This window comes from Callospermophilus lateralis, chromosome 7, assembly GCF_048772815.1.
Source record: "Callospermophilus lateralis isolate mCalLat2 chromosome 7, mCalLat2.hap1, whole genome shotgun sequence".
NCBI classification, from domain to species: domain Eukaryota; kingdom Metazoa; phylum Chordata; class Mammalia; order Rodentia; family Sciuridae; genus Callospermophilus; species Callospermophilus lateralis.
Genome location: NC_135311.1, coordinates 27,585,814 through 27,650,970, shown reverse-complemented (window position 1 = coordinate 27,650,970; position 65,157 = coordinate 27,585,814). Strand labels below are relative to the sequence as shown.

Below are 65,157 nucleotides of genomic sequence, written 5' to 3'. Positions count from 1 at the left end.
GTTTCTTTTTATTTATTTATTTTTATGTGGTGCTGAGGATCCAACCCAGGGTCTCACACGTGTGAGGAAAGCACTCTACAGCTGAGCCACAACCCCAGCCCCAAGGCCTGGGTTTCTTGACTCCCAGTCCAGTGTACCCTACTCTGCAAGGTACTGACAGGAAGAGTGCCAGTCCTCTCCCACCCTATCCTCCCTCTGTTAATTCCATGTAGCAGGTATGAACCAAGTAGTCTGAGTGCCTAGGATTGTGTTAAACACATGAGAAATACACAAAGAAGGATCGGGCCAGGCAGGGGTCTCAGTCTCACGGAGGCAGTCACATCTGACTTGAAGTACCCCTCCCGTGGCATAGCTACCAGTGCCAGTCACACTGGCTTAGTTGGGGGAAAACCTGGGAGAAGGGGAGAATGTCTGTCATTCAACAAACCAGCAAACCATCATGAGGATTCTTCTGTGCCAGGCAGACTGTCAGCTGTGCAGCAGAAAGACACAGTGAGGGTCTTTTCCTAGGCTTCCAGGGTCAGAGCTGGCTGGATTCCAGGTCTCTCCCTTCCTGCCCAGGGCTGACCCACAAAGGAAGGATTCCTGGGTTTCATGAGCAGCCAAGAGGATCCTGGGTTTGGTCTGCATCTCCAGGCAGCTGCTTCCCATTTCCCCAGGACACTGCTGGAGGGGACCGGGCCCATTAGGACTAATTAACTACTCTAATGGAATGAACCAGTTTTACTGGAATTTAGTCTGGGTGGGAGGACTCTGTACTTTTCTAGATGGAGAAATGCTGAGTGCCAAGAAGTCTTGCCAGCTGGGACCTAAGTTAGTGTGAGTGAGTGAGTGTGTGTGTGTGTGTGTGTGTGTGTGTGTGTATGTGTGTGTATGTGTCTATGTGTGTCTGTGTGTGTGTGTGTGTGTGTGTGTGTTGGGTGGTGGAGGTGATTTCTGGGCCTAGGCTGAGCAAAGAGGCCTCTTGGCACCGGGGTCCACTCTGCTGGCCCTGGTCCTGTGACTTCCACAAACACTGTTCTACATGCAGAGGCCACATGGGTCCCCACATTTTTCTCTGGCCTTGGCCCAACTGCAGTCATGGCTCTGCCTTTCAGGTTCACTGCGGCTGTTTAGGCATAAAATTCCTTAGTGGGCATGTGCCTGTGAGCTGGCTCCCAGGTTCTTTCTAACCCTATGACTCTAAGGCCATGGTTTATGAGGCCTTAAGTCCTGGTCCAGCCTGAACCTGTGGTCTGTATCCTTCTGGTCTTTTCCCTTTACGAGCTGGGCCATCAGAGGATGTGTTTGGAGTTACCCAGAGCCCCAAATACAACTTCAATCAGATTTTCACAATAACCCATCTGTACCTTCAGTCCTTGGTCACAGCCATCTTAGCTGACCTTCACAAGGCCTGGACGACTCTGAGCAGCCCTTTAAGGTTAGGTTCTCCTGGGAGCCCTTATGGGAAAGCTTTCATTTGATTTGGAACCTGGGGATCTCTGCAGGATGCCTGGAGGTGGGGTGGGAGGACAACAGGCTCCTAGCTTTCTCCTGCCTACCTTTCCTTTTCCCAACGTCATTGCCTGGTGATAATGTTTGATAAAGAAATCCAATTAACCAGAATAAGAGGGAGCAGGGTATGCTGGGAAAGGGTGCTGGCTCCTTGGCCTGGACCTGAAGGAGGAGGGGTTGGTCCCAGCAGTAGCTGGAATGCCAAAAGGGGGAGGTGTGAGTGCCAATGGCTATTAGCTTACTCAGGAGGACTTGGGGGCTGCTCCTTGGCCTGGAATCTCTCAAAACAAATGCGGCCAAAGAAGGAGGATAGAGAGGAGCTTAGATGGCTCCTGTCACCCCCCAAAGAGGCTGAGCCCACATACATCCCCCCCCACCCCGTAGAGAAAGAGGAAGTGTAAATGGCTTTGATTTCAGTCTCAATTTCCTTCAAGGAGGGTCCAGCTTTAGTGTTCAGAGAGCAAGGACCTTCTCTGCAGGGCTCTGGAAAGGTTTGACATCCTCCATCAGTGTCATTCTAGAATCAAACATTATCCTCTCTCCTTCTCTTTGGCAGTACTCCTAATCCTGGGGAGGGAAACCCACTGCAGCTGATACATTAGTGTGAACTGACTTCCAGGCAGATGCTGTTCCCTATAGCCAGGAGAAACAGGGTGCCCAGGATAGGAAAGCGGTGAAAGGTGAGCAATTCAATTTTCCAACTGTGACTGCTTATGTCTTGCCTAAGCCTCTCAGTTATCAAGGTCTTGGGAGGAATGGACAGAACAGACAGAGTCCTGGATGGTTGCCTTGTGTTGGGTTCTAGGATCAACAGGACGCCCAGGATTAGCTGCACTCCATACCACAATAGTTCCCTTTTCTACTCAACCATCACAGTCCCAGCAGAGGGTAAGGTCTAGGACCAGGCCACCAGAGCACCACCAGGGGGCAGCACCCTCCCACCCACATTAGGCTGGCATCCAGCTGGCAGGCAGGGGGCTCTTTCCATCCCTGGGGTTTGTGTTTTCAAAGAATAGTATGACCTCACACACACACAGAGTGGATGGGGATAAGCCCCATGATGCCAACTGTAACATACGACTCCCCTAGAAAAGCCCACAAGGGCCCAGAGAACAGATTAGTCCAAAACTCTAGAATAAAACCTTCAGCAAGTGGTAAGGCCTTCTCTGGAAGCCTCTTGCCTGAGCTACCTTCTCCAGGAGCTGACCAGGAGTCTTCCTCTTAGTGCACCTGTACCTGACTGCCTATTTTCCTTGGCTGCCTCTGGTTATCCTACCCCCATACCAGCTTTCCCGTCTCCTTCCCTTCCCTCCTGGCCTCCTTTCTCCCTGGCAGTGTTCTCCTTCCACCCTCTCCCCAGGTGCTCATCACCAGCCAACAGCACTGCGGAATGGAAGCTGACTGGGCAGAGGTTTCCTGGGGAGGCTGTTTAATTCACAGATATATGTCCAGTGCCTGGAACAGCTTTTGGCAGGCAGTAGATGTCCAATAAATATTTGTTGGAGAATAAGTAAATCAGGTGTGGGGTGCTGAGATGGACTTTCTTCCCCATTCCCCACTCTACCCCCATCATCTTGTCCCTTTTCTCAGAATGACCATCAGCCAAACAGAAGAATGGAAAGCAATGAAGAGACTACAAGGGGCTTGCCAGGACACAATCCAGAGGGGACTTTACAGTCATCATTGCAGTTAACTCTTTGATATCCGCCCAGCAGTTTTTCCTTTTGCACTCTAGCTCCAGCTAGTCCAGGGTCTTCTCTTCCCAGTCAGGTTTGGAATAGTTCTTTTCACTGCAGCAAACTCAAGTTCACCTGAACTCTGAAATGCAGACATTAGGTCTGAGGAGAGGAAGGACTAGATACCAAAGAATGTCAGCAAATGTATTTTTCTGACTACAGAAGGATTGTACCCACCTCCCCTGCGTATTAGTACACATCATCAAAATCCCCATCCTTTTGGTTTTTAATCTCATTAATGATGAGACTTTTGCTTATGAAAATCCCATACATTTCTTCTGGGCTTCTAACCTTTCCTGAGAACACACACAAGCCCTTGTCTTGTTCTTCCTGGTATTCTAGGTCCTGCCTCATCTGGAAATTGGATGATGCACAGTTGTTCAGGGCAGGTGGATCCATCCGTTTCCATTTCCGCTCTAAAATCCTCTGCATATCACCCAGATAGACATGGAGGCTGACTGAAGCTGTGAAGGAGAGCTTAAAGATGTAGAAGAGATTCTGGGCTTAAAAACAAATAAAAACAAATGAATCTGGAAATTGCTTTTGGGACAGGGCCAGCAAAGTCCAGTTGGTGCCTAATGTTTGGGGTATGACAGCTTCTCAATCACTTAACAAACAGGTTCTGAAAGGCAGGCACTGTTGGTGCTATCAAGATAAAAAGCACAGTGTGGCCTGTAGGAGCTCAGGTCAGGGAGGGGCAAGGAGACAGAACCACAGGACAAGCCAAACTACCTACAAGAAGTGAAACAATCATAGGACCAGGACACAGTCACAAGCCACTTTCCATGTGCTCTCCAGGGAACTGTTAACCATTTAACCTAAAGATGGGTCAGGGCCACCACCTCACACTCATACAACGTATTTTCATGGGAAATACCAGGGTTACAATTTCCCTCCGCTCAGACCAGACGCTGCTTCTTTGCCCAAGCCGCTCTGTCCCCCATTCCATGGCAGAGGCTGTGGTGACTGGGACAGTGGCCACAAGCATCAAGACTACAGGCCTCCAAAGCACAGGATGGGGGCACGGTGGTCAGGAGGCCCCAAATTCGGTGTTTGGAGCAGTCTCCTCCTCAAGACACCGTATCTTCACTCTCATCCCAGTCTTCAGTTAGCCGCAGTGAAACGGCAACATTGCAACCAGCGATGCTTGGAGGGGGGGGCGACAGGCTCAGCAATAAGAGGTGGGCAGAGGTTAGAGGTTAGGAAGTGGAGGGCGCTTGGGTGTCACCCGGGCTGCAGTGGGAGGAGCTGCTAGCTCGGGGGAGGCCGGGAGCCGGGCCCGGGCGGCGGAGGGAGGGGATGGTGGCGGAGGCGCGCAGGGGCGGCGCGCAAGGCTGGGCACTGGCGGCGAGGGGGTTACGCGCCTCGGCTGGGCTCAGCTGCGCGGAGGAAGGCTGAGCTCGGCCGCCGGGGCCCTGCAGCTAGCCGGGTCGACCCTGCGCTCCGCCCCGCCCACCCCTCCCGGCGGAGGGCGCGCCCAGGCCAGGCGGGACCCGGAGGAAAAGGCGCCACTGGAGCGCGGAGTCCGCTGTCATCGCCGGAGGGAGACGCACAGCCCCCTGAGTCCTGGTCTACCGGTGTCCAGGCGCTCCCTTCCCGAGGCCACCTAGCGCCCGCCCCCTGCCGCGAGCCAAGGCCAGCGCCCCGCCCGGAGATGGGCAGACGTGTAGATGGCGCGGCTCCCGGCGCCGCCAGATCGCAGGAGCCCGGCGCCGGGGCGCTGCGCTGAGGCTCCCGCTCGGCGCGGCCCCAGAAGCCTGCAGGTGTCCTTGGCCTCTCGGCGGCCGCCGCCGGGGAGACTCCTTCGCCAGCACCTAGAGCCCCGCTACCCGGAGCGGCCCCGCCCCCCAGGCTTGGCGCCGCGCAGGACGCCCCGTCTGAGGCCCCCCCGCCGCGGCGCGGCCCCCGCAGCGCGGCGCCCAGCCCAGCGCAGCTCCCAGCCGTGGATGCAGGACCCGAGGCTCGCTCCTGCGGGCGCGCTTGTTTTCTTACAGTCGCCTCGCCCTGCGCAGCCCCCACCCGCTGGTCCGCTCCGCTGCGCTCAGCCCCTCCCGCCATCCTTGCCCAGCGCTGGATTTATGAATGGGGGGAAGAGGCCACATGCCGCCGCCGCCGCCTCGTGTTGACCTCGCGCAGCCCGGGCCCGCCGAGCTCCGGCTGCCCTGAAATCGTCGGCCCGGCCCCGGCAGCCGCTCGGAGGACTTGTTGCTGCTGCGCTGCCGCCGCCGCCGCAGAGAAATCGGCCGCTCCCGGGCTCCGCGCGGGCTGGGAGCCGGAGGGTGGCCCTTGTGAGTGTGAGCGCGCGCGTGCCCCGGACCCTCGCAGTGTGCCGGGACTGAGCACTTCTTGGTCTTTTGTCGGGTGAGGGGGGGCGTGTCCCCGGCCCGGAGCGGGAGTCTGTGTGTCCCGTCCTAGCCTGCTTGCCGCTACCTCCCCGGGCCCCTGGCTGAGTCCTCTCTGCACCTCCTGCCTCCCGCCCCAGCGTTGCCTACCCAAACCCCAACCACCTGTGCGCCCGAGAAACCCAACTCCTCCCGCTACGCGCCCCGGGGGGAAGACAGGGGCAGGGCCAAGCCGCAGAGGGGGCCGCCGCCGCCTCCTGCCTCCTCCTCGTCTCCTCCCCCTCCCCCGTCTGACGCTGCCTCCTCTGGAAGGGTGTTTGGAGGGCAGCGGCCGCCCCAAGCCGGAGCCCCGCAGCGCTTCTTATGATCAGCTCGGTGTGTGTCTCCTCCTACCGCGGGCGCAAGTCGGGGAACAAGCCTCCGTCCAAAACATGTCTGAAGGAGGAGATGGCCAAGGGCGAGGCGTCGGAGAAGATCATCATCAACGTGGGCGGCACGCGACATGAGACCTACCGCAGCACCCTGCGCACTCTGCCGGGCACCCGCCTCGCCTGGCTGGCTGATCCCGACGGCGGGGGCCGGCCGGAGTCCGATGGCGGCGGTGCGGGCAGCAGCGGCAGCAGCGGCGGCGGAGGATGTGAATTCTTCTTCGATCGGCACCCGGGCGTTTTCGCCTACGTGCTCAACTACTACCGCACTGGCAAGCTGCACTGCCCCGCCGACGTGTGCGGGCCGCTCTTTGAGGAGGAGCTCACCTTTTGGGGCATCGACGAGACCGACGTGGAGCCCTGCTGCTGGATGACCTACCGCCAGCATCGCGACGCTGAGGAGGCGCTCGACATCTTCGAAAGCCCAGACGGGGGTGGCGGTGGAGCGGGGCCCAGCGACGAGGTCGGCGATGATGAGCGGGAGCTAGCCCTTCAGCGCCTGGGGCCGCACGAGGGAGGCGGAGGTCCTGGCGCCGGTTCCGGGGGCTGCCGCGGCTGGCAACCACGCATGTGGGCACTCTTTGAGGATCCCTACTCCTCCCGGGCGGCCAGGGTAAGTGTCAGGAGTCCCGGTCTTCCCTTCTCGAGTCTGCAAGGGGCGCGTGGTGGTGGTGGGTAGGGGCAGAGCAGAGCCCAACAGGACTAGCTTACCACCGCAGTCTGTTCTCACCTCCCTCCCAACTCCCTCCAGGGCCCTCTGGGGAATTACACACTCCCACCCTCTCTCCTGCACGCTCCATCAGGAGATTGCACACACTTGACTTACTACTTGGACCCAATCCCAGCTGCCTTGCTTTGCTGCATCCCCCCAGGGAGTGGGGTGCCCACAGCTCTTCATCCCTTCTTTGGTTTGCACAGGCCACCCCATCTTCAGCTGCCCTCCACTCCTCCACAGGGCCACAGCCCTGGAGAACTAGAATTGCCTTCTGCTGGGGTGAGGCAGGACTAAGAGAAGAAAACTGGGAATTTTTTTTCTTTTTTGTTAGATGCTTCCTTTCCATGTCACCCCACTTAAATCCTGCCAACATCTCTGTGAGTTGGCAGCTATGCATTTTAGAGAGAGGGACAGAGCCTCCGGCGTGCTGAGCTTAGGAGAGGCAGAGCTGAGACCAGAACCCAGGCCTCCAGTTCAGGTGAGGAGGGGCCTTGGTTCTTTGGGAACAGGCTGTGCCCCAAGGCTTTCTATATACCTGAGCTGGCCTGGCCTCAGCTGGGATAAGCCGGGAGTTAGACAGGAAGGGCTTGCTATTCTAGGCTCCTCAGGCTCCCACTGCCAAAGGCCAGCCACAGGCTTCCTGTGATGATGCCAGATTTGTTGCCACTACTTTTCTTACTGCTGCTGCATAAAGTGGCTTCCCAGAAAGCCCTGGTTCAGGTTACTGTTCCAAATGGGAGTGTGAGGGGGAGGGGGAGTACAGGTTTATTTAGGCAAGGTCTAGTCCCTCTTCACCACTTTCCCTAAATTAATCTGGTCTTCCTTAACCCTTATAGGTGGGAGAGGATGATCAGGGAGACACTCACCCTGTTATGCTTGGGCAGCTAAAACCCCAAAGGATGGCTTTAGAATCATTAAAAAAGAAAATTGTCCAGCCAATATCTTATCTCAAGGCCACAGCCTAAAGCCTGGCTGGGGTCTGTTTGGGAGACAGGAAAGAATGGAAGTGATCTGATGGGTCTGGGGACTGCTTGCTGTGAAAGCTGGTTGGTATCTCTGGCATACCAAGTTGTTATGCTAATGAGTCTCAGGGCCCTGCCCCCCCCCCCCCCCCAAAGCATTGCCTGGACTGCATCTCATCCTAATCATGGAAGGAAGAGTTCCACTTCCCCACCCAGGGGAGGACAGAGGGTTGGGGAATGGGGCTGCAGGGAGGGGCTAAATTGGCATAAATGCCAGACCAAGGCAGATGCGTCCCCTGTCTGGAATAGAAGGGAGGAGCAGAGGTCTCAGGGGCTATGGCATGCTGGACTGGGGCTGCAGACAGCCACTAGAAGTCAGGAATCTTTTTCAGCTCTCTTCCCACCACAGCTGCCTTGGTGTCTTGTCCTGAAGTCCTGAAGCCAGCTCAGAAGATGTGGGCACAGTAATGCCCCTGGCTTGGGTCTGCTGTTCACTGACCCTGCTAGTGTTGGCTCTTGGCTGTCTGCACCAGGGGAGAGTGACAAGCCCAGATCATTCAGACTCTTTCAAAGTTGTTGGACAGGAATGAGGAGATTTAGCCTGATAGAGGAGGGGAAAAGGGACAAACAATTGAGGAGGAATGACAAGAGGTAGTTAAGAGAAACAGGGAGGTAGGCCCTATTTCTGAGCGTTCTGGTGTCTCTGGGGACTTTTCACCGGGTTCTTCTTGCCAGGATTGCAAGGGGATGCACCATCAACAAGCTTATTTTCTCCTCAACCCACTACAGAATGGCCCAGCCAGAAGCCACTATAATTAAGCTTAGAGTCTAGTGTGATCCTTGGGGGTCTTCCAGGGACCCAAGATGCTTTGCCCTTTGGGCATGAATCATTTCAGCTTGGGCATTCCCGCTGAGGTCTGAAGTTTGGGGTAGGGCAGGATTAATTCTCCCAATTCATCAGTAAAGAAACCAGGATTCAGAAACGTGTCTTGCCAAAGACACTTAAGTAATAGAACCAGCAAACCACCCTTAGTTTCCAGCCTTCGGGTTGTTAGTACTGATGTGAGGAGCTGTATGAGCTCTGACTGTCGCGTGTGCCAAAAGAAGACTTGCCTGTTGCCAAGGAATGCAGGCAAAGGCAAGCCTCAAGCTGCTCCTGGACACACAGGTGGAAATACCGAATTTTAACAACTAATAACTGCTACTCACTGGGTACCCTGTGCAGACATTTTGCTATACATACTTTACATTTACATTAATTAATTTTAATTAAATTACATTAATTTACATTTACATTAATCTCTAATCCTTCCAATGAATTTACAACAAGGCTATTATTCCCATTTAACAGTGTGAGGCTGTGAGCAGGTATTCAACTGGCCTGAGACCACGCAGCTACATAGTGGCCAAGCTTTGAATAACAGCCAGAGCGCCCTGACTTCCAAGCCCTTGCTCCCATGGTCATGACGGTCTCTTCCCACTGCTCCAGGCTATTTGCAGCATGGAGAGGTGCCTAGTTTTTTGCTCTGACCTGCAGGGTGTTTTGAGGTTCTGTACCTCTTGTGGATGGCATCAGATATTCCAAGAGCAGATGGGGACATCAGAAGGGACACTCTCTCTGTCACTCCTCTAGGCCTGAGGGTACAGTGTCATGCAGGGGAGATTCTGGGGCTACACTGTCCCCCTCCGTTGACCCTAAACCAGTCACACTCCCCATCCTAGCCCTGTGCTCCTGGGTATGTGTGCATGTCTTGCCTCCCTGAGAGGGACCTGCAGCTCCTTGGGTGGTGGGCTTGGGATGTTACCTAAAAGGACACATGAGGGTAGAGGACTGGTGCTCTACCCAGGGTGTTCCCTCACACAAGACATTCCGGTCATTTGAGTAGTGTGTTATGACAAAAGCAAAACAGACACAAATGGAAAGTGAACTGAGCTGATTAGGAGAGCCTGTTGCCTAGCTACCGGCCTGGCCCGCAGAGCTGCTCCCTTACAGGCAGGCTCCTGGCCGGGGATGCTCACCCCTGATGGAGCTGGACTGTGGGCAGCTGCCTCTGTGGTTCTGTTTCTGTGTCCTGCATTAGGGGCAGGCTGTTCTTGTTCTCACCTGTCCCACCACCTGCTGCCCTGGTCAGAGTCAGGGCTTCCCAAGGTGGCTTCGCAGAGCTACAGAATCACTCCTTTCTCTTTTTCTGAAAAGAGAAGTCCAGACGCCCAAAGAATGGAAGCTTGGGACACCTTCCTCTTTCCTGAAGTCTCAGGAACTGGGCTGGTTTTAGCTCAGCTGTCAGCCCTATTGAGGAGCATCGTCCTTCTCCTTTGACTAAATCAGTTTCTGGATAGATTTTTTTTCCCCCCTAAATGGAGAAGGTGGTCCACAGGATCCTGGTGCTCTGGGAGGGCAGCCAGAGCTGATTCTTCTTTTTCAGGCTCCAGTGAGTGGCAGGTGCATGGCCTATGTGTTCTTCTCCTAGTTCCTCTGGCTCAGGGGAGGCAGGGATTGTTAAACTCAATGTACAGATAAGGAAACTGAGGCACAGAGCGGCTTGCCCAAGGTGGCACAGCTGATGGTAGAATTAGGATCCAAATTCTGGTCTCATGAATCCAATTCTATGCTCCTACCACTGTCTCCCGTGGCTCTTGCCCAGAGAACATCTCTGGCTTCTGGAAGATTCAGGAGTAGTCCACATGGAAGAGCTTCATCCCCCAATTTCTCCTGTCCTTAATTTCTATGCCTAGAATTGCTTGAGTTTTACCCTGTCTCTTGTTTCTTACTGGGGGACTTCCTTAAGAAAAAAGAAGTGAGTCTTGGATAGGAGTAAACATTGAGTTTCTCCTGGTCCAGGCAATGCAGTGAAACCCAGGTCTTCCAGCGAAGAGATGCAGGGACCTTCTGCAGGTCCCTGGCTTCTCTGGTCTAGCATTGCCTGGGGACTTGCAGTGGTCACAGTAGGCTTGGAGTGAGGGCCAGCACTCACTGATCCTGTGCCCTCTGGGCTAGGACCTGGCTCAGGAAGATGGTGCCAGCCCCTCTGCCTCCTGAGTAGCTGCAGAGCTTGGGCCAGGCCAAAAAGTTGCCGCCTCTTCACAGACCCTGCCTCCGGGAGCCTCTGTTTCCTCCTGGTCTGGGTTTTGTTTTGTGTTTTTCTTTCTCATTCTGAACAGACCAACATTTGTCTCTGAACATCTTGCCTGGGATGATGAGGTGTTTCTGTTTGTCACCATTTGGGCTGGGGTGTGGAGGGGAGGAGGGGGATAAAATAAACTTGGGCTATTTTGGAGAGCAGGGTGAGGGGAAGAGCTCCCAGGAGCAGAGTAAGACAGCTGGGCCTTGGGCGCAGGGTGACCCCTGGATCCTTCCCTTCAGGGATGGTGTCAGTGGAGTGCTGGGCACCCGAACACGCAAGTCAGCTTTGCTTCCTGGACACAGTCCATGTGCCATGACCCTGCTGGGGTTTTCTTCAGGCTGTGGGGTGGTCAACTAGAGCCCCATGCCTGGAGGTTATTCCTGGTCACACCTTTGTCACCTCTAGCCACAATGAAAAGGGCTGGTGATCCCTTCTTCTAACAGAACTGGGAGAGGGAGTGGCAGTCACCTTGGTCCCAGTCATCAGGGGACACTTACTGAGCACTTATTACATGGTGGACACCGTTGGGTTTTTAGAAGCATGCGGATAAGTCGGAGGTGGTCTGCACTCCTGAGGAAAGCCAGGTCAGGGGGCAATCAAGGGGAAAACAGCTGGTGAGAAATGACAACAGGAACACTAGATGGATCCTGAGAGGTGGCACAGGGTCATAAAAAATAAAGTCCAATAGGAGGCTAGAGGAGGGAGCTGGCAATCCCCCTCTACATGGCGAGGAAGGAGATGTGGAGCTGGGTCGACTGAGCTCCCTTAAGTAATTTTTAGAAGGCAGGTTATAAATAAATATATAAATAAATAAAATTTCCATGTGGGTAGTGCTAAACCCTGCAGAGTTAGGGAAAGGGGCATTTCTTGGCCAGGAGACCAGCCCAAGCAGAGGGGGCACTGCATGGGACACGGGTGAGCAGTGACCAGGAATGCCGCTGACTCAAGTGGAGGTTCTCAGACAGCGGTGCTGCTTTGGAATGGGACTCATGGGCTCTGGGGGGCCCTGGGAGGCTGTCAGTGCCTGCAGCAGAGGGCAGGCAGAAGTAGAGGTGGACTCCTGACCACTGGAACCAGAGTGTGATGGCTCAGGCTGAGAGGGGCTATGGCCAGAGGCAGGTTTATCCCTAGGGGAACCCCCAGGGGAGCACCCCTTAGCTGGGAACTGGGCCTCAGTGTAGGCACTCATCCAGGATCCCAGAACAGCTCAGATACCATCTATGTCAGACCACCCTCCTTTCCTGCTTCGTAGCCCCAGGGTACCCCAGTCCTAGCCTGGATACTAGGATCTGACTTCCCCAGGAGGCTCAGCCCCACCCCACCCCCATCTTCCTCTGCAAGTGTCTTTGGCTGTGTTCTCAATTTTCCCTTCTCCTACACTTCATCCTTAATATAGGATTTTGGGCATGAGTCTTCTTCTGTTTATCTGTCCATCTGTCTCCCTGGCCCTCCTTCCTTGGGCTCCCCTTCTTGGCCCCCAGTGATTGTATTCAGTTCCCAGTGATTGGTGTCTGTCACCTCTCCCCTCAGCTAACCTGTGCCAGATTCCTGAGACACTACCGTCTCTGAGCTGATTGTACAAGCATGGTTTCTTTTAATCCTCAAACAACTGTATAAGGTGGGTCTCACTCCCTGAAACACACCAGGCACATTGTGGCCTCAGTACCTTTGCACTGCCCCTGTTTTGGCTCCTCCTGTGACTCCTTTCCTCACCCCTTTTGGTCTCTCTTCAGATATCCCCTGGTCATTTGATCTCCTCTGACCATCCTATTTGAAATAGCTCCCTTGCCACCATACACCTTCTCTTTTTCTCTGTAACATTTAAACTGTCTGATGTGCTCTGTATTTTACTTATTTGTAAATAGTTCCCTTAGTTCCCTTCATTCTAATGAGGCAGCGGTGTTTGGGTTTTCTCCTGCTGTACCCACTGTATCTGGTACATAGTCTGTGCTCAGTTTTCCATTTTATAAATGAAGACCCTAAGGCTAGGAGAGGCTAAGAAATCCACACAAATTATCATCTCAGGATGGTAGCAGAGCCCAAGTTGAACCCAGAGTGTGACCTTACATTTCCTCCCAGGCCAGCCTTAGGGTGGGTTGGTGGAGGAGGCTGGTAATAGGGCTGACCATCTAGCTGGAATACCTGAGCTTTGGAGATGGGAGGGTGCCCTATAGGACACAGTGGCCAGAATGTGTCTGAGGGAGCTCAGGGGAACGGAGGTCTTCCTGTGTCCTCCCAGCTGGCAGGAGAGAAGCTGCCACCAGGAGAGCCAGGTCACACCAGCAGTTTTGTGCGGGGGCAGTTTTGATTTCCAGCAGAATCCATAGCCTGTGGAGAGGGTTGATGGCATCAGCCCCTACCCCCACACCCCCCCTGGTAGAAACTTGGACAAATCCCTTCGTCTGGGCCTGAGTCCTTTTTTTCTTTACCTTTTTTGTGATTCTGGGGGTTGAACCCAGGGGTGCTGTACTACAGAGATACATCTCAGCTCCTTTCATTTTTTTAATTTGAGACAGGGTCTCACTAAATTACTAGAATCTGACCCTGAACTTACAATCCTCCTGCCTCAGCCTCCCGAATCTCTGGGATTACAGGTGTACTCCACCACACCCAGCTCTGTTTCTTCATCTGTAAAAGCAAAAAGGGAGTTTTACTGGATGACTTTTGGATGACCTTTCACTTCTAAAAAGCCAGGATTCTGCGATATCAGAAGCTGCATGCAGGGGTCTCCTGCGGGGGACCCTCAGACCTCATCTCTGTCACCATTTTATTGAGCACTTACTCAATATAAAGCTCATTTATTCCTACAGTGGCACAGGAGCTGGGTACTAGTTCTGTCCCTGTCTTACATGAAGCATCCTAGAGAGCATGATTTACTTGGTTGAGGGGCAAAGCCAGGATGAGGAACCAGGTAACCAGACCCTCAGATGCAGCATCATCTCAGGGCTCCCTAGCTCTCTTTTTCTCTCAGTCTGACAGCACAGGGGCTGGCTGAAGGCAGGCTCAGATACAACTGCCAGCTCTGCAGGATGGCCCTGTGGCATGAGGCCCTGACCCTTAGCAGGCTGGTAGTGCAGCAGCCACCTCTTATATGACGCCATTTGTCCTGGGCAGCCCCCATGCAAGCGAATTTGGGGAAAGAAAGCAGTATCCCTGCCCCCTGGGGGGAGGCCTGGCCCAAAGCACCAGTTACAAGCAAGTCCACTGCTTAGGAAATAATTGAGTATGGGGAGTAGCTTAGGGGAGAAAAGAATAACACGGGTCCTGAAGGGGAACTGTAAACTTAGAGTAATGTGGGGGAGAGTCCTTCCTGTAAAAACAAGAGCAAGCTGGGTGCAATGGTGCACGCCCGTAATCCCAGCGGCTCAGAAGGCTGAGGCAGGAAGATCACAAGTTCAGAGCCAGCCTTAGCAATTTAGCAAGGTGCTAAGCAACTCCACGAGACCCTGTCTCTAAATAAAATATAAAAAAGGCTGGGGATGAGGCTCAGTGGGTAAATGCCCCTGGGTTCAATCCCCGGTTCAAAAAAAAAAAAAGGGCAAAAGTGAGTAAAGATAGCTAGAGCAGGGGGTTGTTCCCTGACTGGGAGGGTGGGCTGTGCCTGCTGGGCTTGAAAGGTTCCTGACCTGCTGCAGGGGTTCCAAGCAGCAGTAGGGAGTGGGAAGGCTCCTTGGCCCTGTGGGCGAGGGAGTGGTCTTACCATCCTTCCTCCATCTCTGCTCCCTGTGCTCTGCCTCTTGGCAGCTCTTCCTGAGCTTGTTTTTCCAAATCACTAATTAACCTACGATGGACTCCCAGGTGGGACGACTCTCCTGGCTAACTTTCCCTCAGAGAGCGCGCCTGTTTCCCATGCTTCAGAACTGGGACGTGCTGTCCCCACTCATTCTGCTTCTTGGGGCCAGGGATGAAGCCGTGACCCTGGATGCCCAACACTGCCAGGACCCCCGGCAGGGCTTCCACCAGCTCATCTCATCTCTGGCAGGCAGAGGCCACAGGCTGGAGCCGTTTTCCTGGGCCCATGTCAGCCTGCACTGCTTTAGGGGCCCATTCCTCAGAGGAGAAAAAATGAGCCCAGCAAAGACACTTGAAATGGACCTTCCCAGGGAGAAGCAGACAGAAGACACTCCAGGCAAAGCTAAAAAGTAGAGGTGTGTCTGGCTCACTCCCTCTCCAGACTTCTCCTTTTGTGCTGTTTCTGATCCAAGCTCAAGTGTAAATGAGGTACATCATGGCATGTGATAGGGGATCTGTCCCAAGTCCAAGGTATGCATCCCCAAGGATATGAAATAGCAAGCATGAGAGAACTGACCCTGCCCAGTGAAGACAGTGAGAAGGGAAGGGAAGGTAGACTCTAAACTGTTTACAGTTCAAGTCTGGTTTGTACCTCTTCTGGGCTATGTGACCTGAGACAAGTATGTAACCTCTCTGATCCTCAGTTCCTCCTGCCTAAAATAGGTTGAGGCCTGCCTCCCGCATCACTGGAAGGATTGAAGGTGGTGACACATACAGAACTCCTAATGGTACCCCAGACATAGAATAGACAGCTGATGGATATCTATGTCCAAAGTTCCCTCAGACTTGCTGCTGCTCCGGAGGCCCTCAGAGTGTGGCTTCTTATTTTCATGGATCCCCCTATGTTCTGCATTGCTGTTTTGAAATGTTAAGGGTGTTCCCCTTCCACTTCCAATGCAGATTCCCCAAGATGAAAACCCCTCTGAGAGTCAGGTCTGAATCCTCCTTCAGCAGTGAAGGCCACCGCAGGTGGAGTTTGGGAGGGGCGGGCATGGGCTTGCCAAATAGTCCTGGGGACACAGACCTCCCTCATCCCCTGTTTAGGCTCAGCCCTCTGCTCAGAGAGGAAGCTCAACTCACACACACCAACCAGGACAGGAGGCAGCAAGGGCTGGAGAACAGTCCCCAACAACGGGCTCCCGACAGTGTTGAATGGCATGGCATGAATAACAGATGAATGCTCCGTAATTGGTGTTATTACACATGCATTTCATCTCCATTCATAATGACCAGACACTTAAGCCCAGCCATTCCTCTGCCAAGTGCCACTGTCGCCATTCTAGCTGATATCCCAGCAGTTGTTGGGATCAGCCACTGCCACTCTGATCCTGGTGGGTACAGTTCATTTTTCTCTGGATCTGAATGTCCCAGAAAATGTCAGTTGGTGGGAAGAGGCAAAACTGGTTATTCTGGGTGGACCATTGTGTCTCCTGCCACAGTGCATGTTGTCTTCCTTCTGGGGCTTCCTTGGTATCTGTGAAGTCACCTAGGCATCCTTGAGGCTGGGAAGAGGAGCTAAGACTGGCTTACAGTGCCTCATAGCTGGAGCTGTTGGCTTGGCTGGCAGAAGAAGTTCTTGGGTCATTCTTTGGGGCCTCCCTTAAAGCAGTGGGCCTCAAACCTATGTGTGCATCAGGATTCCCTGGGAACTTTTACTGAAACAGATTGCTGGGCCCTGGACCCCTGGCACTTCTCTCTCAGTAGGTTTGGGTGGGGCCTGCAATTTGCATTTCTAACCAGTTCCCAGGGACCTCTTGCTTCTGGTCCAGGAGCTGTCTTCTAGGACCACTGCTCTGGTTACTCCCGCTGCGGCCTCTCCTGAGTGCTTTTGGGAAAGGCAGAACTGCAGGTCCTTCTCCAATCTCGGGGAGACAGAGTCATATTGAGACAGGATTTGAAGCTGGTCTGGACACCCATTACAGTTCTATAAGCCTTAAAGGGATGGGCAGAGCTGTCCTAGGCAGGGCCAGGCAGCTGCAGTTCCATGACTTGCTGCTTCCTCTGTCTGCTGGGTACAATGACAGATTAGGAGGCTGAGACCCTCTGAGGAGAGAATTCCAGCCTCTGACTCTGCCTGAATGGCCCCCTCTTGTTTAACACACTGCCTGGTGCCCTGTGTGCGAACCTTCCACGAGCAGAGGTCCCTGTCCCCAGTGGGGCTGTCCATCCTTGTCTTGACTGCTGCTCCTGGCTCTCATCCCCTGTCCACAGGTGGTAGCATTCGCCTCCCTCTTCTTCATCCTGGTCTCCATCACCACCTTCTGCCTGGAGACGCACGAGGCCTTCAACATCGACCGCAACGTGACGGAGATCCACCGGGTGGGGAATATCACCAGTGTGCGCTTCCGGCGGGAGGTGGAGACGGAGCCCATCCTCACCTACATCGAGGGCGTGTGCGTCCTGTGGTTCACACTGGAGTTCCTGGTGCGCATCGTGTGCTGCCCCGACACGCTGGACTTTGTCAAGAACCTGCTCAACATCATTGACTTTGTGGCCATCCTGCCCTTCTACCTGGAGGTGGGACTGAGCGGTCTGTCGTCCAAGGCAGCCCGCGACGTGTTGGGTTTCCTGCGCGTTGTGCGCTTCGTGCGCATCCTGCGGATCTTCAAGCTCACGCGCCACTTCGTGGGGCTGCGCGTGCTGGGCCACACGCTACGCGCCAGCACCAACGAGTTCTTGCTGCTCATCATCTTCCTGGCCCTGGGCGTGCTCATCTTTGCCACCATGATCTACTATGCCGAGCGCATCGGTGCCAGGCCCTCTGACCCACGGGGCAATGACCACACCGACTTCAAGAATATCCCCATTGGCTTCTGGTGGGCTGTGGTCACCATGACAACACTGGGCTACGGGGACATGTATCCCAAGACGTGGTCGGGCATGCTGGTGGGGGCGCTGTGTGCACTGGCCGGAGTGCTCACCATCGCCATGCCTGTGCCGGTCATCGTCAACAACTTCGGCATGTACTACTCTCTGGCTATGGCCAAGCAGAAGCTGCCCAAGAAACGGAAGAAGCATGTGCCACGGCCACCCCAGCTCGAGTCACCCATTTACTGCAAGTCCGAGGAGACCTCGCCCCGGGACAGCACCTACAGCGATACCAGCCCCCCTGCCCGGGAAGAGGGTGTGGTGGAGAGGAAACGGGCAGGTGAGTAGGGACTGGGATGGAGGGTCTCTCTTCTCCCCATGGTTGAGGCAGTCCCCAGGTCCCCTTGGAATTAGAGGCTTTGCTTTAATATGAGTATAAGATGTCCTTTATGAAGACAAAGTATCAAAGCCAACTTTATCCTCTTGCTTTCTGAATTTCCTGAACAATGGGGATCTGTGGGATTAGTATTCCACCAGTGTACACTGGGCTTGGTAGTGTGCTTGGGTGTGTATATTGAAAGCCCTGGTTTCTGATCCCCTCCTGGCTGCTGTGCTGTGTGCCAGTGTCATACCCTCTCTGGGCATAGATTTCTCTGTAAAATAGGAGTGATATATCAATATTCTACCCCCAAGACCCTGATGAGATCCAAATGATAGGTATAAGAGCACTTTGAGAAGTTAAAACCACTTTACTAATGTCAGGAGCTATCATTATTAGCCAAAGAGCAGACAGCTGTTCTTCCAAGGTGCATCAACACATGAATCACTTCTTTCCAAACATTCAAGTCTGGTGCGTCTTGGCCTAATAAATGCGATAACGTAACAGCAGTGGGAGGCTGCCTTCTGTTCAGCACAAGCTAGATTGAGTCTCGGGCTCAGGGTTGAACATGGGATAGAAGAGGACTGAGGAAGGAGAAGCCCAGACAGTCTTGGGAAGCAGACGAAGGTGGAACAAACTGGTATCTGCATTCGGAAGGATCTCTGTGTTCTGTCCTTCAAGGATTGAGAAGGCCAGAGAGCTCACTTCCATCTGGGTCAGACCAGGATGGGACAGCATCTCAATCTCCAGCAACCTGGAGTTAGGCTGCAGAGCATTGGCACGTGATGGTCAGGATGCCTGGACTCCTGGGGGAGATGTGGGATGCCTAGTGTGGGGGGGCTATTGGATGCTGGGGCCCCAGGGACTGATTTGGGCCAGAGATTGAGGCAGCAGCTCCTGGCTAACCTCTGGGACAAAGCAAGATTCATCCTCCATGGAGGTACCTGAGTGGGAACAATCACCTGTGACCTTTGGGCATGTGCCCATCATGGGCTTGGGTTTTCCTTTATAGAAGACCCTGATAGAACAGCACCCACCAGGTTCTCCTCCCCGCCCACCAGCATGGTACCTGCTTCTTGACCCTTGAATATAAGTCTCTCGGGGGTATCAGCTGTACTCCAAGGCCCCTGCTGGGCTCAGAGCCAATCCTCACATCCAAACATGGAGAGGTTCTTAGGGGGGCTCCTCAGTTGCACTTCACTGAAGCCCTATCAGCCACACCTTTAGCTGCCCATGTTGACTAGTCACATCAATGGCTTGCTTGGCCGGTGGCCAGGCCACTGTCTTCAGACCTCACTTCTCTGTATCCTAAGGGCCCAGCTCACCTATACTAGTTACTCCCTTACCAAGGCAAGGAGTTGGGGCTAAAAACCACAGAGCTGAATTGAAGCCTTTTCTGCATGGTGTCTTTGCAAACATGGGAACCCTAGAAGCAGAGAGTTCCGGGTCCTTTAGGTACTTTCAGTCTAAGTGCATGGTAGGCAAGAATAACTGTCTTAGGTGATGCAGAGAGAGAGCCATGAACAGCACTAGGAGTGGTGGACATCATTTGGGGGTCCTGCCGTAGGACATCTGCTCTGCTTCACCCTCAGGGAAGTCTTCGGGTTGAGGCTGGGAGGGAAGCTGTGCAGATCAAGCACAGCATCCAACTCTTAGCCTATTTCCTGGCTCCAGGAATATTTCCTCTCAGTGATTCTAGGCCCCTTCCTCTGGTTGAGCAAGTGACATCCTGGGTCCAGGTCTGAGACACAGGTGGCCCTGTGAAGAAGGCTCTGGCAGCCAGGCACGGTGGCACATGCCTGTAATCCCAGCAGGTTGGGAGGCTGAGATAGGAGGATTGTGAGTCCAAAGCCAGCCTCAGCAACTTAGCAAGGCCCTAAGCAACTCAGTGAGACTGTTTTAGTTAGCATTTTTTTGTTTGTTTGTTTTGTTTTGTTTTGTTTTGTTTTGCTGCTATGACTAAAAGACCTGAGCAAGAACAATTGAAGAAGAAGAACCATTTATTTGGGGGCTTCTGGCTTTAGTGATCTCTGTCCATACATAGACAGTTGGCTTTATTCCTCAGGGTTCCAGGTGAGGCAGGGCATCCTGGTGGAAGAGTGTAGCAGAGGGAAGCAGCTCACTTGATGATCAGGAAGCAGAGAGAGAAGTCTCCACTTGCAGATACAAATGTATACCTCAAAGCCACACCTCCAGTTTTCACCTCCTCTAGCCACACCCTGCCCACCTTCAGTTACCACTCAGTTAATCCCCATCAGTGTATTAATTCACTATCTCACAACCCAATCATTTCTCCTCTGAACCTTCTTCCATTCTCTCATGTGTGAGCTATGGGGGGACATCTCACATCCAAACCATAACAGAGACCCTGTCTCTAAATAAAAAAATAAAAAGGGGCTGGGGATGTGGCTCAGTGGTCAAGCGCCCCTGGGTTCAATCCCCAATACCAAAGAGAGAGAGAGAGAGAGAGAGAGAGAGAGAGAGAGAGAGAGAGAGAAGGCCCAGGCAGCCCCTATAGCCCTACCCTCCCCCTTTTTTTCCTGTCTGCTCCCTTCAGACTCTAAGCAGAATGGTGACGCCAATGCAGTGCTGTCGGACGAGGAGGGAGCTGGCCTCACCCAGCCCCTGGCCTCCGCCCCTACCCCTGAGGAGCGCCGGGCCCTGCGTCGCTCTGGCACACGGGACAGAAACAAGAAGGCAGCTGCCTGCTTCCTGCTCAGTGCTGGGGACTATGCCTGTGCCGATGGCAGTGTCCGGAAAGGTATGGTTCCCCGGGCCGGGCAGGTGGGGAGCCCCTGCAGAGCTGAGTCTCCCCACCCCTCCCCACAGAGCTTGAGGTCTCCCACTCCCCTGAGCCCATGGCCACCATCTCCTCTGCCTTGGGTGCGTCCCCGCTTTTAGAACGGGGTATGCTCTCTCTGGACTGGAAAGGCCCCCAGCATCCCAAAAGGGTCCACAGAGTGCCTCTGCTGCCAGAGTACCCATGGGACAAGCAGTGCTAGAGGGTTGAGGGAACTCAGGCTCAGGGGCCAGCCCCTTCATTTGTATCACCTTTTCTGCCTTGGAGTCCTGCTGCTGCCTTCAGGCCTGGCCAGGGTCACTGCCAGCCTCTCCTTAGGCCTCCCTTGAACACAGCTAAGGCTTCTTCACTCAAGCAGTCCCCAGAGATGCCCTCCACCTTCGAGAGTCAGATTCCAGGTCTTTGGAGAGCCCTGTATAGGCCCCATTCCTCCCATCTTAACTGGGGCCCTGGAGCCCAGGCAGGCTGACCAACATCTGCAAGCCCCCGGGGCTGATGGTCCTCTCAAGGCAGAGCCAGAGGTGACCAGAGTGAGGTGGGCAGGGAGAGTGGTCCTGAGTGTTCTGAAAGATTTGGAGAGTTCAGGGGAGTAGCCCCTTCCTTATATGTGAAGGAAAGCTAGAATTCCATCACCAGGCCCCAGCGGCAGGACAGAAGTTGGGCTGTGGAACTAGGGCTTCTGGTCCTCAAAACGGGGCTAGAGATGATTAGGGATGGGCGAGGGCCAGAGGTGGCTGAGAACCAGGGGTCCTGAGATACTGCTCCTGCCCAGTTGCTGATCACTTTTTGTATTTCCTATCCCTGACCTGAACTCCCTGAAATCCTGCCTGGTTCTAGGACAGGCCCTGACTCTTCCCGCCCCCAAACAAATCTCTTCCCAAATTACCTGGTCATTTCTTCAGCAGTCAGATTTCCAACCTGCTACTTCTCACTATCCCCAAACTTCAGACCCAGACTGGGTTGTGTGAGGGGGCGGGGCAGGGGCTGATGCAAAGATGAGCTGCAATGCCTCTGATCCCTGGGGATGTCCCCTGGCTGCCCTGACCAGGCAGGCTCCCAGAGCACCTTCCCTGGCCCTGAGAGGTCTGTCCAGCTTTGCTGCACATGTGTCTTGGTTTGTAGAAGCAGGAGTAGCAATCTAACCTGGAAGGAGAGGGCCCAGAGGTCCCAACGAAATGACAGCAGATGGAGTGTGCTCAGACCTTGTACACCCCTGGCTATTCCCCCAGGACCCCAGTCCTCAGGCCCCGGACATGCCCCCTACCATATAGTGGTTCCACCACACCCTGGTACAAACCCAGAGTCTTGCTCTAACTAACTGGAGCCTGCTGACCTAGAAAGTGGGGCAGAGGGGACCCTATCCCCATGGAGGACTTGAGCACACAGAGCTAAGTGCCAAGCACCCCTGCTTCCTTCCCTGTGCTCAGTGCAAGTAATGGTGTGGAAGAATCTGTGAGGGCTCAAGTCAGGAAGGACCCCGTGGTCCTGGGAGCAGCTGAATCTATGAAAGGGGGTCGCGTGCACCTGCCCGCAGCCGGGGAGCCTGTGTCCCACCACCCTATCTCTCTGAGGTGCCTGTGGGGCCTTGCTGCTCTATTTTCAAGATGCCTCCACACTGCTTCTTGGCAACAAGCATGTAACTCAGCCAATTAGAGTGACCTTCGAGAGGGAACAGGTGGGTTGCTGGGAAACAGGCCCTGCTAAGTGAGCGTGAGTTAACATTGCCAGACTCTCAGTGTGCACTCAACAGCTTCCCCACACTCCCATGCCGTACCTCTCTGCACTCAGCTACATGTAGGACCAGGAGAGGATGCTTCCCCGCCTTCTCCAGCCACCGGCACAGACCTCATCATTAACCTGAAGCTGCCACTGTGTCGAGTGTCAGCTCCACCAGGAGCCGTGGCGCACGCCTGTAATCCCAGCAGCTTGGAAGGCTGAGGCAGGAGGATCGCAAGTTCAAGGGCAGCCTCAGCAATTTAGCAAGGTCCTAAGCAACTTAATGAGACCCTGTCTCAAAATAAAATATAAAAAAGGGGCTGGGGCTGGGGCTTAGTGGATAAGTGCCCCTGGGTAGAGAGAGTCAGCTTCTTGGGAGGAAGGTGGCAGGTGCTAACTGGGGCTTCTTAGGTTGGGTGCTGGAAGTGGTAGGGTCATTGTGCAGCTGGGCTATCAAGAAGCTCTTGAGGAACTTACCTTGATGATAGGATAAAGGTCAGCTGGGTGTGGGGTTCTGGAGTCTGTCTTCAGGAACCTAGGAGACCAAAAGGTCAGAGAGTCAAGAAATCCCTCCCAGGAGGGACAAATTTCTCGACCCCAGCCTAGGGCCAGCACTGGCCCTGCAGGGTCCCTTGGAGCATGGATTCCACAGACCTGCCCTGGTGAGGAGCTGCGTCCCCCTGACCCATATGCCTTTTCTTCACCAAGGCTGCGAAAAGTCCCGGAGTCTAAACAACATAGCCGGAGCGGCTGGAACCAGTCTGGGGCTGTCTCCACTGGCGTCGCGGTACAGCTCGCCCTACCCTCCGAGAAAGCTCCTGCTCTCCCACCCCTTTCACCCCCTCACCAGCCCCCCACCTGGCCACTCGGCCCCTTAGCTACACCCTTGTCCTTCCTTGCTTCGGGCAGGGGAACACATACCCGAGCAGGCACACTCATGTCCCCATTCCTCCTGGGGCCTTAGGGAGCAATGGGAGGGAACCGCCATCGGGATGGAGATTCAGGTCCCTGAGTGTCCCTGCATAGCACTAAGCTCCCCAAAACGTTCAGCTCTGGAGCCTGACAGCAGGGGGGAGGTTATTCCCAGAGCTCCTACCCTACCCCCCAAGTGTGGTCTCCTCTGAGCCATTGAAGTGGCATACACAGGACCTGCGTCTCTGGGCCTTGCCTCTGTCTCAGCGTCCCATGGTTCAGGAGGTGGTGCACCGTGCACCTGCGACTAGCCAGCCTTGCCAGAGAGCCAGGCCTACCTTAATATTTTTAATCACCACAAATGCATTTCCCATTTCTCGTGGCCTTTAACCAGTAACCAAACAGCCTGTCTTGTCTGTCTGCCTGTCCATCCCACACCAAGACCAGCAAAGAGCCAGGCTGTCATGTGGGGCATCTCTGCTGCCCTCAAGGGGGGGTCTGACTCCTTGGAAGAGCAGTGCCTGCAGGCAGTGCTGCCCCTGGGAGAAGAGACCTAGCGTTTCCCCTGTGGCCTGGGATGCAGGTGGGGCTTCCTAGAATCAAAGCCCCAAACTGAGCACGAGCCATGGGCCGGGTGCCTAGGCGCGGGGAGGCCTGTGCCCCGATTCAGTGGGTGACACCCAGCGGCAGCACCCGGCATCCCATCTGCATCCCGTACTGCAGCCTCTCTCTCCACACTGCTTCCTCTGCTTCCGCGACAGTTTTTCCTCCCTCTCCTGCTCTCTCAGATTCCCAGCCCTGCCTGTGAGTCACCTGCCGCTCCCACCCAGCCTCTGTGCTCTGTATTCCTGCCAGAACCAGAGACTCATCTAATTTCTATAATTAAGTGTGTTCATTTACCTAACGAGCCTGGGAGCACAACAGGTTTGTGAGTCATTGGGTGAGCAGGGGTACACCTTGCGCAGGGACAGCTGAGGGGAAGCAAGGAGACAGAAGCCATCCCACCCGCACCTGCTCGTGCCACTCCCAGGGAGGCCCACACCTGCCAACCCAGCCCCCTTCAGCCCAGGACCCAGGAGCAAAGGCCTCGGCCCAGACATTTCCTGTTTCACCTGACGGGAATTAGACCTGACAGCAGAGCCGTGCGCCTGGCAATTTTTAGAGTCAGATTATGCAACTTTGTGGAAGGAGTGACTAAGGAAGGTCCATATCTGTTCCCCCAGGGTGGCAAAGATAGGCTTGGCAAGACAGTTTTTGGGGACCTGGCAGGAGGCTGGAAAATCTGGGGCCACCCCAAAAGGTGGCCTGGACAGAAAGATCTGATTATTTCCTGGGGTTCAGGGTACAGTCAAAACCTGTGCCAGGAGCACCCCCTTCTAAGTGCTTCCATCACCCCTGAGCAGATGTGGGATGTCCCTTTCATAAAGGTCCATTCAAGATAGAGTGGGACACTCTAGCTTTGCTATGATCTGTGGGGCCTGCCTGCCATTTGCTGTCAGAATAAAGTGACCCAAACGATTTGAAAAGAGATCCTATAGGGGCATCATATATGTGACCACTCTTCAGAAGGGGAAAGGCCCCTATAAGTGATGCAGGCTTTAAGTGATGGGAAGCCTGTGGAGCAGGATGGAGATGCTGGCACCGTTCCCCCTCCCGGCCAAGTGTAAAAGCCCAGCTTCCTCATGACAGGTCCCGCCCTGCCCAGCAGAGCTCCTGGCAGAGGGCTCTGGGGTGTGGTCTGAAGGGACATGATGAGCAAGGTGTCCGGTTTAGCATGGGCACCACAGCTATTTTCTCCTCTGACTTGCCGTTCTGGTTCAGGGAACTGAGGCGGCTATTTCTGTGGCAGCCCTCAAGTTGTCAGGAGCCCAAGTTTCCACGGCACCCACCGCCTCCTCCCCTCTTTCCTCCTACGGGGATGGGCATGCTCACGGCACCCCTGTGGGGGGCACAGATGTCCCTGGGCAACATGATGCAGCAGTGCCAGGCTGGAGCCCCTAGTGTCTTGGGGGATGGGCTCCCACACTTCCCGCCTGGCTCTCTGGCTCGTTAGGGTAGAGACAGGACCCAGCTGGCAGGAGAGCTGTGTAGGTGTCTGCCCCCAGCTACCTCTCTCGACCTCTGGGCCTTCCCGGGTCCCTGGGAAATCGAGAAGAGCAGTGTTCATAGAGCTCCCAAGTACACTGGGCTTTCTCCCAGGAGGCCGCCACCTGCACTGGCCTTAGGCCCTCCTAAGGCCTTGGGCTTCGCTCCTCAGGAGAAGACTCTCTCTCACCCAGAACCTGACGGTGTAGTTTGATTTTCCTTGGACTTGCACCCATTTCTTTGACTTCTAGAAACATTTCCCCACAGCTGGGACTTGGCCCTTTCTATAGGGCAGGGAGCAGCCCAGGCAGGAGCTTTTAGCCTCACCTTCCAGGCAGTAGTAGGATTACTGAGAACCCTAGAGGCAGCTTCTCAGCTCCAGGCTTCCGAGAGGAGTGGCTGTGAGGAGCCACCAATGGGCAAGTGACGGTTCGGCCTAAGACCAGGATTGACAGAGGCTGGAGGGGAGGAGGAAGGCCTGGGCTCCAGGGTGCACCCCTTGGCCAGGGCTGTCCTTCACAGAGCATCTGAGAGAGAAGGGCCTCCTCTGCCCTGGCCCGAGTATATGCCATCCTCGGAAACCCCTGACCCGTCCTTGGTGGCTTATGCAGATAGATTTCACAAAAAGATTCCTGGGAAGAGGCCCTTGATGATGGAGAGCCCATGGAAGTCACTGAAAATGCCACCTAAGGCCATTCTTTCTCCAGAGCACCCAGGGACACCTCACAGCCTTGCCAGGACTCCCACCTCCCACCACGCCCATCCTAGACCTCATGGTACTAGGTATTCCCACCAGTGCATCTTAGCATCTAGAAGTCTGTGGAATCCAGAGACACTCCCCTTCCCTTAGTGAGCAGGGACCTTCCCAGCAGCAACCTGGAGGGGCTGAAATTCCCACCACGCTGTTGGGACAACCCCCTAGCTGCTCTGCCGGTGCCATCACTAGGAGGTAGGGGAAGAGAAGGCCCAGGCCCCAGAAATCCCAGGTTGAGGGTGGGATGCCTTTAAGGGTTCTCAGAGGGGTGGGCTCTCAGATGCCATGTACTGGCTGGTCTTCCCTCTTGAGACAGGCATATGCACCCTCCCTGACCACCAACTGAGGCTGCAAGCCTTCCTTTCTGCAAAGATTTGTCCTCCCATGTTGAGGACAGGAGCTGGGCATGATGTGGCTCCATATTCTAGTGCCTTACCAGCTCCTTGGGACAGTGGAATAGTCCAGGGTGGTGAGGGCAGTGCAGCTATTTGGGGGAAAGCTTAAGGGCTGGCAGTAATTGGGTCCCATGAGCCACAGGCTACATTAAGAAGCTTCGCCACTGCCTCCCTGCTAGGGTGTAGAGTTATGGTCCTTTTACCGCATTGCAGCTCTGAAGACCTGAGAGCTAGTAGTTTCTGGAGCTTGGTTACCGGAGCAGATGTGGATATGCACTGCAACCCCTGAGCCCAGAGGAGTGATGAAGGGCTCACCTCATTCCTTAACCCATCCCTATGCTTTCTGGCCTCTTGGCCCGGGGTTCCCTATGCCTTCCAGCTCTGCTCCTGGCCTGCTCCTTAGCCCACAGCCTGTGGGTTAGCTGCTGGCTTTCTTCTAACATGTCACTCTTTGTTTCTCCCTTTCTTTTGCTGAACTCCTTGCCCCCAGAAGGCAATGTTGAGCCGAAAGCGTGCGTCCCAGTGTCTCACACCTGTGCTCTTTAAACACAGAGACCTGCCAAGACGCCCTCTCGTCCAACTATGCCCAGGCTGAAGTCCTCACCCTCTCTTAAAGCGGCACCAACGTGAGAGAGACAGGCAGACAGACAGAAAGCCAGAGGCTTAGGGAAACTCTGGAACCCAGGCACGAATCTTTCACTGGGAAAGACTCAGATATCCTTGTTTGCACAAGACTGGTGGAAAACCTCCCATGCGACCCTCGGGGCCCAGAGCCATCTGGGTCTGATGTTCTGTTCTACTGTACATTGAAGAGATATATATGCACATATAGTATCTATATTCATACATACTATACTCTTGTGTGTAGTGCACGTGCTATTGGTGGTCTGTCTTCTTTGTAGGCTATGTCTCCCTGAACCCTCTCCCCACCCCTAGTTTCCTATCCTCTTTCCCACAAAGATTCCTTGTTTCTTCTGACTGTGTGTGGGGAATGTCCCAGGAAAAGTGCACCTGAGAACCACCCATCTACCTGGGTGGTCCCAGGATACTCTCTGGGGGTGTTTACCCTGTCAACAGGTGGTCTGTTGAAGTCTGTAGGCGGCCAGACTGCCCCCCAGGGTCACTGCTCCACTAGCCCACCCCCACCCCAGGTTGGGGTTCTACCTCTCACCCCACACCCCAGTTGTGGGGGGACTTCCAGGGGCTCCTCTGCAGCCTCTTCCACTCCTTCCAACACCCCATCTGTGTCTTTGATAGAGGGGGGCATTTTGTCACTTTCATTTTTTGATTTATTTGTTCTGTCTCCTTCATCCATTTGTTTTCAAAGATGCTGCTGGGCAGACGGGCAGGAAAGGGGTCTGTCTGCCCATCTGGCTCAGGGGTCTGAGAAGGGGACACCTCGGGCAAGAGGAGACCAGTTGCAATACTGTACTTCCTGGCCGGTGGCCAGAGGATGCGTGCAATAGCAGAGGCCAGGTGACCCCTTCAGCCTTGGCCTCGGCCCTCCCCCCTGCCCCTCCCTGGTGTTGGTTAAGTCCTTCTCTCAAGCTGTCTCCTCATGTGCGTCTGAGGCACGCCTAGGCCGGGCCCTGCTGCCCTGTCTGCATGCCTTCAACTGTCATGCTGTGCTCGAACCTCAATAAAGACATCGGAGTGTCCTGTTGCTCCTCTATGTGAGTGTCTGCCTCTCCTTTCTGACTCTGGGTCTGTGGGGACCCCACCTGAAGTATGCTACACATCTGAGCATAATCCTGCCCCACCAGGGGTTCTCCATGCAGCGCAGCCCGGCTGTCTTATAGCCAGAGGTAAAGTCTCAGAGGAAAGAAATCTGCTCAAGGCCACACTAAAGGGTCCAACCCTGGACCTCTGACTTCCAGGCAGTGGTCTGATCTCCACTGCTGCCACCTGAGTCCCCCTGACAAGGAAGAAGTCTTTGTTTAGGCAGGTCCCCTCTGCTCCTGCTTGTTTGTGCCTGGGCTGTCCCTCCCTGTCATTGCACGAGTTCTAAGTGGGCCAAGGCCCTGGGGATGCTACTCATTGAGATGACTGGATGGTTGATGGACTTAAGCCAACAAGGGACTGGTAGCACTACCAGGGGCAGCTTCTGGGTAGGCAAAGAGCATACCTAGACCTGGGTAGGATGGGGGGGGGGTGGTAAGCAATGTTTACACATGGGCCATGACTCTCACTGCTGTCCTGCACATTCACATAGGGGCACAGGCAGAGTAGCTTCATGGGCTGTAACCCGTGGAGTCACTGAGAGGGATCCCACACTGGGTTTAATGCTCAGCTCTCACCATTGTAGAATTAATCATTGTTGAACAAGGGGTCTTATGGTTTTATTTTGCACTGGGCTCTGCAAATTATGTACTGGGTCTGGATGCTTGTGTTTTTTGTTGTTGTTGTTGATTCTATGTCCTACTCCTTACTCTCACTAGAGGCAAGAGTTGAGTCATGGGGACCTCCGTTCAGTCTTGGTCTGCCCCTTACTAGCTGGATAACTTGGGGACAATTCCCCAAGCTTCAGTTTCCCTGTCTGTAGAATGGGGACAAGAACAGCAGCTGTCTCGGCGGCAGTGTGAGAGCCTGCCGGCCGGGTGGCATGTGTCTATGCACAGCAGACGGTAGACATACACTAAGTGTCAGCTCTCTTCTCGCCCTTAGCCTGCAGCTCTCAAGTGTTTCTCTGCAGATTTCTGAAATTTCCATGTCCATCACACTAAGGAAGGACAAGAGCACACCCAGAGCTGGCCTCTGGGACAGCACGGAACATCAGGGTGAGGACCCCAGGGCTGAAGGGAGGGAAGAAGCAAGGAGAAGCCGGTTCCTGAAGTGTCAGAGAAAATCAGCTGGGAGCCTGGGCTGGCAGAAGAGGTAGGGTGGTGGCAGGCAGCCAGTTGTCAATTAAAGATAAAATCTCTCCTCCAACAGTGGAGGGCAGATAGGGGCTGTGCCCCCCTCCCCTCAAAGAAAGCCATTTGCAGCCAGGCTTGCTCAGAGGAGCTTGGCCAGGCGATAATGGGATGGGATGCACTGCTGGCTCCATAATGATATTACGCATCAGGGCCCACGTCCAGAATGGCTGTTTTTTTGTTTTTGTAGATCAATGTGGAACCATTTCATGGTCAGAGGCTGAGAACCCAGCAAGCAGCCCAGGGATATCATATGGCAGGGAGATCCTGAGGGGACCCAAGGGGATGCAGCACCCAGAGCCATGGTGTCACCATGCACCCAGAGCCCTGGAGGAAGAGAGGGGCAGAGTGTTCAGGAGGGCAGAGCTGGGTGAGAGAAGCAGGAGGCCCCACCTTGCAGAGACAGCGAGCCTTGCTGTCAAGGAAGCCACTCTGAGGCAGCCGGGAGCTGGAGGGGAGCCCAAACTGGGGAACTACTGAAGATAACAGGACACTGTGGTGATTGAGAGGGGTTTTTGAAGTCAAAAGGATTTGGGTTTGAGCCCCGGCTCCATCACTTTCTAGTTGTGATGGCACTTAACCTGTCTGAACCTCCCCTTCTCATCTTTGTGATGGGAGCAACAATGGGCTCTACCTCACTGAGCTGTCAGGAGGATGAAACAAGTTGGTGCCTGCAGAGGCTTCGGCACAGCGCCTGGCGCATAACCGTCACTTACAAATGTCGGGGTTGGGGGTGCTGTGGAGCAACTCAGTCGAATAACATGACCATTTTGTTTTGATGCCCTCAATTTTCAAAATAGGTGCTAGGAATTAGCCTTGTTCCAGTGAAGCCCTTATCTCCATGCAAAAGAGTAAGAGTAGGGATAATTCCAAACAGCTGCCATTTATCAAGTGCATGGCAATACATTTAATGCTCATAAAAATGCATTCCAAGATTGGTGTTATCATTATCTTTGTTGCACAGAGGAGAAAACTGCAAGTCAAAAACCCCGGGCTGGGGTTGTGGCTCAGTGGTGGAGCGCTTGCCTGGTATGTGTGGGGTCCTGGGTTTGATTCTCAGCACCACATAAAAATAAATAAAATAAAGGTCCATCAACAATTACAAAAAAAGATTAAAAAACAAAACAAAACGAAAACACCACACAGCCTGCAAGTGGCAAAGCTTGGATTCCGAGCCAAGAAGCCTGGCTCTGTGGGCCCAATGTCTAGCCCCTGTCTAAACCAAACATGGCTTAGGAGGCATTAGCCCCTAGTGTGGGAATTTGTGCTATTAAATTGTTCATTTCCTTAATCTCAGTTGATTCTTACAGTGAAAGCATTGTTTCCCCTTTATAGATAAGAAAACTAGAACTCAGGGAAAGGAGTGATTTAACTCACTCTTCCTTTTATGTGTGTGTACCCCATAACACACACACACACACACACACACACGTGCCCATAAGGGATATCTTCTCAGACTTCGCTAACTAGCCAGTGGTAACCTCCAGCTCAGGAAGTGACTGGTCCATTCCCTGTGCAATGCTCCGGAGTTTTATTCTCTGGCACACGGAAGAGGTGCCTGGGAGGGACTGGTCTGGGGACCAAGTTACATGAGGAAGATCTAACCTGGAGAAGATTCAGTGGAAACCTGATCTCCACTTTCAGGTATTTGAAAGATCCTGAGAGGAAGGGGTTTCCAATGATACCTGGAAGTGTTAGGAAACACTTGCATTTGGATAAAGAAGAAACTTGTTGTTTTGTTTGCTAGTAGAAATTTAATGCACGGTATTGCAGAACATCTCATAATCAAGAGGGAAACCCCCATCCCTCTCCTCCCTCTGAAGGTAACACCATGAACATCTGGTGTAGGTCCTCCAGGTCTTTCTGAAAAGAGACTCTTTCTAGAAAAATCAACACTCCATTCCCTGGACATGTTAAGAGACACTGGACGGTAATGTGTTGTGCCAGGGGTTCATGGGAAGAACTTCTGCTCAGCATGGAAGTTGGTTAGAAGACCTCCTCCAGTTGGAAGACTGACTCACCTGGGGCTGTGCAACCAGTTCTGTCCAGAACCCAGGGCTTGTGAGCAGGGGTCAGATCAGCTCCTTTCTCAGTGTGATTTCCTCCCAATTCCCTAACTCCAGAGCAGAATTCCCAGCAAGACTCGCTCTGCTTCTTCCCCACCCATCATGGGTATAAGGAAAGCAAAGGAACATCTAGCACATCTTGTCTGCAGTGGGTAGGTGGACGCCTGGGCTTGGGTTGTGATGTGACCCAAACTCTCCACCCCTGACCCCACCCCTCTGCTCCAGGAGGCATCATTGCAGTGAATGCTTTCCTTCACTTAGGGGCTCCCAGCCTTTGTGTGCAAACCCTGGTACCCACAATAGGTGTCACACAAGCTGGCCTCAGTCTCCTGGGTCTGGAGTCACCATACCTAGGCCCAGAACAGCACACATCACTACAGAGGGCTGCCAGAGGACTCCAACGTCCTGGCTCTCCCCTGGTTGATCTCAGTTGCACCCCCACCCCAGGGGGCCTTGGAAGGATGGTGGTTAATGCACAGATGCCAGGGCTGCCCCGTACTGGTCTCTGGAAAATATGGGGTTCTTCTTTTAGCTGAGTTAGGGTCCCTGCTTCCTAAATCAGCAATCCCTGGTTGTCGGTCAGGGGTGGGGCTACCCCCTTTCTCTCTCCACATGCTTTCCTAGTTGACCTCACCTTCTCCTGTGGCCTTCAACACTTCCAACACTTCTGGTTTCAGTCCAGAAAGCAGAAATCCCCTCTCAAGGCTGTTTGTTTGTTCCTTCATTTGGTTGACACAGACGGAGCCTCTCCTCCATTCCTGGTGTTGCTGTATTTGCTGGGTGTACAGCACTGGCCCAAACAGCCAGGTCCTTACCTCTCATGCTACCCATGCTCACTAACTGCCTGCTTGACCCAGACACAGTACTGTCACTGCTTCCCTGACACCGACTTTGATTTCACGCCTCTGCCTCCCTATTTCACTCCCTCAGTTATCATGCATGAAATCTTTATGGAAAGCCTGTATTGGGGCTGGAGTGTGGCTCAGTGGTACAGCTCTTACCTGGTATGCACAAGGCCCTGGGTTCGATCCCCAGCACTGCAATGAATAAATAAATAAGCCTATCCTGGGGAAACAACAGTAGTAAGACTGACAGGATCCCTACCCTCATGGAGTTTACATTCTAGTGGGGGAGAAGGGCCAGAAGACAGTTGGCAAAAATATATATTTTTTCTACCCCACACTTCATCCCATTAGCAAGTTCTATCTTTCTGGTTCTGAAATGTATTTTAAATATTCTCTTCACTCCCTCAGCACTGTGGCTCATGGCCCCCTGCCAGGACTGCCTGGAGTTCTGCAGGAGGCCCCTCCCACTCTCCCTGGGTCCCCTCTGCCCTTCCACCACCCCATCTCCACCCAAGAGCCAGAGAGTTTCTCAAAATGAAACCAGGATCATATTACCCCTGCTTAAAACCTTCAGTGGCTAAATTCCCACTGCGTTTCGAATAAAATCCCAACTCCTCAGGGGCCCCTCAAGGCCCTGATGCTGCTCAGGCTACTTCCTGCCTCTGTAGACTCTGTTTGTCCCTTTTTGCTCTCAGCCCTCAGCCCTTGGGAACCAGCAGCTCCTTTACCCTCGGCTTCTCACACCTGCCAGTCTCTTCTTCATGAGTGTTTTCACAGTGCTGCCCCCCCCACACACACACACTCCCAGCCCCTTGTCTCAGTAGCTGGGTTCTGTCCCTTATGCCCTGGGTTCCCCTCACCACCTCCAGGCCCTCCACCCGAGTTGTTTAGCACCTCAGCCAGCTGGTTTTCTCCAGGTGCTTGTCACTCTGTAACTCTGTTTACTGCCTGCCTTCCAGTGGGTTGCTAGGGCCTAGCACAGTGCTGGGGACTCGGTTCGTATTTTATGAATGAGCGCAGGTTCAGGAGGTGGACCTGCCCAGAGGTGCTAAACTCCATCCTTCCTTACCCACCGAGCTGCCTCCAGCTGACTTGTGTGCCTCACTTCTAGGGCATTCCTGGGAGTCCTTGGGGAACCATGTGAAAGCTCTTCTCTACATTATGCATTTCCTGCCGGAGAAACTGTCGGAATAATGAGGAGGGTTGGGAGAGGAAAAACAGGGGAAGGGAGGGAAGGGGAAGGGGAGAGTCCCCTACCCATAGCTCCTCCTCTCTTCTCTTCAGAACTTCCCACTTCCCACTTGGTCCTTTTTGGTTCTTATCAAATCCTGGCCCCCTGCACTGCGAGCTGGGCAAGGGTGCTGATCCACCCTGGCTCCATGCATAGTAGATGCTCAGCAAAATGTTAACGGTGAACGAAGAGATGATGAGAAAGGAAGAAATGAGTGAGAAGGAAGAGAGGAAGAGGAGGGTGGGATGAAGGAGGGGATGCAGGGAGGAGAAGGAGGAGGGGAGTGAGGCTGAGGAGTGTGGAAGAGGCAGAACCTTGAGCCAAGTTGCCTGGCCTGTCGTTCCCTTCTAGCCAGCAGCCCCAACATTCTTTCCTGACCTGGGAGACTCCAGGGTCTGCTCAGGCCTTAGGGTGGGACAGTGGGGTTCCTCCAGATCCCACTGACACCCGGGCTTCCTGAACTCTGGCTCATAGACCCAGGGGTAGAACCCAGCCCTCAGGAGGCCTGTGGGGGACTAGAAACCAGGATTCCTTAGCCCAAGCCTCAGCTCCAGTCCTGACATCCGAGAGACTCTCCTTAGCACCTCTCCCTCAACCCCTCAGCCCAGCCAACTTCAAATCCCTTATCAGTCTGATCTGATCAGAGCAAACAGACTTCTCTCCATGCCCAGAAGCCAGGCTCACCGAGAAGGCATCTCACCTCCTTTTGGCGGCCCAGGCCCAGCCAGCTACCCCTGGGGAGGACCAGGGCAAACCCAGGAGGCCAGGAGGCCCCGAGGAGCTGTTCCGGAGCAGTTGTTGCCGCGGTGGCCCTCCCTGATGTGGCGGCTCTCCAGTTACCATGGAGAAGGGAGCCGTGCCACCAGTGCCACCATCTCTGAAGCTACCTCCACAGGGACACAGCTCCTGGGATCCTTCATCCTTCCCAGCACACTGGCTGCTCAGCCTGGCGGGGGGATGTGGGGTCTGTGCCATCCTCAGTGCACACAGTGGCCACAGCCCAGCCCCTTCCACCCCACCCCACCCCAGCTACATCCAGCCATGGAAGCAGGGTCCCCGTGTTCCTCCCCTGAGGGGACAATACTGTTTGTACTCCTGGCAAATCGATTAGGGACCTCATTTCTCTTAGGACCCTGTTAGAGGTGGCAACCAGGTCCCAGGGAACCTGGGGAAAGATGGGGAGGGAGTGGGGAGATACGAAAGCACCAGTGTTACCCTTCCCCCTCTGGGCCTCGGTGCTGGATTGCGACAAACTGGATTTCCCTGGGCAGGACTGCAACGTGGATCTCTAATACTCTTCATCTCGGTTCTTGATTTCTTTCCCACCCCATACAGGGACTCCCACAATTACCATGCTCCTGCTGCCCCACCTCCAGCATGAAACACATTTCCAGAAATCATCACTCTCTCTTCATCTAAGATATGCACAAGAAAGTATCTGACGCCAGTCATTAACATGCTAGTATAAATGAAGGTCCAAGTATGTTGTATTTTGAAGGATGTGGGCTTGCAAGACGGCAAGAACTTATGGAGTTAAAGCCTTGTTCTCTCTTTTTTTTTTAATTTTAATATTTATTTTTTAGTATTTGGCGGACCCAACATCTTTGTCTGTATGGGGTGCTGAGGATCGAACCCGGGCCGCACGCATGCCAGGCAAGCGCGCTACTGCTTGAGCCACATCCCCAGCCCAAGCCTTGTTCTCTGTTATAGGAAATCCTAGCACCAGAGAGGTCTCTTTGTTTTTATTTCTTTGTATTTTTTTTCTTTTTCTTTGTGTATGTGTGTGTGTGGTGCGGGGTGGGGGGGGCGGAGGGGGAATACCAGAGATTGAACCAAGGGGTACTCTACCACTGAGCTACATTCACAGCCCTTTTTTATTATTTTATTTTATTTTTATTATTTTGATACCAGAGACTGAATCTGGGGTGTGCTTAATCACTGAACCACATCCCCAACCTTTTAAAAATATTTTATCTAGAGACAGGGCTCACTGAGTTGCTTAGGGCCTTGCTAAGTTGCTAAGGCTGGCTTTGAACTCACAATCCTCCTGGCTTAGTCTCCCAAGCCATTGGGATTACAGGCGTGCTCCAACATACCTGGCTATTATTTTATTTTGAGACAGGGTCTCACCAAGTTGCCCAGGCTGGCCTGGAACCTGAGGTCCTCCCGCTCAGCCTCCCAAGTCGTTAAGATTACAGGCATGTACCACTGCGTCCTTTATTTATTTATTTATTTTTTTGTTTCTTAATTCAGGAAAGAAGAAAGCAGGAGTTCCCTTGTGTAGATCAATCTAGAGGCTAGGACATTACAAGGAATTCTGATCTGGCTCTGATTAACCAAAACAAAAACACAGCACAGAGGGGGAAATCAGACTGATATGCAACTGGAGTTGCCTGTGTCTAAATTACCCCTCTCCTGTTGCACCACCCGCCCATTCCATTATTGCATCATCTGCCTATCAAACTCTTACTCATCCCTCAAGGCCCACTCAGCTGTCATCTTCTCTGAGAACTTCCCTGCACCATCCCAGGCAGAATATCTCTACCTTAGGTGCTCCTCACAGCGATACCCTGTTGCTTGTTTGCTCACCTGCAGATGCTTCCATTATCAGTGCCAGAGCCAGCTCAGTGCTCAGGAGCTCAATGGTGAACAAATGAAGGAAGGACCGAATGAAGAGTTAGTGAATGACTTAACTGCTCACTAGTGACGTCTGTCAATCTCTGTCCATCACATCTGTCATTCAAGTGCCATGTCTGGGTGTCAGAATTTTGTCCAGAGCAATTCCCTGGGGATGCTGTCCTCCTACCACCCCACCCTCGATGCTCCCATTCACACCGCTCCTCCATGGCCCCAGCTCCCCAGGCTCCATGGAGCTGGGTCTCTTCTTCCTGGTGTTACTGGCTGCAGACTTCCATGCAGTCCACTGAAACAGCCAGGGGCTCACATCCTGTGCCCTTTCCCTCTCCATGATCTTCTTTCTCAGTCTCGGTTACAAGTGTTCTTCTGGAACCTCATGCTCTCCCCGACTCCTGGAGGGCTGGTCAGTTGCTCTCATTTGTGCTTTGGACAAAATTCCTGCTGCAGAAATGGGGCATAGAAAGAGGCTGAGGAAGGAAGGAAGGGAGGGAGGAAGAGACAGAGAAAGAAAGAAAGGCTGGCTGAAATGTGGCGTTTCCACAGGGGTCTAAGCCAGTCCCGTCATATTGCCAGGCTTCAGGCTCCACATCTGAGATGGGAACAGAAGCCCATCACCCTCACCCAAGGTGGTCCTCCAGCCTGCTCCCAGCCACGTGGGCATTTCTGCAGACTTGGGGAACGGGAGCCTCTGGAAGTCCTAGTAGCTAATTTCGAGTGCCTAGACAGGCAAAGATGGTTCTGATTGTTCTAAGTCCTCTATGTAGATTAATCCTCTGAACAAGCCCAGGAGGTGAAGGTTCTTTTCATCACTCACAATTTCTAGATGAAGAAAAGCAAGGCACAGACAGTAACTTGACAGAGGACTCACAGGTAGATTTCACAGGCCAATTTGGGCTGGCTCTGGCCCTGAGTGTCTGTCTCCACTGGGTCTCTAGCCAGACATAGCTGCAGGTAGAAGATGCTGGACCCCTCAGCACCAGAACTCTGTGACCTTGGGCCAGTGACTTAACCTGTCTGAGCTGGGATGCTGTCCTCCTACCACCCCACCCTCAATGCTCCCATTCACACCGCCCCTCCATGGCCCCAGCTCCTCTGGGGAATGAGGATAATCATTCATTTCCTACAGATCCTGTTGAGGGGAGCAAGTGGAAGTGGAATATGTGAAACAGCTAGCCAGGCCCATGCAGCTGAACAGTCCCAACGTGTGTCCTTCCTAGTGGATACCTAGAGAAACAGCCAGGGGTCTGGGGTTGGCAGACCTGATTTTCACAACAAAAATTCTTTTCCAGAAATCCCTTGTTAGAGCCACACATTTAGGATAACAGGATGAGGCATGTCAACCTTGAGTCAGGACCTTGAGACATTAATTCTCGGGAGACAATTCACCGGCAGGGCCGATTCCCTCTTATTGAGCCAGAAGCAGTGAGAACTGTGTGCATGCTTTCTAAAGCAGTGAGAAGACAGAGGGTCACCCATGAAGCTGCTTCTTATGCTTGGGAGTACCTTGACCTCAACTGCCAGCCTCCTTCTTCTAGCAAAGTCCTGGGGTTGGGACTGCCCCCAGGTCCTTTCTACACATACCTGTGAGCCGCTGGAAGTGACAGCTAAGGCGGCAATGAAGTCAGAGGAAGCACAGGACACGTGGAAGGTAGGAGTTTGGATCTTCACAGTTGCCCCAAAGCCCGGGTGCTGAAGGCATGGTCTATAGTCCATTGTGCTATTGGGAGGCAGGGGAACTTCTTCCTTCTAGGAGGTCGGCCTAGTGGAAGGAAGTTAGTTTCTGGGAGCGTGACCTTGAAGGGGATATTGGGATCCTGACCCCTTTCTGTTTCTTTGCTTCTTGGCTACCATGAAATGAATGGGTTTGCCTCCTCTGCCATGCACTCCCACCAGGATGCACCGAGCCTCCCACAGGCCCAAAATGACAGGGTCAAGTGGCCATAGACTGAAATCTCTGAAACCCTGAACCAAAATAAATCTTTCTTCTCTATAAGTTGATCATCTCAGAAGTGTCAGAGATTCCTTACAGTGATGGAAAACTAACACCACCGGAATCTTAGGAGAGGAGAAAGAGGAAGGAGAAAGAAAGGGAGAGTGGAAAACTGGAGCAGAGGCAGAAGAGAGAAAAAGTAGGAAGGGCAGGGGAGGAGGAGGTCCTGCCTTTGCTGGGGCTGAGGTTACGGGGTCCTAAAGTGGACTGAAGAGGCTGGAAGTGGAACAGCCGAGAAACCCACACTGTCTGGGTGCCTGCTGAGCAAGCACATGAATGAATGGAACAGAGACAACAATTCAAGGAAGACTGGGCCCGTCTCACCTCAGAGGTGGGTCAGGACGGGAGACCTTTACTCCAGTCCAGCTGAGATTAGTCGGGATTCTTTTTCTGGGGATGTTTTCTTTACATAATCATTATTTTTAACAGGCCGGCTGGGGCTGGGTTAGCCTGACGCCACCCTGTTCTTGGCAGGTGGGCGGTACCTTGAGACCAAAACCACTCTGGGTTTTTATTCTAACTGTGGCTACTGCTGGCTTCGGAGAAAGAGATCTGATTTCCAAAAGGAGACTTGGGAAGCTAAGTTGGGGAATGGACACCACTTCCTTTATTAGAGCAAAACCCAGTTCCAAGATGGGTCAAGGCAGCCTGAGGCCCTGCCTCTCTCAGGCCCCCAGAGCTGTGGCATGCTTTGGGTGACCTCATGGGACACCAGCAAGCCACGCCCTGGAAGGTCCTGGGCCACCGAGCTCCGAAATGCCAGTGGAGAGGCATCTGTTCCTCCTTCCCTCCCCTGCCAGAGCGCGCTGTTCCTTCCTTCATTCTCCCAAACACTTTCTCTTTCTTTATCTAAGTCCACATGGGAGATTCCTGGGCTTCAAAGAGAATTTGTTTGATGCTTAGGGCCCCTCCAAATATCAGCCAAGGTTGTACGTGAACGTGGGTGACTGTACGTTTCCCAGAGAGAGGATCCAGAGCTTCCATCCGGTTCACCAAGGAGTCCAACCCACCCCACAGCTCTGGGAAGAACCATCTGTCTGAGGTTAGATGCTGGGTCTGAAGATAGCTGGAGCCTGGGTTTTAGTCCATCCCAAGGAGTCCTCACTATGGGGCTTTGCTCTGTTATCGCTTCCTCTAGAGTTCAGATTGGTTCCACGTGGGGCTGAATGTGGAAGGAATCAGAGACCCTGAGCTCTAGCCTGGCTTCCACCGATGACTGCACAATTTCACTTCACTTCGCTGAGCTGCAGGTTGTCAAGTTGAGGACGATACTGCCCACCTTAACAGGCTCTCTCAGGCTCAAATGAGATCTGTGTCCCTACCACTGAGCTCACTAACCACCACTTCCTAAAGCTTCGTGTCCTTCCTTCCTCTTTTCCTCCTTCTCCAAGGCCCTTTTTCAAAAGTAATAGATAGCCTCCACTGGAGGACCTCTGAGGATGCTTAAATTGGGAAGGGAACGAGCACCATCATCCACAGCCTCCCCTGAGGGGCTGGGGCCGGAAGGTTAGCTCTGGAGAGGGAGAGCTGAGGGACCAGGGGGCTCAGTGCAGGTGATAGCAGCTCACAGGGCACAGAGGCATCTGGCCCTGGATCTGATATTTGGAACATGGCTTGATATCACACTGTTTTTTATCTTTAACCATATATTTGACATTTGGTGGCGCTCATTTCTAAACATGGGGCTGGAGCTGGCAGGCCTGGATCCATCATTCTCTGAGTTCCGATTCAGCAGCCCCTGCTGCTCTGGGCTTTGCTTTCCCTCCTCTCCTGTCATTAGAAGACATTTGTGCAAAACTCAGCAGTGATCAGTTCATGGCGCAAAGTGTGGAAGCGGAAGCAGGGGAAGTCTTATATCTCCAAGGAGATGAGATCAGAATTTCCTCGTTCAACTGGATGGTTAGTCTTTCACTTGGTGATTATATAGCCCCAAGTGGAAATAGGACCCTAGAATCTGCTGCCTCCCAGACTGGCCACATAGGGACACATCAGCCCTGGGAAGCTGACTCCTACCCTCCTACCTCCTACCCAGCCCGCATGCACTTGGGTGCACAGAGGTAGATGGACTACAGAGCCATCTTGAAATCTCACCCCACTCTGCCTCATCCTTTCCTGGCAGCCACAGGCTCTTAGCTAAAGAAGCTTGTTCCATGCATATATTTTGTTTCCAGGTAAAACCAAAACAAGTCATTTTTCTCTTTCTAACGTTGGTGTAGTGGGGGATCTAGGAGGATGTTGCTTAGAATTAAGGAATTCTTGGTTCTTCGCACTCTGCAGGCCTGTTTCAGCCTTACCTGCTCTTGTTTAACCTGTCACTTCCAGGAGCCAGAGACCACCACCTCAGGGGATGCCCAGGAAGGACACCTGACTTCTCAGATACAAAGGGCAAGAGAAATCAAAGCCAGCTCTTATCTCCCTCCGGACGATGGGCTTTTTCTTGCCAACAGTTGAGTCAATGCCAGGCTGGGATTCTTTTATCTTACCTGAACCTGGCCCCAAAGGCTGCTAGAGTATCAACTACTAAGTCACCAATCCATAAAAGTCGCCTTACAGCCTTCCTCAGAACCCAAAAGGAGTCTTTGCTATGTCCTGACCTCAGGAGCCACCTTGCCCCCCTCTATCAATGCATTCTTCATCTTGGATTTGGGCATCACATGTGTTACTTGATGCCCAGAAAATATTTTTAGCTAGCAACTGTGATGCAAACTTCATCCCCATTCATAACTGGGGTAACAAGAGGATAGGGAATTGGAGAAGGTTCCACCAGCCACAAGGCTAACATCTCCTTGAAGTAGCTTGCTAAAATAAGACAAGTCTGGTCATGTCCCTACTTTTCTGGTTGTAGATGAGACACCACAGCTTCCCCAGACCCTTGTCTATTGCTATAGGGACCCAGCCTATCAAGGTCTCCGTCAGTCCCTGCCCCTCCCTCTCCACACGCCCCATTCTCCCGTCATGTGCACACATGAGTGTTCTCTGAATTTGTGCCTCTCCCTGCTTTGGGTCTCATTCTTCTCTTTGTTTGGAATGTCCCTCCACCACTTTTTTTTTTTTTTTAGCCTACTCATCCCTGGTCAAGTTTTTTCTAATCTACTATGTCCCCCCAGCAGATTGCAGACCCCCACAGTCCTGGACACACCCCAACCACAGCATCTGATGTGATGACATTTGCTCATCTGCCTTACACAAACCCTTCTAAGGGCCATAGTTTGGACTCACCTTCCTAGGTCATAAGACTTGTGCAGATATGTTCATAAGAATGATTCAAACTGCAGATAAAATCAGGGGGATACGGTATGTTCTTTCAGTGGCTGGTAGAAGGAACATGTTACCAGCAGTCAAGCCAGGGAGCCTGCCTGGATCCCAGCTGGTGAGATTTGGTTGCCTGCTGTACAAGAAATAAACAAATGATGTAAGGGAAAAAAAATTGGGAGCAGTTACAATTTATAGAAACAATAGCCAGGAGATATACATATGTAGATATATGGAGATTGAGCTACCCTGTGCTTAGCCAGAAAACTTGTCACAGGTCAGTTTCTTTGGTGCTCACCTGGGCCCGTGTCTCAGCCATAAGGAGGTTCAGGAGTTAATAAGATTTGAAGCTCTTAATTTCAAAGAGACTGTATTTCACACGGAGGCTTTGCTGAACAGATGTGCACAAAGATTATTTAATAGAAAGAACTGTGCAATCCACACATGGCTATTGAGCCCTTGAAATGTGGTTAGTGCCACATGTCAAAATGGCAACATTTGGGACTTACTGGGTTAAATAAATAAAACATTAAAATTAGTATTTAATTAAAATATTAAATAAGGTATTGCAATTTAATATTGAATTTTATTATTAAAATTAATTTTTACCCTTTTGATTTTGCTTCTAAGTATAACTACCAAACACTTAAATTATACCTGTGGCTCCCATTATATATCTATTGGAAAGTGTCCCCCTGGAAGGTTTCATTCACTTCATCATTTGCTATTATTAACTAAGGACTCATAAAGTGAAGTTACATGTTAACTTGGCCATATTTTTTTGTCTAGTACAGATGGGATTATTTCTGTCCAGTGAGAAAGATAACCCCAGTTTTATTGCCCTTTAGAACATGAGCTAAATTTATCTTTAAGAAATTATTTTGCTGTGACTTTCTTTTAAATCCCAGCTCTTCAAATGCTCTTTGAATCAACTCTATCACCTTACTGGTTCTCTTGTTAATTATTAAGTTCAATGACATTTTTTTTAATGAGAAGCACACTTTTAACTATTCGTAAGTTGTACTTTGATAGATCTCTGTCTCCTGTCCAGGTGAGAGTAAAGACTGAATTACTAACATATTAAGTATTAAGTAGGGGTTCAATGAATGTTGAGTGAATAAAAGACCCTTATTTAGATTTGGAACCTTAAGTGTGTACAGCTACCCATATTTTGCAACAGCATCCCTATCAGCTACTGGCCTGGAAAGTGGGAGATGTGGGAAGGATGAGATCCTCTTCTCAGAAACCCAGACTCTTTGGGTGGTTCCCTAATTCTTGATGTCTGTGGGGATGCTGGCCAAAGCAATTCCCTTTTGCAGTGGGAGCCCAGAGAAGTTTCCCATCCTTTCCTGTCCTGTGGCATGAGCTTGCCAACGACGGCACTGTGAAGATTCTGTCAGACAAGCAGACAAGCTCAACTGCTCCTCAAGGTCTGGACACAGACCTTTTTATTGTTAGAGGTCAGAAGCAGTGCTGGCCTCAAAAGCCAGGTCTTCTGGGGGTTGTGCAGAAATCTCTCTAGGTCCTGAATCCTGTCCAATAATGGCAAAAATATGTTTCATCCCTTTTACCCTCCTGGCCATCTCCATAGCGGGGGCTGGCCCACTGGTAACTGAGGTAGAAGTTGAGTGCAAATTCCTTGAGGGCAGAAGCTGTTCATTTGTATGCCTGGCACCTGGTTTAGCATGCAGCCTGGCGCACAGTGGACACTCAGTGAATGCTAATCCCCCTTCCCCTCCCTGCCCAACTCCAGCACCAGAGCCAGCTCCCTTCCAATGAGCCTGATGCATAGAGTCCTCAGCCTGGATAGAACATTGCTTAATCAATTCCCTCTCTGGGAGTCTGAGCAAGATCAGCTGATATTTAGGCATCTAGCTCAGGGCTGGTGACCTTTCAGGAGTGTCACAGGGAATCTAACTTTGTCCACTTTCCGAGAGACAGAAAGAGTGGGCGAGGGTGGGGTGGGGTAAGAGGCTTTGCTTCTGTAGAAGGAGAATAATTTTTTAATTTATCACGGTGCTAGGGATTGAACCCAGCACCTATGCATGCTAGGCAAGTACTTTACCACTCAGCTACATCCCAGTCCTGAAAACTTTTTAAAATTGCGGTAAAATATGCATAGCATAGATTTACTATTTTAACCATTTTTGGCATAGCAGCTCAGTGACATTAATTACATTCACATTGTTGTACAACTATCTCCACTGTCCATCTCCAGTACTCCTTACATCTTCTCAAACGAGACTCGGTACTCATCAAACACTGAGTCCTCATTCCCCCTCTCTATCCGCCCCTGGCAACTAGCATTCTACTATCTGTCTCTCTGAATTGGACTACTCAAAGTACCTCATGGAAGTGGAATCATACAGTATTTGCCCTTTGGGGACCAGATTATTTCAATTAGCATAATGTCCTCAAGCTTCATCCATATAGTATACATCAGGAATTTCTTTCTTTCTTTTTGAGGCCGAAAAATAGTCTGCTGTATGTTTATTTATTCATTCATCCATTGATGGGTACTTGGATCCACCTTTTGGCTACTGTGGATAATGCTGCTATGCACATGGGTGTAAAAATATCTGTTCTAGTCCCCATTTTCAGTTTGGAGTATATTCCCAGGAGTGGAATTTCTGGGCCATATGGTAATCCTATGTTTAATCTTTGGAGGTAAAAGCAACTTGTCTGAGCACCTATTTTGTGCTGACTCTGAGCTGGGCCCTTTCCATATGACATCTCCTTTAACCCACACAACAGCCCTATTGGGTGGAGGTTGTTGTCTCTCCAGGAAGTGAAGTTTCCAAAAATTAAGTGACCTGCTCAAGGTTCCAGGTAGTGACTAACAGCAGGTTTTGAACCTAGGTGTGCTCGATTCCAAAGTCACACTCTTCCCACAGCAGCAGCCAATGAAAATAGATAGTCCTTAAGAGGAATCCCATCTTGAAGCTGTTATAAACTAACACTTGCCTTACTTAACAGTTAGCACCTTACTTAGCTGCTGACAAGAATGGGTCATCATTCCCTCTTTTCTCTAGCTAAATGAAACACTGTCTTCCAGATGGTTCCCTGACGCAGCTCCCCTTCCATGGGTACCCCCCCCTCCCCCGTTCTTCCTCCACGTTGCCAGGCCACGCTCCCTCACCTGATTAATGCCTACTCAGCTCAAGCTTCATCTCCTCCCAGAAGCCCAGCTACACCTGCAGCAGGGGAGCCTCTTCCATGGCTTCCTGGATTTCTGGGTCTCCCTCTTGCAGCCCACCCTACATTCTGCCCAATTGCTTTATATACTAACTCCCTCTTTTACATACAGGGTCCCTGAGGGAGGGCACAGTTCACAGCAAGCCCCTTGTTCAGTTTGCACCTGCTGATGTATGATGCTCTGCAAGAGTTTGAGTCAATGAATCAATGAATGAATCATTCAATCAATGACAGTAGGGAAGACAGAAACAAAGAAAGAGAAATCCAGAATTACCCTTCCCTATCTCATGATTTGTGTAAGACCAGGCTGTTGAGTTGCTTAGAATAATTCGTGTGCCACATTTGGCACCCGTGCGTAAGCCTGAGCCATTTGTGGTAAGAAACTTCCCCCCAAAATGAGGGAATTATCTTCCCAGAGAAATCCGCCCACACAGTTGGCCTTAGGGTGGGGCAGGGTTGCTTTTGGTGTGGGTAGAAATTCTTGTCCTAAGGGAAATCAAATCCTAAATTTTAGCATAGCTATTTCTTTCTTCCTTCGTTCACCCAATCATCCCACAAAGCAGCAGTTTTTTGAGTTGGGCACCCGGCTTGCCTCCCAATGTGGCACCCAAGTGAAAGGAGGAGAGGCAGACCTTCTCCTGGGTTGCCGTGGGCTCAGACACAGTCTTTTATCAGGAAAGAGGACTCATTGCCTAGGAGAAGCACAGACCACTCTGGGAGGAGCAGAGGGGAGGCTGTGGCCAGGGAGGCTCAGCCAAGCCCATCAGGCAGAGAGGCAGGTGGCTGCTCCCAAAGCCAAGCCCCTGGATTGCCAGGAAGCCCTGGCCTCACCTTCTGTGTGCTCAGCTACCGCTCCAGCCTTTGACGTCAGAACTGGGGGATGGGATGAGGGCCATGTGGCAGGCAGAGAAGGGAGGTGGGGCAGTAGGCACAGCAAGAAACAGCCAGGAGTTTCGCATGGTAACTGCTTATACCCCAGCAGGGAGCAGGGTAGTGACCACAGGGTAAGGGGCTCATTGACCAAAATCCCTGCAGGAACTTCCATGTGAGGGTCCATGGACCATTGTATGCCACTGCACACTAGATCTGCTTGGCTAAGAGAGTCTATTTAGAGGGTTTTGAAGCTCCATAGGCCAAGAGCATGAAGTGGATAGAAGAAAGAGACAGAATTGAAATTTGCTTAGAGGGCCAGAGTTTAGGATTATTAGCCCAAGAGAGTGGGGGGGTGCACTTAAGTGTCTAAGCTGTTCATGATTCTTCGTAAGAGGTTAGGCTGATAACATGAATGCAGATGGTCTTACATCAACCCTCTGAGCTGAGCAGGGCAGGAACAGCTATCCCATAATACAGGCAGAGAAAATGAGGCACCAAAAGGTAAAGACCCTTGCTGGCCACTCAGCTCATCAGTAAAGGAGATGGGATTTGACTCTAGGGTTTTGCCCTTGGTCCAGGGTCCTTGCTCATCCAGGCTGCCTGTTCTGACTGCATGGGTCCAATAGGTTCCACACAGGCAGATTCTGGGAGCCACAATAGTAAACTGTCTGCACCAGGTGGCTCTTCTGAGGACTGGCCAAGCGAGGGAGCAGGGGGTGGAAACAGTCTCTGAGTCACCTCAGGCCTGTGATGCCCACCACATCCCACCCCCACTCTTAATCAAGATGTCCTGAACCCACTGGCTCTGCGGCTGGCATGCGCTTACCTTCCCAGGCATTGGCAGGGGCAGCTTGGGGAGGCTTCATGACTGGGGAAGGATGTCCAGGTACTGTGACTCAGTGTGCCCACAGGAAAATAAATCCACTAAAATGATTTATTTTTCCATCCATCAAAGAAATGAGGTTCGCCATGCATCCTGGCTGCCAGAGGAGAACCTCTCCCAATTCCTTCTCCACCTTGGCTACAGCTATTAAGTTGGTTACTCGGGTTTCGGGGGATGGAAGATTGCCCTGCAAGAGTGAGGTCACGCCAGATTAACTTGCTGGCTCCAGCCTGGGAGGAGGCTCTCCTCCCTTTCCTGGGCACAGGTGGTACTCGGAAGTGCTCTCTTGGTCACTTGGACCTCCATCCACTTGATAGATGACCCCATTTGAACCCTTCCCTTCTGCTCAGAAAACTGCCCAGTTGCCCTGCCTCCCTAGAGGGGATCTGGTTCATGATAACATTTATTGAGCACCTACCTGTGCCAGATAGTTGACACATCATCTCTTGCTTCATCCTAGCCCCCCCACTTTGGAGGTGGCATTGTCCCCACTCTAAAGATGAGAAACCTGGGGCTCAAGAAAGTGAAATTGCTGGGTTGGGCAGCCAGTGAGTTGCAGAACTGTGGCAGGGATCTGGTATAATCCTCAATACAGTCAGTTCGGGTAGGTCTTGTTTTCAAGTTTTCAGTGGCAGAGAAATTGAGACTCAGATGGGTTAATAAGGCTTTCCCAAGGCAAACAACTGCTGAGTGATAGACCTACCTTCGCAGCCCAAGCCCAACTGATATTATTATTTATTTGCTGTCTTCCTGCCCTGCTCCCTCAAAGAGGCTTTCAACCCTACGCCAACCTGAAGGGGCCTCCATCCCTATGATCACTGGATCCCCTCTATCCTCCACCCCACCCCAGCTCCGTTCTCTCAGTCAACTCTCTGAAGCTTGGACAGTCTGTTGCTTATCGGTCGGATGTCTTCTGAGAAATGCCTCCTTAGGTGGTCGCATGTGGTGCAGATATCAGAGTATACTTACGCAAACCAAGATGGCGACGTTTCTAGGTGATATCACCTTATGGGACCGCCAACATATACGTATGGTCCTTCATTTACAGAAACACCATTACGTGGCTCGTGATTGTCGATCTTCACAGTTCAGCTCACCATGGGCTTCTTCCATAAAGCATCCCTGATGGTCCGGGTCAGGCTGATCTCCCTCTCCCCCTCCCTCTCCATCTCCATGCGCCTTTACTGAACTTGAAAGCACTTCATCATGGTCTGTTTATGTGTCCTCTTCTTTCACATGTATACATCTTCTTCCTTCCCCCTTCTTGTCCTCCCTAAAGGACAGCCAATATCCCAAAAGGTCACATTGCTTATAGCCATAGGATCTCATCTCTTGGGCACACAAGTTTCTCGAGTCCAGAGGCAAACTCTTTTGTATCTGAACAGCACTCAGCACAGTGCCAGCCACACAGTAGGTGTTGAATACATTCCTCACAGCTGGGTACTACGGTTCAAAGCACTTAAATGTCCATTGCCCCCATGGGTCATCTGAGAACCTTCTGGGGTCAGACAGGCTTTGAGGGGCTGGTGCTGTAGCCAAGGTGACCAGCTGATTAGGGGATGAGCAGGACTGGGACCTGAGTTTCAATCCTGAATCCAAGCTTCATTCTCTGCACAGGCCACAGATGTACAATTGATACCTCAGCCATCTGGTTTTCCTTGTTTTTTCCTCCTCCACAGAGCTATGAGAAGAGCGCTGCGGGGCTCTGTGGAGAGGACCATCAGACCAGCTCTGAAGACAGCTCATGTCAGAGCAAGGGGTGGGGGGTGTTAAGGAGCAATTCAGGTGATGCCCTGAAAGAGTCTGTTACCTTCCAGGCTGAGGTTCTGGACAAGAGAAGACCCTCCCAGAATCCCAAAGGATTCAGCTAATTTGGAGACCAAAGGGTCTCCAGAATCCCTTCCCCACCCGGTGGGTATGCAGGGAGCCACCAGTGCAGGCTGGTGATGTTACAGACCGAGCCCCAAGGAACCCCAGGATCCCTCCTCCTAGAGGAAGGGAAAAGAAAACCACCAGAGACCTGCTGCCACCATGTGTGACGGAGGAAATAGGGCAGAAGAAGAAGGAAATGGGACTGTTGTTGCTTTGCCCACAGGGTTCCAGAGGGAACCAGAAGCAGCTCTGCTGTGGACATCCGCACCCCCCCTTCCCGCCCTGCCGCCCTCCGCCCTCCACCCTCCATCCCAATGCACACACCACAGGCATCTCTGGAGCTGCCTTGCCAGAAGGGAGGATTAGGTTGCATAGAACCATTTTCATTCTCAGACCTAGAATGATTTGGGGTACATCCAGGAGTCCAGCCTCTTCCCTGCTTCCCACCAGCAGGCCAGCCACAAGATCTGACCCCCCCTAAGACTCAGTATGGCATCCTCACGTGATCCAGTACATCATATGCACATCAGGGACCTGCCCAGCACCTGCTGTGTCTCCAGAAACAGTCCTGAAGAGCCGTAGTCATGGTCCATTTTTGCATCTGTGGCCTGTCTACCCGAGGAAGACAGGCTGGGCCTGGAGCTGTGACTGAGGCTAAGTGCGCAACACCCGCTTTTTAAAAAAAACAGTCCTAGAATAGGCTGCTTGCTTCAACTCTGCACAGCCTCCTGCTCTGGGAAATACAGAATTAATTGAATGACATGTGCAGCGATTACGGGAAGGAGTTGGGTGGGGGAGGACTGTCTGTGGATCCTGCCAAGGAGACTAGGAATTAATTCAACTTGTCACTTTATACTGAGCTCCCTTAGCAGGTGTCCACGGAGCAGTCACCCCATCTAGGCTGAATACAGTACCTCACAGCCTGAGCATACACTTGGCAGAGCCAACCAGGGCCTCTGGGAGGCCCACAGAGAAGCTGTGGGACTAGGGCAGGACAGGCACAACTGTAGCCGCAGTGCTGTTCCATTCCATCCCGTTGCATTCAGTCCCATGTTAGCTCACCACCTACCAGGTTCTGGAAATGTGCCAAGGTTGAAAGTAACATGATCTTCTAGTTGAAGAAACTCACTGCAGAGCAGGGAAGGCATCCAGCTATACACAGAGCATTTCTAGACTGAATAAGAATCCCGAGTTCAAACATACTGCAAGCTCTGGTGAGAACAGGGAACATCCGCACTCTCTTCTTCATACTTGTAATCTCAGGGCCTGACACAGAGACCCACCAGAACAGAGTAAGTGCCTAATAACATGTTTTTTGAACAAGTAAATGAACAAATGCCCAGATGACCTAAGTTGGACTAGTAAGATTGCTGGAGCTCTGTGAGGAGTTAGGATTCAACATTTTTTCTCCTGATCATCCCTTTCCTCCCCAAATGTACCCCTCCAAATCCGAGCTCTGCAATTTTGCTTTCAATGAATGATTTTATGTCCCCCAAGCCCAAGTTGCCAAAGGTACTAATATTAGCAGATCAGAGTCAGCCCAGAGGTGCTTTAAGATGCTTAGCCTGGCTGGGGAGCCCTAGACAGAGCTGGATGTATTTTTAGCTCTTCGGGTATCTGGAAAGGTATTGAGATGCAGTCGTTGTTACAGACACCCGGGCCTATCAGTATTCTGCTACTGGCCTCCCCACACCAGCAGTTTCCATTCAGTGTCTCAAAAGCAGGGGTTGCCATGGAGATCGAGTGCCAGGACAACCGAACTTCCTGTCAGGAAATAACGGCACAGGTAGAGCTCTGGACCAATGGGAATCGGGGAGCTTCTTGGATGGCCACAGCTTCCTCTCCTAAAGCCAAATGATGGCAGAATTCCCTGATGCCCTTGGAAGGGGTCAGCCTGACAACAGAGGACATTGTCTCTAGAGCTTCATTCTGGGAGGGATTGACTATTTCTCCCTCACACCTGTCATGGACTGGTTTATTTCTCTCCCCCGTTTCTTTCTTCTCCAGAAGGCTTTGGCTGCCCACAGAGTCCAGAAGCTGCTGGGGAGAGAAAGACAGAAGGGTCATTTTGTATCAGAAGCCAGTCCTGGCAAATACACAGAATACGAGCTCTGGCCAAGGCTGGGCAAGGCCAGGTCACCTAAGTCCTACAGCCATTGGAATTACAGAGACTCTCTCTTCTGGGTGGCACAGTACAGAATTATCTTATTTTTTTTCCTTGCTGTTTCCTATGTGCCTGGCAGGTAAAAAAAAAAAAAAAAAAGATGAAAAATACAAACCTCCAAGAGGCCATGGTGACCACCTATAGTGACAAAGCTGGTAAGAGGTGGAAGTGTTAGAGCACCCAGGTCTGTCTAGTCCATGGACCCAGAGGGTAAGACCCAAGAAGCTCTTAGAGGGTGTTTACTCTGACACACTTCACAGAAAATCAACTGAGGCCCAGAAAGAGCATGTGACTTGGTCCCTGAGGGAGCAGGTGATGGAGCAGGGCCAGGATTCTTCTGGGCACTTTTTTTTTTAATTTTTATTTTTTTTTTAGAGAGAGAGAATGAATTTTAATATTTATTTTTCAGTTTTCGGCGGACACAACATCTTTGTCTGTATGTGGTGCTGAGGATCGAACTCGGGCCGCCCGCATGCCAGGCGAGCGCACCACCGCTTGAGCCACATCCCCAGCCCTTCCGGGCACTTTTATTCTTGTTGCCTAAACCTCTTCCCAGAGAAACATGCTGCCTTAGACATTTACTGGACACTCATTCTATATCAGGCAATGGATCAACTGAGAATTATGTTCAGTTACTGTCAAGGGAGACCTGACCTAGAGACTTAAATGAACTAGGAGTTTATTCTCTCTCATAAAAGAAGTCTGGAGGCAGCTGCTTCAGGGCTATACCAAGCCATCAGGGATGCAGGTTTCTTCTACCTGTCTCACTGTTTCTAGCACATAGATTTAATCCTAAAAATGCCCAAGATATCTGCTGAAGTTCTGGCCATCACGTCCATATTCCAGACAGGCAAAGTGGAAAGAGAAAGGGACAGAGTATTGTGTGCTTCCCTCTCCTTCCCCTCCCTCCCTTTCCAAGTCCTCCTGCAAGCCCAAGTTCCACTGACAATCCGTTAGCACCTGCTGGTTGCAAGGGAGATTATGAAATGTTGCCTTTTACCCAGGCACATTGCTGCCCTAATTAAAACTGGGGTTGTGGTAGGAATCAAGAGTGGGAGAACGATATGGGGAGAGCGATTTCTGCCATCGGCACATTGCTAGGGGATTTCATCATCTATATGGTCACCCGTGTTTATCTCCTAAGGCTTACAAAGGGGTTCTGTTTCCTGCTTCGTGAAAGTTCTCTGTGTTGTCTAAATTTTCTGCAGTGTGTATATTTATTTGACAATAAGAGGGGTGGGGGAAAGACATCTATCCTCCTTCATCATCCACAGAGGTGACTATGAGCCTAGAGTCAAAACGAATATAAATTCAATTCAGTTTGGATGATATCTACCAACTATATCACTATGGAAAGAGGAATGGAACAAAAATAGAAAGTCTGCTGGGAGCTGGAAGGATCTACAACTTCAGGCCTGGCCAGCTCCTGGGCCAGCTCCTGAGCTGCCTCTCTGCCAGCCCCGACTCCTGTGTCTGGGGTGCCTCCCACGTGCCGAAATCCAGTGTCCTCAGGGACTGAGGCTGAAGGCCGACTGGAGTCATATTGAATAGCAGCAAGCAGAGGCGGTAGATCCTGCTGAGTCTCAGCCTCCACACAGTCTCTCACAGAGGGCTGCAGTTCTTCAGGAATTAGAGGTATTCCCAGTAGCCATAAGGTAAGTCAGGGACATGGAGGAGTATTCCCTCATCCCCACCGGACAGAGAAGCCCCTCAGCAAATCGGAACCTGGAGCCCAGGCCTCCTGAATCCTGCTCTATCTGTGGAAATACTTCTGGAGTGAAAAGTGGGCCAGCACAGGGAACTCAGCAAGACTCACCTGATGTGGTGCTCCTCAACAGTCTTTTAGAGTAAAATATTGTCCAAGACATAATGAAAGGTTTTGAGAGATGTCTGTGAAGAAGCCAGAGTCAGTCGACTCAAATGAAATTGAAACATGGGTGTTGAGCCAGATTCATCCCAGAATCCTCCCCGCTCCCCGCTAATTTGTACTAAATGAACACCAGTTCTATTTGGAGAGGTCGTATGCTTGGTTGAAAACCCTCATCTCTCAAGTTCACTTACAGATGTCCACCGTGCTGGATAATAAATATTGGTAGAACTCTCTGGGAAGAGGATCTGTCCCTGAACAAAAAGGCAAAGGCCCAAGAAGAAACCACACGTTGGCCTCACCCTCTTCTTCCTGCCTGGAGAAGGGAGGCCTGGGATTGAAGTAATTGTCTCACCATGCTGAAAAGGAATGCCTCATGTTTGAGCAGGGTTCTTGGTAACTTTCCTGACAATGTCCCTGTATCATCTGCCTCCTAACTTCTCGTTATATGACCCAAAAAAAAAAAAAAAATGCCTCATTTGAGTCTCTGCAACAGGGAGCCAAATGCAATCTTAACTCCCATCTAAGATTGCCAAAGCAGGTGACTCTCTGTGGCGGCAGACGGGGCCAACCTATATCCAGTTCCCATTCTGGGTTTGTACCTAAGCTCACTTGCTCTGAGGTTGAAAACTGTCCAGACTTCAAATCAGCCCACCCATTTATCAGGGAAAAAAACAGCATCTGAATTCTCCCAGCAGAACTCTCAGTGGACTTGGGTGCTCATCTCAGACCGTCTGAGCTCTTTCTTGATTATTCATCTGTATCACTCTAGGGGAATATGAAGAATAAAATCCCATCAATTGTTTTAACTTGTTCCAAGAGAGAATACGGTTCTCACAAAAATGCTTCTTGGCTGCAAATGCCTGGAGAATTAAAAACTTGATCCTCCCAAACCCAGGGATAAGGTCTTCTCTCTTTAGGTATCAAACCATTGAGGGTCCAAGGGTGCTCCCCACTGAAAGCCCTGGTAGGTAGCTTGTGATTCTTGAGCCTTCAGAATCTGCAAGATCTTAAAACTTTATGAAGAGAAAACAATGAATATGTCATATATCATTGAGGTATCTCTCAATTCATCCAACATCTTTTTGTTTGTTTTTGCAGTGCCTTGTACACAAGAACCCTTAACCTGTGCACACTAGGACAAGTGCTCTATCTTTGAGCTACATCCCAGCCCCATCGACATTTTTTTTTTTTAGTGCCCTACCATGTGAACTTTCACAAAATGAAAAAATGACTTTAAAAGATGTCTGCAAAGAGATCTGAATTGGAGGTAATATCAATAATGCAAGCATAAAACATCAATACCAGGAATGGCCCTCTTCCTCAAAGGTAAAAGCAATGACAATCTAATGGAATCTGAAAGGAAGTTGACAAAAAATTCCACATTTTCAAAATAATTACCTGAAATATGGTTGACAGTATTGTTACAAAGGTTATTTTCCTAAGAGTTTTTGCTTTGAGACATTAGCCAATGATAGGAGAAAGTTTCCTAATTGGTAAGATATTTTAAAATTAAGCATGATGCTTAAAGTCATTCTAATGTTTAATCCAGTATTTAACAATATTTCATTAAAAATAATGATAAGCACATACAAGAATCTTCTGGTATTTCTTAGTAATTGCAAAACACACACAAAAAAAACACATGGCCTTAGGGAACCATTTGCTTTTTCTACCATGAAAAATAGCTGAAATAATACATGAAACAATGTGGCAATAAAAAATGCAATCTTTTGTCGGCAAGCATTATTGAAAGATGCATAGAAAACATTGCTGGGAAATTCAAGAAATGAATATTAGGACAGAGTATGCCTTATAGGAAGCACGCTATAGATTTGATTAAAAGTATAGAAATTTCTAACATCTCAGTTAATGGAATTTGCTACATTTTATTGAAATATATGAGAAAGAGTTATTTTTGAGCCATTAAAGGAAAGGTGTGTGGGAGAAAAATAAATGACTTCTTTAAAAATAATGTTTTTTATGGGAAATTTATTGACTGGAATAAAAAGAGGGGCCTCATATGGTTTCCAAGATAGGACCACACTTGATATTTATTCACAGCCAAGATGTTAAAGCTAGGCATGCAAAAAACATTGTGATGTCATTTTTTTTAAAAAAAAATTCTTTAAAATATAATGAGTTCTTTTAACTCTTCATAATGGGATAAGAGTAACCAGGAAGATCTTTTTATTTACATAGGCATTCACTTGTTGTTATTGGGGCAAGCATTTTAATGAGTTACCAACATTAAAGCTAAGTTACAAGTTTTTCTTAAATAAAAAGACCAAGTTTTATTTTTATTGTCCTTCTCTGTGATGACAAATGGCTGTCAGGTATTTTTAAATAAGAAGTCCTAGGCTGGGGACGTAGCTCTGTGTCATGGGCAAGGCCACAGGTCCAATTCCTAGTACCCATACCATCCCTCAAAAAAAAAAAAAAAAAGGTCTTAACCTATTCCTTCAAGATACAGGTGATGCTTGATCATCTTTTAAAAATTAAAATTGAACATTTGAAAACAGATGTTTGGATGTTTGCATTGTTGCACCATTTTCCCCAAAGTACTATTTCTAACACAGTCAGCCCTCTATCTGCCAAGTCTTCAACCTCAGAGTCAACCAATCATGGATGGAAAGTGTGGTTCAGACTGCAATGGTTACATCTGTACTGAACAGTACATAGACTTTTTTTTCTTGTCATTATTCCCTGAGCAATAAAGTATAACAAATATTTACAAAGCATTTACATTTTGTAAGGTATAAGTGATCTAGAGATGATTTAAAGTATATGAGAGGATGTGTGTGGGTTATATGCAAACAACACCATTTGATATAAGATACTTGAGCATCTGTGGATGTGGTATCTGAGGAGGGTCCTAGAGCCAATCCCCCTCAGATAGATACCAAGGGACAATTTTATCTTTAAATTGCTTGTATTTGAACATTTACAGAAGAACTGTAAACAAAATGTTCTTCCTTGCTAAATCTTTTTAAATGAGGAGTTACAATATTGATTCCATTTTATTAAAATTATATATACAAGCCTGGTGTGGTGGTGCACGTCTGTAATCCCAGCAGCTCAAGAGGCTGAGGCAGCAGGATCTCGAGTTTAAAGCCAGCCTCAGCAACAGTGAGGTACTAAGCAACTCAGTGAGATCCGGTCTCTCAATAAAATACAATATCGGGCTGGGGATGTGGTCAAATGTCCCTGAGTTCAATCCCCAGTAACCCCCCGACCCAAAAAAAAAAAAGTGCTGAGGATATAGCTCAGTGATAATGCACTTCTGGGTTCAATTCCCAATGCAAAAAAAAAAAAAAAAAAATATATATATATATATATATATATATATATATATATATACACACACACACACATAATTTTTGTTATATATATATATATATATATATATATATATATATATATACATATATATAACAAATAAATTATAAAGTATAAAGTTACACAAATCTTTCTGTTCACTCGAAAGAACAGACTGGTGCTACTGGAATTATTTGATGATTTTCGTGTTCTGCCTTGGATCACTGGCTTCTTAGCCAAGGGAGGGCACTGTCTTTCCACATAGCTGAAGCTCCTGTTTTCTGTTCTTCTTTCTATGCCTCTCCTCTTCCCAGACTCTGATCACTTCCCCCTGCCCCTGGGCCTACCTCTTCATTCAGAAGGTGCTGCATTTGTGAATGTGAATATAATGTTGCTGTCGACAGAGACTTAACCTCCAGAATCTTAGGTCCTACCATTGCTAGGCTTGTTTCCTGATCCTACTCTGGCTCCTTAAAGGTCATAGGATGAGTTCTACCTCCTTTGCAATACAGATGTGCTTCTGTCTTGTCTAACCCTTGTCACCTGCCTGTCCCCATTCATCTCCAGGAGCCTCTCTTCTCTCAAACTTATTTGAACTCTAGATTTGAGACAAGATTCCAGTCAGGTCCTGTTTCCTCTCTAAACTTCTTTGGCTCTGACCTCTCAGTGCCGCAGTCTCTGGCTGGGCACAAATCACGAGTCTCCACACAGCTTGTAGATTCAAACAGCAATTCTTTATTCCCGAACTCACACCGGCCGTCTACAAACATGTCCTGGGGGAATCCACGTTCTCTGCCCAAATCCACTTCTCCCAAATCCACTCTCCGCCCAAATCCACTCCGCATGGGCTTCTGTCTCCCAAAATATACTGTCTGACCCTAAGAACTCAAGAGGAACTCAGCAGCAGGATATGCCCTATTCTAAAGGGGAACACCCTAATCTCCTATTATGCTAAACTGCCCTATTCTAAAGGGGGAACACCCTAATCTCCTATTATGCTAAACCGCCCTATTCTAAAGGGGGAACACCCTAAACACGATCCTGCCCTGGTCCTTGAGCAAGGTCACCTTTCAGAAGTCCTTCCACTAGACAGCATGGGAGTAAGCTGGCAAGGAATTTGTCATACCTACTTGGCTGATGGCTCCCAGCATCTCAGGACCCTCCAACCTCTGGGTACTTTGTTTGTTTGTTTGCTTGCTTTAGTATATTGGACATCTTTCTGATATACACTATGAGAAAGCAATTCCGATTCAATGGAAGAGATGCTGAAAGCACTGGGTACTTTTGTACAGCACCTACCTGTGTGATTTTGTAGGTATGATGATAATCATTCATCATGATAAGGGTGTCCTGTCCATCCTACCTGACTGTCAACTGTAAGAACCAGAGAGCACATAGATGCCTTGTAGTCTGGCAGCTGGACACAGCCCTGTGAACATGAGCATGCTGTACTCAGGCCTCATTTGGAAATGCTTGTTGGTGACAGCATGACATTTGGGGGGTTGCTTTGTGACCTGTCTGCATCTGTCTCTTGCACATTTTTCTATGCCAGAGGGAGTGTCTATGTGCTATAGCCCTGGAATTGCTGCCTGTGTGGTGACAGAGGGACATGAGGGATCAGGAGGGGTGGTACTGCTCAGACTTTTCTGGAGACAGACAACTACACTGATCCCTAAGAACTGAGGACTGGCTGCTACCCCATCCTGTGGGTAATAACATCTGTTATGGACCAAAAGACATATAGTGACATCCTGGGAGGTGTCAGTGCATGAGGTATGCTTTAAAAATGCATGAGAATTCAAGGGTTTTTTTTCTCCCCACACCTGCTAGGGAAACATGTCCACACATCCAGGCTAATATTAGGGCTGTTTATTTTCTAAGGTTGGCATTTCCTTGGCCATCTAAGATTGCTGCTAGAGATAGAGTGACTTATATTTGTCTTGGCATTCTTCGTCCAGAAGGGATTACCAAGGGTAAGTAGGAGCTGTCTGGGCAACACAGACAGACAGACGCCCTGAAAGTGGGCCACTCCAAGTAGAGCCATCATGCAATCCTTAGTTATTCCTGGGGTACAAAGTAGGTCTTGAAAAAAATGAGTCTAGGTTAGAGCAGGATTTCATGCAGGGGACTGATAGGTTCGAAGACCCAATTTTAGACACAGAAATAAGAAATAGTCTTGCAGTGTAGATTATTTGGGGAAATAAATTCCAGATTGGGGGGCTGGGGCTATAGCTCAGTGGTAGAGTGCCCGCCTCGCATGTGTGAGGCACTGGGTTCGACCCTGAGCACCACATAAAAATAAATAAAGATATTGTGTCCAAGTACAGCTAAAAATATATTTTAAAAAAATTCCAGATTGGAAGGCAACAACTACCATTCCTTAAACAAAACTAAACTATTTCAAACTTGGGATGGGGGTCTGCATTTGAGAAGGACTCTTTACAGGTGTCTCTACCTTGGGGCTTTGCTTTCTCTTTGGGTACAAATCTCCCTCATTGATAGGATCTTCCCTAGCAAATGGGTAGGGAAAAAAAAATCTCTTTCCTATATTGCCCTTAGTACAACCAAGGCAGAGTGAAATTCCGAAAGGGACTTTACACATATGTAAGGGAAGAAAAACATTCCCTGGGGGATTCCATAACTGAGTGTATGAAATAAACTAATGGTGGACAGAAGAACAGAGGAAAAGGTATACAAATTTGTTCTATGCATGGGAGCATCACAAGAAAGAAAGTGTCTACTCCCAATTCTGGCATGGCCTAGAAACGTATAATTTTCCTAAGGGAGAAGGGAGAGGAGACGTAGGAGATTATGAGTGATTTTGTAGAAAGACAAATGGGCCTTGAAAGAATAGGTGCTGGCCTGTGACAAAGTCTGTTGGGGTGTGATATTGACTTCTAGTCTTCTGTCCTGTGATGCAATTAATCTTGTCTAGTTGATGAGATTCTGTGGGAGAAGATTCATGACAACTGTGTTCCTTGGGGGGGGAATCTGTCTTTAGTCAGATAACAGAAGCTCAGAGAAAGCCTCTCTCTCTCTTTGCATTTGCTGTTCCCCAAATATTCTCAGCTAGAAGTGATCAATGGCATGACCCAAAATAGCATGTTTAGGATGGTGTTTTCTGAACTTCTTTATATGGGGCAGGGTGGAGAAGGAGAGGGAAAGGGAGAGGAGGAGGAGGAGGAGGAGAAGGAAGAAGGAGGAGGAGGAGGAGAAAGGGAAGGGGAAGAGAAAGAGGAAGAAGGGGGAGGAGGATGATAAAGAGAAAAACAATTGCAATATCAAAACATACTTTGTTGATGCCATACTAGTAACTTCTCTTGCCCTGTCTCTTCTGCTTTGAGAGTCCCCAGAACAATCCTTCCTTTAAAGGGTTCAGGTACTCCCTAGGCTGTAAGCCTTGGAAAATTGGTTTGCCAGTGGCCAGTGAGTGAACAGGAGAACTCTAAGGCTTCCTGGGTCTTCAGGAGCAGCAAAAAAATAAATCATTCAAAGCTCCTCAGCCTTCTGGGTGCGGTGGTGCATATCTTTGATCCCATTGACTCAGGAGGCTGAGGCAGGAGGGATCATGAAGCCAGCCTCAACAACTTAGTGAGGCCCCAAGCAACTTAGCAAGACCCTGTCTCAAAATAAAAAATAAAAAGGGCTGGGGATGTAGCTCAGCAGGAAAGAACCCCTGGGTTCAATCCCCAATACAAAAAAAAAAAAAAAAAAATTCCCCACCTAGAAGATAGCCCTTAGCAGCTGGGTCCAAGAAGAGGGCTAGAAGAGGGCTGTGTCAGAAGACTGCCCCAGAGGTCACCCAGGCCACTCTCCCAGGCAACACTGAGGATGGTCATCCCCACTCTTCCAGGCTGCTTGAGTTTCTAAAATTATAGCAGCACTAAGTCAACATGTTAACCCTCTGATTTGGAGACAACCCAAAAATCCTCTCCCATTTTAGCCACGGGCCTGCCCTGGGGCCCAGAAGAGGAACTCAGAACCAGGAGAGAGGCCCTTAGAGGAAGGCAGCACAGGTTAGGTCTTGCTGGCCCTGGGCAATCCTCTGAAAAATATGGAGAGCCTGGGCTGGTGGTGCGGAGGAATTAGGAACAGGGTGAGCACTAGCTCCTGAGGCTCTGCGTGAGGACAAAGCAGCACTGCTGAGCACCTGCAGGTGCAGCCACTGCCACACCTAAGTACAACTCGCTCCATCCCCCTTCAGTCCTGGGAGAGAGCATGGGCAAGAATCAAGTCAAATGGTGGATGGGGATGTAGAGGGTCCCAACTCCGCTGCTTGGGCAGATGATCTCAGGTGAAGGAAGTGAACAGACAGGGAAGTGATCAAGTGGGGTCATAGGGCTGAAATGACACCCTGGAGCATTGAGTGAGGTGGGGTAGGGCTGGAATGCAGAATGACCTGGGTCCCACCAATAAGGGCAGCCCCAGAATATCCCTTTCCTTACAAGGAGGAACAAGAATTTCTGGAAGGTTCTTGGAACTCCTTGGAGACTTTCTGGAAGCACAATCCTTCATTGTTGGTAGTCCTTATTAACAGTCAGTTTTGCTCTTAGCCTTTGATATAGGATAATTCATTTCGTTTCCACAGCAATTCTGGGAAATAGGTACTATAACTGGTCCTATTTTGCAAATAAGGAAAGGTTAAAAAAAAAAAACTTGCCTAAGGGCATGAACCTGTAAATGGGAGGGCTGGGATTTGAACCCAGAGAGTCCAGCTCCAGTCTCTGCTCTTACCTGTACCATTTCCACGCTGTCGTTGCCATTCTTGGCCTAGCTTGGCCCTTTCACTACCATTCACTCCTGGTAATGGGCCCCATTTCTTCCCCTTTAAGGACTTGGCATTTCACCCAAAGGACCTCCATGCATGGGTTCCCTGGGCCCTTGAGAACACAGGCCTTGATATGCCACTGTCCTGAGGGTGTTTGCTCCTTTTGATATCCCCTTACCATCTCCTGGGGCACCCCACTTTCTTTCCTCTGCTGATGAGCAGGCTGAGCAAACAGCATTTGCCAAGGGGCCTGGAGCAAAACAAACTGCAGCAGCCCCAAAGGCCTTGGAGCTTTCATCTTGTTGCAAGTGGCCCTTAAGCAGCCATGTAGGCCTCGGAGGGCAGAACCCCTGGGGAGAGGGCTGCCATTCGTCATTCGTTTGGCCGTGGTTGGCTCAGGTACCTGTGCAAGGTGGGGTTTTCTAGAAAGCAGGGTACTTGGTTTCCAGGAGTCCAGGCGGGGAACTGGGAGGGGTTAGGGCCCAGCCAGGCTGTTGCTGGTCACCACATAAGGCCCTCGGGCTGCTCAAGCCAACTGCCTTCTCCATTCTGATGCAGAAGAATGTCGCATTTGCTTGTTTGCTATTTATACTGCAGTTACTGTCTAGGGGTTTTCTTTGAAGCAAACTGGTAAGCTCTGAGGCAAGGAACTACATTTCTGGCTCAGTGCTGTTGTACACACGCACACTGAGAGATTCAGCTGATGGAGGGCCCGTCTTTATTCCCCTGCTGTCTCCACATCCTTCCTGAATCTGTAATTCCAGATACCAACACTCTCCCCAGACCTCCACCTCCCACAGAAGTGCACTTCTAAACACTTTTAGAATCTGGCTCCTGCCTCCTCCCCTGGCCAGTGAAACTGCATTTCAGTCTCTCTTAGGATTAGGCCATGCCTTTAGCTACCATCTTAATCTACCTTTAACAGGATGAAGCCCTCTAAATTCAGTTGCTATTTGTAGTCTTCCTCACTCCACTTCCTGGGAAAGGGTCACCTTCTGAGAGTACAAATTCCCCCAAGGACTTCCCAATAGCAAGTATCTAAACGACACGGCACTTAGTTTTCCAGGCAGGTTTTCTGAGGTATGATTTACACAGCATGAAATACAGCCTTTCTTGGTATATATGTCTCAGGTTTTTGACAAACACATGGTTATGGAACTACAACCCTAGTCAAGGTACAGAATGGTTCCGTCAACCCCAGAGTTCTCTCAGATGCTTTTGAAGTCAGCTGCTTCCCCTCTCCCAGGCTCTCACAACCACCAGTGTGGGATGGTTTCATGTTCCCCTTCTGGATTCGCTTTTTCCTGATTGTCTCATAAATGGAATTTGAGTCTGATTGTTTTCACTCATTACAATCCTTTGGAGACTTGCCCATGTTATTAAATGTATTGGTAACCCATTCCTTTCTAAGCTAGGTAGTATTCCAAATATGGATGTACTACAGCTTGTTTATCCATTCGCCAATTGAAGGACGCTAGAGTTGTTTCCGTTTGGAGCAATTAGGAATAAAGCTGTTATAAACATCTTCTAAGTTGTATGGTAAGTGTATATTTAACTTTTTTTAAAAATTTTTTAGTGCTGGGGATCAAACCCAGAGCCTCTTAATGCACACCAGGCAAATGCTCTGGCACTGAACTACATCCCTAGCCCTACTTAAGAAATTGCAAAACTGTGTTCTAAAGTGAACTGCATTAGGCATGGGGATATAGCTCAGTGACCAAGCACTTGACTAGCATAGATGAGGCCCTGATTCAATCATCTGTACAGCAAAGAGAGAAGGGAGGGAGGAAGGAAGAAAGGAAAGAAGGAAGGCAAGCTGTTATTTAGCATTTCTACCAGCAAATTACAAACAATTCAGTTGCTCTGCATCCTTACCAGTATTAAATATTGCCAGTTTCCCACCCCGCCCTCCCTCCATTCTTTCCTTCAAGGGCAATCCTAGAAGGCAGGAAAATGGACTGGTTTATTTCTGTATCTTCTATATGGATTACATAGATGCTCAATAAATCTTTATCACATATATGAGTAGCTGAATGAAGCTTTCCAGGTGGCTTGGCAGTTTCTAGAAGACAAAGCTATTGGTGCTCCATCCTTCTCACCTGGAAAGTACTGTGGTCCAAACGACTCCCTCAAGTCATCAGGCAGCCCCTGGTCCATCTCTGTCGTCACCCCCTTTTGCAGTCATGCCACCCTCAGACCCTGCTCTCTGGTCCTTTTTTCTTGGAGATCTGCCTGCTGCATTGGCCTCAATCCTTTGGGAATAAGTGTAGCCTGGGCCTTCCTCTCCAGGGCCAGGTCATGGCCAGCAGATCCCCAGGGAATGTACAAACGACTGAGGTATAAGGACTACAGAATTAAAAGAGTTTTGTGAAAAACAGTTGCTTGTGCCTGGAAGGTTGAAAACAAAGCCAAGCAGCTGGATGGGAATACACTGATGACCCGGCCATGAACTTGGGGAAAAGAGGCAGCCCAAGAGCCTGACGACCCCATGTCTACATGTTCACTGTGAGTCTTGCAAGTTGTCCCCATGCTGTGGCTCCTGGGCTTCGTGGAGGAGATAAGCTGCTCCGTGGAGGGTGTGAGTACAAACAAGGAATGTGGGCAAATGAACAAGAAAGGAATGGCTGCGGGGGGAGCTCAGGGTAAAAGAGACAAGCATGATGCGATGGGGGAACCAAGGCTGTGAGGCGGGAGGGATTGCATGTCAGAGCAGTCTAGGATCCTCTGACGCAATTGGGCAGCATCAAAGGTCCACAGCCAATCAGAACCCCGAGGACCTGACCACAGGAGGCCTAGCCTAGCCATCACAATGGCTCTTTCATCCCCTGCAGAGTGGCTCTGCAGTGGCATCAATTGAGAGTTACACATTTTGAGACAATGGAAGAGTCTATTGATGTGAAAGGTCAGCTCTTCAGTAGATTTAGACACTGAGGTGCAGAATGGAACTCTCCTGAAGGATCTTTCCAGGAGGGCTCGGGGACAAGTTGGAGGGATCCCGAGGATTTCAGTTCTGGAGGAGGTTGAAAATACGCAGGATAAAAGAAGCAAAAGACAGAGGACAACTCTCCATTGTCAGACATACTCAGTTCCTCTTGTGTGGACTGGCAAGCTCCAAAGGCCACCCAGGCCCTGGAGAAATGAAGCAAAGAGAAAAAAGAAGTTAAACCTTCAGAGGTGGGAGGTTGGGGAGTTCAAGGTGCAGCCCCCACTGAGGTGAGGACAGCTGAGTATGACAGTCGTGATCAGGAAAAGGCAGGGTAAGGGATGGTCAAGAAGAGAACCTTAGGGATCATCTACTCCAAATTCCCTCTTTCAAGAGAGAGGTGTGAGGCCTAGGGCAGGGAATGAAGGGACTTGCCCATGGTCACACAGCTGGCTAGTGGCAGAGACAAAACTGGAAGCCAGGTCTCTGGACTCTTTTGAGAACAGTTTTGAATCCAAATCCTGGCAGTTGATCTGGAAGTTCCAGTCTAGAAAAATTCTTTTAAAGAGCAAAAAGCTAAAAATGGGAAGCCAGACTTGCCTGAATCCAGATCTGTTTTGACTTGTTCATTCCCATTGGAAATACCTGCTCTTGCAGAGCTCCTGGCTCAACTCTGTTGGCAGTGAACAACTTTGTCCTTCCTTCAAAGATCATTCCAACAAAAGTGGGCTAGCTGCTCCTGGACACATGCAGGCCCAGTTTTGCCAGGAAGCAGACATTTGTGTATGAAACTATTTTCTAGTGTAGCCTATAGCAGAGGGGCCTGAGGTGTGGGGTGGAGGAGGACACTGTACCTACTGTAGTGGCACCCCCTCCTGCACAGAAAACCTTAATTAAGCTTCTCCAGAAATCTTCACCATAATTGCTTTTAGGACTATCAGCAAAAGAGTGTCTACAAAAGAGTTCAATGTAGTTAAACTTCCTATTTTCCTGTTGCTCTATTTTACTTGGCCACTGGCCTGGAAGAGATCAGCACTCCATTTGCTGAACGCCCTTTTTCCTAGTTTTTCACAAACATTTGTCCAGTATGGTAGTTTGTAAAAGTGTGTTTGCAAATGCATATTGTGATTTAAAAAAAAAAGAAAAGAGACAGATCCTTTAACAAGACCTCCTCTGGTCTTGAGCTGGGGCATCACAGAAATGTCTACCTTTCTGAGATAAGAGATGGTAACAGCTGTCCGGGGGAGGAAAGAAAGGGAAGAAGAAGCTCCCCCTACTCAGGTGTTGTCCTTAAAGAAGTTAACTTGCCCAGAACAGTGAAAGAAAAAGCTGCTTTTATGTGAACTTCTACAGACCGTGAACTTCTGAGCCCCTTTCCTTACACACTGGGTATAAAGTTCTGGAACTATCTGAACTTGGGGTTCAGGGGATTGATTGATCACAGCAAAAGCTGTGCCCTCTGAACCTGGCTGCAGCCACATAAAACTGTTTCCTGCTGTCTTCAGTGCCCTGCCTCATCTGTCCTCTACAACAATACCACATGTTTCCAGAATCTTCTCTCTTGCCATACAGTGACTCCGGAAGGCAGCTGATGATGGTGGTGGAGGAGGAGCCTCTGCTACAGGTAAAAGACTGAGAATAACCTGAAGTCACCAGGAGGCAGAGAAGCTTCTTGAGTAAGCTGCAGAGAGAAAGACGAGACACAGTGGAGGCCTCAGAGACAGAGAATCAAAGAGAGGTCTGCAGGTCATTGCAAAGAGGGCTGGTGTGGCTATGAAGCCAGCAGCTCTTAAGGCTGCCATTGAGATTGGGTTTCTCCAGGGGTTGCCACAGTCACTCGATGGTGTGGCTTTCCTGAGGAGACACAAGACCTAGCCACTGGTAATCATGACAGTTCACTCATAATAATCCATGATTG

The 65,157-nt window shown here is 50.6% G+C and overlaps 1 protein-coding gene across 4 annotated transcripts; it reads left to right on the top strand.

The window, feature by feature from the left end:
- Positions 1-4,520: 4,520 nt before the first annotated feature.
- Positions 4,521-28,083, top strand: Kcnc4 (potassium voltage-gated channel subfamily C member 4). 4 transcript variants are annotated; one of them, XM_077109880.1, is made up of 4 exons: positions 4,521-6,613; positions 16,806-17,742; positions 20,339-20,542; positions 26,996-28,083. In XM_077109880.1, the coding sequence occupies exons 1-4, from the start codon at positions 5,936-5,938 to the stop codon at positions 27,055-27,057; spliced, it is 1,881 nt and encodes a 626-aa protein (XP_076965995.1). In that variant the 5' UTR covers positions 4,521-5,935; the 3' UTR covers positions 27,058-28,083. The 4 variants fall into 4 exon arrangements, with proteins under 4 accessions (XP_076965995.1, XP_076965997.1, XP_076965996.1 ...); XM_077109882.1 differs by having other exon boundaries at positions 26,937-28,083; XM_077109881.1 differs by having other exon boundaries at positions 26,934-28,083.
- Positions 28,084-65,157: the final 37,074 nt, after the last annotated feature.

Excerpts from the sequence above, each read along its gene's own strand:
- Kcnc4 (XM_077109883.1), top strand. The coding sequence starts at position 5,936 with ATGATCAGCTCGGTGTGTGTCTCCTCCTACCGCGGGCGCAAGTCGGGG. Across the intron at positions 17,743-20,338 it reads GGTGGAGAGGAAACGGGCAG|ACTCTAAGCAGAATGGTGAC; the intron begins GTGAGTAGGGAC and ends TGCTCCCTTCAG. Across the intron at positions 20,543-23,005 it reads CGATGGCAGTGTCCGGAAAG|GCTGCGAAAAGTCCCGGAGT; the intron begins GTATGGTTCCCC and ends TTCTTCACCAAG.